This window comes from Pinus tabuliformis, chromosome 9, assembly GCF_031772625.1.
Source record: "Pinus tabuliformis cultivar Carrire ecotype Pingquan chromosome 9, CPIR1, whole genome shotgun sequence".
In the NCBI taxonomy this organism is placed as follows: Eukaryota; Viridiplantae; Streptophyta; class Pinopsida; order Pinales; family Pinaceae; genus Pinus; species Pinus tabuliformis.
The window spans coordinates 1,891,530,213-1,891,602,301 of record NC_142307.1 but is presented as its reverse complement, the minus strand read 5'-3'; the positions used below and the strand labels follow the sequence as shown (position 1 = coordinate 1,891,602,301).

General features: G+C 36.5%; 2 pseudogenes; both read left to right on the top strand.

Moving 5' to 3' along the window:
* Nucleotides 1-28,141: 28,141 nt before the first annotated feature.
* On the top strand, nt 28,142-29,056 carry LOC149156505 (inactive leucine-rich repeat receptor-like serine/threonine-protein kinase At1g60630 pseudogene; annotated as a pseudogene).
* A 428-nt stretch (nt 29,057-29,484) lies between these two features.
* On the top strand, nt 29,485-35,254 carry LOC149156504 (inactive leucine-rich repeat receptor-like serine/threonine-protein kinase At1g60630 pseudogene; annotated as a pseudogene).
* Nucleotides 35,255-72,089: the final 36,835 nt, after the last annotated feature.

The following is a 72,089-nucleotide window of genomic DNA, read 5'->3' as shown; positions in this document are numbered from 1 at the left end:
ATTTCCCACTCATAGCTTCTTTATCCAAAGATTATAGTTGAAGCATTATAAATTCGAGTGCATTTTTGATAACCCTGAGATAGGGGTAGGGCACACTTGCTAAATCATAACAAAAAGAAGATAGTCTAATAAAAACATTTGAATGTATATTTGTGGGTGTATTTGTTTCTCTTTCAACATCTTCTGAGATGATTAGAAGAATTAGGTTAGAACTTAGGTATCTTTGGCTACCATGAAATATTAAAAAATTGTAAACTCTGCCTTGGGACATAAGCACTAGCCTCATTAGGCCACAATATAGTTGGTTGGCCCCAGAGGACCTTCCAACGCTAAATTTGATCACATGATCAACATACCCATGCACAAAAGACACCATACAGAGGATATATCATGCATAAGAGTCCACTCATTCTTTTCAAAAAAAGTTTGTCAAATATCTAAGAAATTTGAAAATTGATGTCAAAACTATATTGTTTCCGAAAAATCTACTTTGATTGTATGACAAAATCACAAATAAATTAGGAGTAAACATAATTACTTTCCTTCTCATGAGAATGATTACTTTCTTATTGATACAAAAATAAAAAATGGTTTATATTGGAGCAATTTCATTTCTTTCACAGGTTGAGAACTTACATTGTAATGTTTTATAACATTATCTATGCTTGCCTTTAACAAAAAATCATGAATTGATGTACATGAGTTGTAGTTGAAAGATCTATAATACATACCCTACACACTAATACCACATCATAATACCAGATATGGGTCACATTCATACTACATTTCAAACTCCATAATGGGTACCACAATTGGCTACACATCATAGCCTCTTTGGAATACCGTAATTTGTTTTTCGAGAATTTTGTAGCTGCCTCATCGTTGTGATAACATAATTCCCGTAAAAGAGTAGTTGGTCCTATTGGGATCCATACCCCTTTTTTGGAGGTAAAGGTACCTTTGACTTGTGTTAACAGTGTTGGACCCGCCAACATGTCAAGGGATCTACCCGTAAGAAGTCCCAATTAGACCTCAGACCATTTGGTGTAGGAGTCCCAGCAGTGGGTCGTATGGTAATGCCTTGACCGCAATTTCTCACAGAGGAAGGTAAGGTGACTCTGTTGGTAGCAAGGGTGTGACAACTGTAGTAAGATAAGGAAGGTGCATGAGAGGTTCTAACACACGGGGGTTTAGATGAGTGTGCCCCTTAGAAACTTGTAATAGTATGTGGCTTGGAAGGTAACACACGAGTGAAGATGCATCACCCGCTAGAAAGCAGGTTAGCGAGCAATACAAAGTGATGGTTAAACCAACAACACATTTCAAAAAGATTCATACATACTTATATAGAATAGTCCATACATGCACACATAAGCAAACAAATACATATATCATTTATAGTAAACTAGATAGCATAAAATACAATACAACATATGCATGAAATATGATGGCTCTATTATATTAAGAAGTGTAAGTTCTAGTCATACAATACATCCATTTCCAACCACTAGTTTCAATAGCGGAACATTACAGCGACAACCGCCTTCTCCTCCAAAGAGATGTACTAGCTTTGTGCAGTGGAGAAGCCAAGGCTCATTAAAATATTGTCCAAGCTTTCTCTAAGATACTCCTATTGAAAGCTTGGCTGACCAAAAGCCCATACAATGAGTTATGAGGTTCTATTTATAGCAAAGTTAGGGTGACCCTTGGAATTCCCCTTTGAGACTATTCATCTATTCTCATGACTCTTCAACTACTCTATGACTGTTACATTTAGTTATCGACAGTTGAACTTCCACTTGAAAAGATGTTACATTACAATGCACATGTGCCCATGTGAGACAAAATGGCTTGAGAAACCCATGCAAGACATCATTGACACTCAGACCGTTGTGGTGAGACCAACTCTTTGACATGATTGTGATGGTGAAGGTGGTGAGATGATGCCAATCTTGGTTGCTCGTGATGGTGTGCATGTGCTCCATGGTGACATCTTTCTGAAGCGAACTCTTGCCTCTGTTGCATCCTGGTGCATTGGTGTGGCTCCAACATCTAACTCGTCTACTAACATGCGTGTGGTCTTCTTGGGTATGGTCAAACCAGCAGCACACTGATGCATAGTGTTCGTGTTGATCTTCCAGTGTGTCCTAGTGGTCATGCGCAACAATTGTTGACTGCATGTTCAACTCTAGTCAGACTTTCTTCTTGTCTTTTCCTCAGTGAGTGTGCCAAATGAGTTATATCGCATGCATGTGCACAATGACATGCATGCTGCTGAATTCCTTTGCATGCAATCAAAAACACTACTCACCTTGTCTACTCTGTGTTAGCTACTAGGATGGATCTATAACTTGTACAGGTGCAATTTCATCTGTGAGTGCATGTTGCGCCCCCTGTTGTACTTGTTCCTGCTGCAACTCATTCTCTCATCTATGTAGCTCTTGTTCTTCCTTGAGTTGCTGCTTGAGCACATGCAACTTATTCTCTGTTCCATTCTCTGCCTTCACGTGATCTTCATGTTGGGTTGTCACCTCATAGCATAAGCCTCCAAAGTTGCTTTTACCACAGGTAAATCTGCTTGAGATTTCAACTTTGTTATGCCTCTGTGTTTTCAACAACCTTCCTCTTGCATTCATTGCATCCGGTATGTTGCCTTCAGCTACTGTTAATGGTGCTTCTTGCTGTGATTCTACTACTGTCATATCTTTATGTCCTTGTCTACGAACAACTTGATGTCTTCGTGGGTAGGCAATTTCACAAACACTTGATTGACTGCATCCCCAAGTGTGCTTTCAATGGTGTCTTCAACTCTACTCTCTTGGAGAACAATGTACCTGTGCTGCTGAGAGGAAGATGAACACTTGTGATACCTAGAGACATGGAAACACTCATGGTAAGAAATTTGCAGGTCAAAAAACAAAATAAACTTGAGAACTGACTTGCAATGTACCTGTGTGAATGATCATGAAGGGTTTGGAATTTCCGCCAGGAGGTCAGGAGACTGATTGCCAAGAATGCGCAAGGCACAATCCGGGCTATCAGGAGGCTTACTAATTGTTGGAACTACGCAATGCACAATCCATCTTGGCTACTGACTGTTGGAATTACGCAATCTCAGCTGGAAATGGTTGTAGGCTCAGTGACTACAATGCACAATTTTCTGGGACAGTAGCCACTGTCCCTCCGAATTGCACAATGCAAGACTAGAGGACAGTCACTAGGAAAAAATGTGCATTTCTTGAGAGGAAGACAGAGCCTTCCCTTTTAGGATTGCGCAATGCTATCTTGGTGAGGCAGTGACTGAGCCAAGGCTACCCAAACTCGCCGATGGGCAACTGAAAGCGAATGTGAATGTGAATGCATGTTGATACTGAGTGTAAGCATAAGTGAGTGATCATGCATGCAAATGGTGAATAAAAGGCTCAGAAAACCAAACAACATGCATGTGGGTGAGGTGAGTCACCGAATCAATGACTATTCATGAAAAACAATTTCATGCATGCGACAACAGAGAGATGTTAACAAAAAATGAAACAATGCTAGTACAATCTAGTATGTATCAAAATGACAGCAAGCGCTCACTAAAATCAACGAGATAACATTCATATGAAGCGAAACAAAAAAGTGATAGAAATGCAACACAAGACATGGAAGGCGTGTTTACCCCAAAACAGCCGAGTTGAATGTGACAATGACTCCTAGATGCAATGTGGGATGTTAGAGTTGCAAGTATGATGTGAGGAATGAACTTTTTCAGCATCCGGTTCATGAGTTTTGATAAAATCGAAGATGTGACGCGCATGCCACAAATCTAGGAAGAGCAACACTTGATGGGAGGTTTCTGAAATGATCCTTTCATGTAACCTCCAGCTGCTAAAAGTAGATCCCTGAATCAAGGGATGCCTTTGCATGCTACCTTGGGAGAAGCAACCCATGCATGCAAATCAGTTTTGCTTGGTCCCGGAGGGAACCAGTCAACTCAACTGCACATGCAAGAGGTGGCTCAACTGTTGGGAGAAAATGCGCATTTCTGGAAGGGAGCTGGGCTGGCTGCCCAGGAGATTTAAGCAATTTCTCGGTAGAGAAGTTGAATTCTGCCCAAGACTACACAAATCTAAGGCTGAGCAACCTTGCTGGGAGGAATTGCGCAATTTTCTGGATGAAGCCTGACTGGCAGAATTACGCAATTCTGAAGCCCAATAGGCTGCCAGACTGAATTGTGCAATTTCTGGAAGGAAGGCTAGTTTCCCTCTAGAATTGCGCAATTTCTTGAGGGAGATGCTTAGCCTGTAGCTGAACCAAGCTCGAAAAAACAACCTGTGAGGGAAATGCATCAAGATTTGATAGATAGGTTGTCTTTCTACAATAAAATCACTGAAGCTTATGTACCTGGCAAGGCAAAACATGTTGCTATGAAACATTGGTAGGGAAACTCCAAAACGAAGCTAAGAAAAAAATTTGGAGGGTGGTTGTAGCTGCTACAACAACTTGGTAGAAGATAAAACATTGGCCTCAGATCTTTCTGCAACAAATTCAAGCTCCCCTCGTGGAAATTTATCTCTTTCCACTCTAAAATTATCTATGTATAAAGACCATGATGATGATACTCATATGGGTCTTGGAGTTGGAAATATAATTAATTAGGAGGAGAGGCATCACCACAATAATTGGATACCCATTACATTGGAGTGTCCAGTAGGTGCCCTGAGGTTCTTCAATTTACTAGTGAGTGCAAGAATGCTTCTTCAGGACTTCAACATAACCTTATGAATGGTACTGCTGACCATGGATGGGAATGTAATCGAAGAGATATCCAAAACAATAACAATCTGAGTCATAAAAATGACATTGTGGTTTCTTCCTCCCCAACAAGAGTTTTGCAAAATATATTTGTTTCTCTATCTAATAGCACTAGCACAAAAAGTAGTACTAGATCAGCAACAACCACCAAAAACCACCCAGTATGCCATAATCCTTGCCTAAAATCAATGGAAACCACATGAAATCTCAGTTAAAATTTCTTGTGGACTTGCTTGTGATTTTGGAGTGCAAGAATGTTTCTTCAAGAGTTCAACGTAACTTTATGAATGGTACTGATGACCATGAATGGGAAAGCAATCCAAGAGATATCCAAAACAATAACAATAGTCTGAGTCATAATAATGACATTATGGTTTTCTCCTCCCTAACTTTCTCTGTCTAATATTACTAGCCCCAGAAGTAATCCTAGATCAAAAACACCACACAAAACCACCCAGTATGCCATACTCCTTAATTAAAATCAAAAGAAACCACATGAAATCTTAGTTAAAATTTCTTATGGAGTTTCTTGTGATTTTTTCAATTATTAGGGACGATGAGATTTTGTATAGTTTGTTGTTTGTTTGTCGTCTTATCTGTTTGGTAGTCCATAGTGGTGATTATAACACTCTTAGATGCATGTTTTCCCTTTTGAATTCACATGTGTATTCATTGTGTTGCAGAAAGGGAAGTTAGTGCTGTTGGTGGAAGAGTGGATACAACCAAATCCTCTAATTAAGAAATATATTCCGACATGGTTTCTCTTGTTGGAGGCTTCTGCTTCTACTACACATTTATCATCATATTTAAAGCCCCATGTATGCTGTCTATTCTCCAAAGGTGTCTGGAAGGATTATCATCATTAACCCAAACGTTAAAAATGCTGATAGACATTATGTAATTATCCACTCATCAACTTCTTTATTTGGAACTTTGAACTACGATTATTAATATAACATTATCTATGGGCTATAACTTGTCAGTGCTAAACCATTTTGGTTTGTGATCAAGGCCTACAATTTTGATTTAGACTTAATACTGTTTTCTGATGTTTCTATGGGAAATCCATATGTAGTTATTCCATTATCACCATGAGAGAGGTTTCCTGATACTTGATATTCAAATGACACTATACTAGTTGGTCTAAAATCTCAAGCATTGATATGGAAGACCTTGAGTTTATTTTGTATTTCCTTTCCTAAATGGAACTTTGTTTGTTTGTGTAAATTATAATTTACATATTTATTTTTGTGAGTTAAGTAGATCTTACTACTTTGTGTGACTCTGGTTGGGTTTTGTTGAACTTGCATAATGGAAGAAGGTTGATTTCCTTGGGTATTCTAGCCTACTCTTTCCAAAAGCTAAAATCATGGTGAATTTCCTAATATATTAAAATCATATAACATGTGGAAGAGCAATAACAATGTTAGTTATATGGAGAGAATTGGTGTTAGCTATCAAGCCATAGCCTTGTACCCAAGAGATCACTATATGACCAATATATTTAAATAGCCAAGTGTAAGAAAACATGAGACATTACATTCCAATTTGTGTTCTAAAATTTTAAACACATAATCTTATGAAAGTTATGAAGCTGATATCAGTAGTAGTTTACTTTAAATGAGGATGGAGTAACCACTCCATAGCTGAATCAAAATTGGAATATGGGTTCCCACAATGTGATAGATGAACTCTAACCACATGAAGAATGCATGAATCTCTTTGAAGCATTAAATTCGAATTTAAGACAAGTTTCTAGGTTAATGCATTAACTATAACTTTGAGGACATTTGTAGCATCTATTTCCCATGAAAAGAGTTCATAATCCTCTTTGGGAGGATTGTAAATTTATAGAATCACTTTGAAAATTAATATTTATTTCACAAATCAGTTCCTTGTTTTCATAAGACTATTGTATCCAAATTTATTTTGATGCCTTCACTATACTCTTTCTTAATTTCGTGTGAGCAACTTATATGATAACACAAACTGACTTTAGGATATAATATGTGCACTTGATGTCACTAGAGGGTGTTGGATAGCTGCCAATGCTATAAATCTTCCTTCATCCCACTGTCATCCTCATGACGAGTTGATGTATCACATAACACTTGATTAAACTATTAAATTCAAGTGTTGTCTTCTTCTTCCCTAACATGAGACACAAAACCATGGCCAACAATTTCATATAATTCAAATATCTACATCCACTATATAGATGATGAAATTTTCCAGACTCACTTTTCCTCATACTCTGGCACACATAGGAAAATGCTTGGGTTGACTTACCTACTACTCCTTGTGAATGCACCCAGGACTGTGCTCCCATCATAATAATTATCACAATAATATTTGCAAATGGTTATTAGAAACCTCATAAATTTGATGAAGCTGTGAATCTTATTAATAAAACATTAAGAACGTGTGTTAAAAGGCTTCTTCATGCTTTGAAAAACTTGTCATTAAACTTAATTGATAAAGTTGAAATGGATATTTTTCTTTGGAGTTGTAATCCATAACTAACACACAGAGTGGACGAATATATGAGAAGTTCAAGGTTTATTTCATATAATCATATTTGTTAATAGGAAATCACTTATATATATATATATATATATATCGAGAATATATATATATATATTCTCGTGCTAGGATGTGTTGCAACATACCATATTCACACTAAAGCTTAAATTAATATGGAAATTTTTCATACTAAGACAAGCGAAGTCTTTCTCCCTTGCTATTTTTCACTATGTATTGCTCACTTTGATTATGGATAGAGCTTAAAGACTATTGTTTAGGCCCTAGGTTCTAAAAGATGCTCTTTAGTGCTTAGGATCTAATGAGAATGAAGGCTAGGCTAAAACCTGTTCATAGACTTTAAACCCCCTCAAAAATTAAAACAATAAAAAAACCTAAATAACTAAAAAAAATTCCAAAAAACCTCTAATATTCCTAAATAATAACCGACAGTTAAGAAATTATGAAAGTAGCTTGTAGGGTTACCCCAAAAGGTGAAGAAATACCAAAAATAGGTCTACAATAGTCACTGATTTAAACCCCACTGTTTTTGATGCCCAAGTTCTCCAACAACAATTGTGGATGGCCTTAGATTGATGATTTTGTCCTCCTGTAGCATTGTTGGTCACTGTTCCTCACTTGGCAGAGGTGAAACTAACTCAAATAGATGGTAGAAAATGACAATGTTAGTCATTATTCTTCACTTGGCAAAGGTGAAACTAGCTCAAACAGATGGTCGAAAATGACAAAAAGCCCAGGCAAAACTGCATTTACACATAGATTGGGCCTGCAAAGGTTTAACTTGCAATTTTTACTTACTGAGTTGATTCAAACTTGCGAATATAGCTTGGTTAACCAAGTCAATCTCAATTAAAGCGATTAAAACTTAAAAAATTTAAATCAAATCTTTTGAGTGGTGATCCAAGTTAGAATTATGTTTTGGTGATTTAAATCACCATTTCCATGTGACTATGGTCTATTTAATGTAAGGTTTTGGATATGTACTAATTTTGTGCTTGTTGGTGTAGATATTACTCACCTAGACCTGAGTTTATACCGAGAAAAGTAGCAGGGGAGGACAACTAATATGAATGCATATTGAAATTGCCACCAAATGCACCTTTTCAGGAGGTCATTAGTTCTCCAAATGAGAAACTTGCTTCTGCCAGGAAACTTGTATGCTTGGAGGCATGCAAAAGGTTGCATGAAGTTGGAGCCCTTGATGAACATCTACAACTAGTTATTGAAGAATTGTTAGAAGAGGAAGAAATAATGAATTCACAGGGAAAACATAGTACTAATGTGGGTATAATTTTACTCATGCATCAAATTAAGTATTTTTTCAGTTTACTTGCAATGCATCAAACACATGAAATTGATTTCCATATGATTGTAAATTTAAATTAGTGTAAAATGGGATTCTTCTTTACAACTAGTATGGTAAGAGTTTTTAAGAAGAATAACAATTAACTTTTAAGTATATTTGTCTCTTCTCAAGGTATAGTTAAAAGAAAAGAGATTCATAAATAAAAATCATATGCTTTATCTGGTACTTGGGGTGAAAAATTGAGACATTATACTGAATGAAACATTATTGCCTTGATCTCCTTGCATGAAGAGGTAATCCCTGTAATTAATGATGGGCATGACCAAATTAACTATGAAGTGTAGATTATATATTCTAGTTCGGAAGGGATGATGTGTCATGTCCTTGCCTTTCATTTCTTGTTGGGACATATGTCTCATTTCCCTCTTTGTCATGTCTCATGTGCACCTGTTTTTATGAGACACATAGTAGCAACATTAAAAGAAAAGGTAAATGACAAATTCTTTAATAAAATTTGAGAGTGGCACCTACTTCATATTCAAAATGGAAGTAGATTTTGAAGCAAGAGACTAAGAAGGAGAAGATGTAGCCTTGAGATCCACAAAGGGTGAAGATATCATTTTAACATGGGAAAAATCTAGATCTGGTATCTACCACTAAGATGTGCCTTATGTATTGCTAGAGTATATCCTCATTGAGAGAAGAGTTACGCTTTTGGTTTTGAGGGTTTAATAGGGAGAGTCCTATCGATGCCTCGAAAATTGTTGCATCAACATCGGGGAAAACCACCCGGTCCGGACTTTAAAGGCAACTCCTTTTCTGTTTGGTGTGGTGGCTCCGACTGGATATAATGGGACCAGTTTCCCAATGGTTTGTAAATAGGATGGATAAGTGATTTATCATCTGTTATCTAATGATAATGATGGATGATTTACTCTATAATGCAAAAATAAACAACTAATCTATCCCGAAAAATTTCCACTTTAGTGCAACTTTTGATGATCTTTATCTACAAATAGGCATATAGATGGCTCCACTTATAAATAAAGACATTCATTCATATGATAATTAATTTTTTCAAGTAGTTGAGCAAAGTAATAATTAAAACATTATTACACTATTCTTCATATATCATTGACATAAATACGATTGGACGAATAACATTCTTTAAACATTCAATAGTGATAAGTAAAAGCACAACTGTTAAAATACATACATATATCTAATGATAGCAATAACTGAATAAATGTTGATTCATATAAAAGAATGGAACAAAGACATAGATAATAGTACCATACGTAATTTGAATCCCCTATGATATTAATCGCATTCAGATTCCGTCTTTCAACTTAGAAATACTCTCACAAAAAGCAATAATGCATATCTTATCAGAGCATTCTTCATTAAAATTCAGAATATAGGCCCAGTCTTCATTAAAAGATATATATCGAAAGCACAATAGTGCAACTCCCGATCCAAGTTTTGATACAAAAATTGAGAACCCTTTCCAATACAATGAAAGGGTATATAAATACTTACTAACTAACTAACTATGAAATAAAAATGCTATGAAGTGGTATAACTAAATCATGAAAATCTCCTTGAAATAGACATGCTTGCAATCGGTAGAATGATTCACTGTTTCAGCTAATTATCCTTTGGCTTGAGCTGGCATATAGTGAGCATTGGTTGCAATTCTGGAGGGTGACTCATATGCAAATGCAGTTGGACTGAATACATAGCATCATTAATTTCAGTAATCATGTAACAGATTTCATTTGTTAAACATTTTATTGGTACCTTTTGACTATGTGGTTTAACCAGAAAGAACCAAAAGGTGTCCCAAGTTAAACGTTGGTTGCCCGCGATTAATCTCTCCTTCTTTGCTAGTTCTTGTTTGCATGTCTGCTCCAATGCTTTAGCTGATGGCAGTTTACCTGGAGTACATTCTGAAATCAAATTAGATAGATAAAGTGTACAATTGATTAATTCAATCAAATTACCAGTCGCTGATCTACATCTTGAAGTTGCCCTCTCTGCTTTCATCAATTGAGATTGCCATTCTAGGAAACGAATTTCCTTGTGCGATTCCAGAATTCGAGGCAGATTTGTAGCTTATCCTTCTTTGGTTTCTTGTCAAGAAAGAAAGTCTATTAATGTCTCATCGACCTACTCCAAATTCTGTCTTGCATCAACTGATTTATCAATCATTTATGAAGAAATTTCACAAAGGGGCTCAGCAAGAGAAATATTATGACATAGTAGATTTATTTGATTAATCAATGCTTTATTGATCTAGAGAGCTTCGGATTTGAACTCTGCTACTTGAGGAAAACCTTTGAACTTTTCTATTTGTTGCGATAGTTGAGCGATTTGCTCATCTTTTGTTTTGCTCAATTGTTCATTCATTGAATTCAGCTTAGCCAATGCTAAGGATAATTCTTTTTGTTTCTGAACTGTGCTTTGGTCTATCCTTTGCTTCTCCTTGAGCAATTGCTTGTTTAGCTAGTTATTTAATTTCTGTTGCACTGCTAACTACTGCTCTAATTTCTCTATCCTCTGTTGCTTTTCGGATACCTGTGCCTCAAGTGAAACAATTGTTTGATCTTTTTCTTTGAGTAAATTGCTGACTTCCGATGCTTTATCCATAGTAGCTGCCGAGTATGCCCCGACATATTGAGAGAGTTTTGTGAGGTCTTCGAAAGGATTGACTTCCTCTCTCCATACCACATTAGCCATCTCTATCTATGCAGGTAAAAGAGAAGGTTAATCAAGCTTTCTCTTTTTCCTCTGTCTTTTTACTACAACCCTATGTTTAAGGTTGTAGAAGACATCTAAAGGTCGTATTTCTTCTACATGTAGGATGATTTCATCAGATGGATTTTCTGGAATTATCTCCATATCCTTTTGAGTGATTGGTGAGCTGTTGGTTCCTTTAGTTGGAACCGTATTAGTTGTTGTCTTGTGACCAGTTGTCACTTCGGGTGTGCTAAATTCCTGTAAGTTCTCAGTATTGCTTATAATGGAATAGAACTGTTGCCATTCTCTAAGAAGCTTGGGATCAATCTAAGTATCTGTATCCGTGAGTTGACTATCTTTTCCTTGTACCCGTTCCTTTTCCTGTTCCTTTTCTTTTTCGGAGACCTTTTCAACATCAGAAGTCTTACCAGTAACTATTTGTTCAGTCTGAGTAGATGACTGGAGTGTAGGAGCTGTGACTAAGAGGTATAAAGGCAGAGTTTTCAACCTTTGTTCTCTAAGCCTATTAAACACTTCTAATCCTTCATCTTGATATTTGATTTTAGCCAATGCTTTAACTTGGAATAATGATTCAGATGAGGCAAATAGCTCATCAGAGACATCATCTTCATGATCAAAGTTGGCAAGTTTGACTTTGTCAAGAGCATTATAGGCCACCTTTCTGGGATCATATTGTCTGTTAGGAATTGTGGCAAGCTTTAGTGTTTGCAATTTTTCTGTCTCCTTCTCTGCGTGCTTGTAATCATGAAGAGTGAAAATGCCGCACCGTAATGGGAATGTAGGCCATACCTGTTTCTTGGAATTTTTAAGAGTTTTGGATGTCCCATCTACTGTTATTTGATAAGCCAATTCCCGAGCTAATAGTTTATTGGGAACATACAGGGGAAGGACATGGGGTTTTGTATTGCTACCAAAAAGCCTTATATAAGTGAATCTTTCCTCCCCAAACCAACTGCCTACTGCTGTCAAATCTATTTCTGCTTCCGGAGATATCCTGGGAGCAGGCTTATAAAAAATAGAGTAATAAATAAACGAAATAAAACCGTTGCTGATTTTATACAGATTAATTTTGTAATTGGCCTTCCATAACTGCTCATGATAGATATGTATTGGTTTAGGGTTTGCGGGGGTTCATCTCCACTCGAGCAATGGAAATTCAGAATTTAAACAAATAGTATCCATAATGAATGCACTATAATAGAATGGGGGAATGGTCCTAGTAGTATGAAATACATTTGCTCTGTACTCTAGAATTACTGTGGCTAGTTTATCAGATAAAATATTGGCCCAATCCATCACATAGCCATTGATTGCAGCCTCCTTTAGAGGGACCATTTCTATAGTGAATTTATCTGAGTCATGTATTCCCCATGTTCTACACATCATAGCTCCGGCATAACAGTAAGGAGAAGCCAATGAGTCTATAGAGTACTTACCCAATGATTCGTGCTTGTGCTTCTCAGGGAAGTGTCTCCACTGCTTAATCGGGGCTGATTCTGACTTGTTTTCCTTTGTAAAAGCTTCTAGGAAAGCTTTTTTGTACCACTTCTCAGGCTCAGGTAAGTGATACATTTTCCTTAGATCATCAGGCTGAAATGAGCCGAATATCCTCCCGTCAGTTGTGCAAAAGGTTTTGTTTGTAACTGGAATTTTTTCCACCACCCATCTCACGACATCAGTATATGGGAGGACTTTATCTCACGCTGCTATTCTGTGAAGAAAGGAACATGCCAACTCTTTAAGAGTTCCTTCAGACTTATTAGTTGAATCATCCGTGGCCTCTTCTGATAATTCTTTGGGATATTCAACTTCAATTAGATTATAGATACTCTCCTAGCTAGTGTTTCCTAGTTCGAGACACGTTGTGTTTGATATTAATCCCTTTTTACTTGGTCCTGGATCTTTTGATGGAGGAGCTGTTGTTGTACACTTCTTTGATTTCTTTCCCATTTTCTTCAGATTCTTGGTTTCAGCGGAATTCTACAGAAGCGATTGAAAAACCGTGATACAGAGCAATGCTGCTACAAACCAATATGATAATGAACAAGAGTTACATCGATTAGCAGGTGATAATGGAATATAGTTAAAGATTGCTATGGATAAAATCTAAAGAAAAGATCTACCCATAACTACTTCATTGAATAGCTATTTAACCTGTCAATCATGGTAAAGAAGGTTTTAAATGGTCGTCATGTCGCTTATATGTCGAATGATTAATTCAAGCGTGCCTTAGATTTATTTGATGGATGATCAATGATAAATCACAAATCGACGATCGGGAATGTTAAGGGAAAGGCTTTAATACTTGCTTTAAATATCTCTGATCGCCGAAAGGTGATACAATGCATGCAAACCATTTTAAATACATTTTCGAGATGTGCACCTAATTAATATATCACAATCGGGAATGGACTCGGGCTTTCTTGTTTTGTCAATGTGATTTCGCCGATTGCCGATTGTGATATGCTTTATCGCATCGGAGGTTTTGAGCATGTCTTTGTTTATGTGTTGGCTTGTTGTTGTCATTGCCGATTTGCCAATTGTGATATGCTTTATCGCATCGAAGGAATTAAGGGGCTTGATTATATTTTGATTGGCTTTTTGCTTCTCTGATTTCCCGATTGCGATTGCCTTTTTGGATTGAACATAATTGATAAGGTTCTTTATGGCTTTGTGTATGTTTCCTTTGTTATTGCAATATGCGATCTTCCGATCACTTTATCGTAATAATGAAGAGTTTTATAATATTTTTAAAAGTCACGCTTTATTTTCATTCAAAAGGATTTTATAATGATTCATTTACCTTAAGCCTTTTCATAAGGGTTTTCCTTTATGATGGGTTAATACCAATTTTATTTATGAACACACAAATCTTATCTAAGTTGAATTAAAGGGACCCATTTCTTATTCAAAATTTTATATAGATTTCTATAAGAAATGGGAGGTTGTTGTTTAGCACAACAATTGGCGATTTACTGGGAGAAACAGTTATCTCTGAGAAAGTAATATAATACTTTAACTTTCTTGACCTAAAAACCTTAATTGATAGAGAAAATCTAATATAACTAGATAATCATAAATTCTAAACATAATGATAACTATTTTTTCTATCTCTTTCTCTTCTTAAAACTAAATACATTCTAAGCTTTAAATAAACCTTAATTGGTTGATAATGATAAAACAAAAGACTTTTCCAACTTAGCTTTTATAATGACTCCTTTGTCATAGGTAGAGCCTCTGCTGCTAGCAAACGTCTATAGTCTCGGCAGGGTTACCTTTTAACCATTTGATCATTCATTGTTCCATCCATTTCAGAGTATAATTAAAAAGAATGAATTCAAAAGATATGTTTCCACATTTTTTGTATTGCATTTTATTTTTTCCTTATTTTGTAAGATAAAAAGCCATTGTCCTGGTTTGGTGGCCAGCTGTTGACAATGCCATTCACTGGTTGTAATTTAACTGAACAAGCTGGCTCGTGATGAGACCCCTTGTCTTATAATAATAAGCCATTACCCTGTTTTACTATGCAGTATTTTAGAATTACACTTTGAGTAATTATAAACTTTGATGAATGGGATGAACAATTTTCTCCTTAAGAGAATATGGATGACAGGGTAAGAGTTGAATATGCTAAGATTGAATCAGTCTCTGTTTTGTATTGATAACCGTTTTTAGGCTTCTAAAACTTTAAAATGATTTATAGTATTTCTAAGTTTTGGGAAGATTTCACAAAAATAAAATGGGGTTTTCAGAATCTAATTATACCTAATTTCCTAGAATCTTCCTTTTCCTTCATGGCTTCCATTTCTTAAAAGTAAATATTAAAACTACTTTCTTTTGAGTAACTTTTTCAATATAGCAAAGACCAATGGAAGGCTTTTCACAACTTTATTTGCTAGGATTTTAAAGAAACTAATTTATTCAAACAAATCCTGCTGAAATTGAATATTTACAAAGGGAGAAGGGGTTACCTCCTCAATTGAAGAATTTTTTCAGAATAAGGCCGTTGACAGGAAGAGATTCTCTCTTTCCTGATAGATTTTGTAATATGAATGTGGAAGGGCCTATCTTCTCACTGATTTGGAATGGTCCAAGCCACATTTTCTGAAACTTAGTGTGTTTTCCTTTATCCTCATGGGATTTGTCGCACTTCAAAACTAGATCACCAACTTGTAAATGTTTTGAGCTGGTTGAAGTTGCATCAAAAGATGACTTAATAATATGCTGATGTTTTGCATGTATAATTCGGGCTTTCTCCCTTTCTTCCTCTAGTTTCAGGATCTGATCATGTCTCACTTGGATAGAAGATGAGGGAGTTTCTCCAATAAATTGCACTAAGGCTAGTGATGGAAGTACTAAATTTGCTGGTATGATAGCTTCCTTTCCATGAACTAGATTAAATGGAGAAGTGCTTATTGAGGCCTTCTGTGTTATTCGGCTAGCCCATAGTGTAAATGTCAAAGACTTATGCTAGTTTTTATGATTCTGCTCGATAGGCCTATTAATGATTTTGATGAGCTATTTATTGGTAGATTCTGCTAAACCATTACCTCGAGGGTAGTAGTTTGAAAAATATCTCAACTTAAATCCCCTTTTGATAGAAAAGTAAAATATATAATTACCAGAGAAGTAAGATGCATTAGAAAAAATAAGAGCCTTTGGGACACCAAACCTGGTAATGATGAACTGATCTATGAATTTGAATATTTCCTCAGAGTTTGTTGTCTTCAAAGGAATTGCTTCAACCCATTTAGTAAAGTAATCAGTGGCTATGAGGATATACCTATGTTGTTTGGATGAATGTGGCATGATTTCTCCAATGATATCCAATCCCCATTGTTCAAAATCTTGTTCAATGTTGACTGGTTGCAAAGGGAAAGCTGGCTTCTTGTCTTCCACTATTAGTTTGATAACTTTGGCATTTCCTTACATATTCATGAGTATCTCTGAACAAGGTGGGCTAATAATACCCAACATGAATGTTTTTGTGGGTTGTTGTATCAGTTCCAAAATGTCCTCTTGCTGGTCTATCATGTAGCTCCTGCAAGACCTTTTGCGCTTCAGGTTTTTCTAAACATCTTAACAGAATTGAATCATAATTCCATCTAAACAATACATCATCTACAATTATGAAGTTTTTGGCTTTCAGTCTTATGGCACTTTTGTTTTTATAGGAAATATTAGACGAAGCATATCCATTTTTCAAATAGAAAATCATATCTGCGTATTGGGATTCAGGATTAGTGGTACATATGTGATTGATTTCTTCAGTATCTTTTGTACCTTCAGGTTCCTGAATGTTAGAAGCTCCTGCCAACAACCTGCAAAAACCTTGGCCTTTGAAAATCTTTGCTAGTTTTATTTCCAAGTCATATTCTTGTAGTGTTGTGACTCAATTTGCTCTCTTTTCTCCTAATTCCCTTTGAACTAGTAATTGTCTTACTGCTAAAAATGGACTATAACTTTTGTGTGAGCTTTTAAGAGAAAGGGTCTGTAGTGTTTGATGGCTTTATATACAGAAAAGGATTGTTTTTCAACTTCTGAGTAATTAAGTTCAGCACCTTGAAGGTTTGAACTATAAAATGAGATTGGTGCTTCCAAGTTTTGATCATTAATTTGTGTTAGTACTGCTGCGTAAGACAAATCAGATGCAAGAGTATATAAGATGAAATGATTTGAAAAAGTAGGAGTGCTTAAAGCAAGGGAATTTATGATTGATTGTTTGATGGAATCAAATGCCTCTTTTTCTACAGGTCCCCATATAAACAATGAATTTTTCTTAATCATGGTTTGTAATGGTAAAACAATATATGAGAAATCTGGTACAAATCTTTTTACAAAGTTAATTTGGCCTAAAAATGATTGCATGGATTTTTTATTATGAGGAAATGGAAAATTAGAAATCTCTTTGATTCTATCCGGATCAATATAAATTCCATATTTTGAAACAATGAAACCCAAGAGTTTACCTTGGTCAAGAGCGAAAAATGATTTCTTAGGATTGAGTGAAATACCATACCTTTTGCAACGTTCAAAGATTTGTTTTAGATCATGCAAATGACTTGATCTTTTCTTAGAGAATACAGTAATATCATCTAAATAGACAACTACTTATTTATTGATCAGTCCTTTGAATGCTATGTTCATTGCTCTTTGGAACGTGGCTCCAACATTGATTAACCCGAAAGGCATTTTTTGATAGGCATAAGTTCCCCACTTAGTCCTGAAAGTAGTCATAAGTCTATCATCAGAGTGTACCAAAATTTGGTTATACCCTGAAAAACTATCTACGAAGGACATCAGTTCAGAACCTACTACTGAATGGAGAGTTTGCTCCATTGTTGGTAGAGGGAAGTTATCCTTTTGACTTGCTTTGTTAAGATTTCTAAAATCAATACAAATTCTAATGTCACCATTTTTCTTCCTAATTGGCACCATATTGGACACCCAATTTGAATGTCTAACAGGAAAAATTATTTTAGCTTTCAAGAGTTTATTTAATTCAGTTTTTATTTGACTCTCTAAGTTAGGATGAATCTTCCTTAATTTCTGATGTACTGGTTTTTGTTCAGAAAGCATTGGAATCATATATTGTATGATAGATGTATCATATGTTTTCAAATCATCATATTTCCAAGTGAAAACATTTTTATATTTATGCAATAATCTAATGAATGCAATTCTTTCTTCTGAAGAAAGTCCTAATCCTAAATTGATGTTTTGTGGATTGTCTTCAGTACCAAGGTTTATTAATTCAAATCTCAAAGTTGAAATTTGGAGCTTTGAATTAGTAACCTGTTTAAACCTATCTTTAATGTCATAAAGATCTTCAAGCTTGATCACTGGTCTAGGTATTGAGTTTTCTTCAAGATTTTCCTTCATTTGAAGGTCATGGTCACTCTCATCAATAATTTGATCATCATAGGATTTGTTAGAAGTTAAGAAATTTAAAATGTCTTCATCATGAATGAACACTCGTCAGTTAGTGACATTATCAGAAATTGATGGCCTAAAAATTAATTCTACTGAGAATCTATCAGGATTGTAATCTTCAGATGGAAGGAGCTTAGAAGCAACATTAGCTAGTAAATCTGCTGTTGCATTCTGGGATCTAGGGATGGGAGAAATATTGAATGCCAAAAATTGAGATATTAGGTCTTGTACCAAGGAATGATAGTGTTTAAGGTGACTAGAAAGGCAATGAATAGTATTTCTGACTTGTCTTATAACAATTTCCGAATCACCAAACACTTTCAAATATTGAACTTTAAACCAATTACTTTATAAAGTCCTTGAACCAAGGCTTCATATTCGGCCGTATTGTTTTTGCATTCAAATTCCAACCTACATGACAACATGGTCTTTTCTTCCTTGGGACTAACTAAAATACATCCCGCTCCTGCACCTTCACTAGATTTAGACCCATCAAAATACAACGACCAAAACAAAGATTTATCTACAGTTTTATTTACAGTTTCCTCAGCAATTTTAACACACCTTGATATATCTTTTTGAGAAAAATTTTCAATTTGAGATGTGAAATTATTAACTGAGAAGGGTGATGGTTGAGCAACAAAATTGCAAAAAAATGATTCAGATGCGTAATTCCCCAAAATGTTATTATTGAATGCTATTGGTCGATTTTTTTGTTCAAACCCAGTGACAGTATGAGTCATATGTTTCTCTCAATCGATCTTTATTTGATTTGGATTTCCTTTATAAGGTAACCACATATGAGACCAATCAGTGGAAATATAACCATGAAGTTTTTCATACCAATCTCTACTCAAAATCAAACCATAGAATTCAAGTATATCAGCAATTAAAATATCAATTCTCTGAACCACTCTTGGATCAACTAATAACCTAATAGTAACTGAGTTGATTTCTCTTAAAACCTGGACCTTAGTTCTATCCAACTAAACAATATGAATTGCAGACTTTTGGGGTTCAATGTTGAGTTGGGAACAAACCAAAGCTAACATTATATTTGAAGAAGCCCTTGAGTCAATCAAACATTTATGTAGATTTCTATTATATATCTCGTAGGTTAAGAGAAAAGGAGGAGTATGGGAATTTGATCTATCTCCGATTAAAACAACATCAGTAGCTTCTACTCTACCAAGGGGTGGTTTACCTGATGCATTGGCAGCTTTGGACAGTACAACATTAGGAAGAGGAGAAGATGGTACTGCATCTAACTCCTTAAGCAACAACTTTTGTTGGTGTTTGAGTTTACTGAGTTCAAACATGGTAATATTTTCTTTCGTTTTCTTCATGTCTTCAATAATGTTGTAGTCCATAGAGTTGTAACCACTAATGTTTTAGCTGTTGTAGGTGGATTTGAAACTGATGGCTGATTTTGAGAAGGTGGGGTTGGATATTTCTTTGTGGGAGTTTTCTCTTTTGTAGAGTACTGGTGTTCCTTTTCTTTTGATTTATTTAAACAGTTTTAGAAGTACCTTTACTCTTGGTAGTAACTGGGAAAGCTTCCTGTTCATTTTTTGTATCAGAATTAGGTAAAATGAAATCCCACATGCCATGGCATTCAACAGTTACTTCTTCTTCAGTTTCTTTAGATGATAAGACAATCTCCTCTTCTTCATCTTCTTCCGGATCTAAGTCTGCATTGGATATAGCATTTGGTGGCTTTGATTCAGGTTTCTTAAAGTTCCTAAATGGCCTTTTTGTTGAAGTTTCAGCTACCTGCTTTTTTATTTCTACCATTTCATTTGACATAGTTTTGAGAACTTTTTGAAGACCCTCCATATCGTATGGATCTTTAGCCATTTTCTTCTTTGAATCATCTTTGAAAGAGACCTTTTTAGATTTTCTGTCTTCAAGAGTAGCTTTCTTTTCCAAAGCGGTGATACGTTTTTCCACAACAATTACCTCTTTCATGTTTTCTGCTAGAGTAGGTTTTCCAGCTCTATCTACAAAGATAGCTATGTTTGAAGGTAAAGCTGTTATATACCATTCACTTCTAACTTGTTCACTAGGTTTAGAGGCAGTTGGGATCTTATTCAAGAGTTTATTAAACTTGGAATTGAATTATTTTATAGGTTCTTTGGACTCTGTCCTAAGATTTGAAAGATCATTGATTAATGTTGCTACAGATCTGTCATCACCATATTTAGTCAAGAACTGTTCTTGAAAAATATTCCTATTGGTAATGGATCCTGATGGTAGAGAAAAGTACCAAGACCTAGCTGACCCTTGTAGGGTATAAGGGAAAAGCCTAACAACCACATCTTCCTCTGTAACTACTTTTAGATTGTCTGATAACATAAAGTTGTTAATATGGTTGTCTGCTAGGATTCTTGCATCTGGATTAAATTTTGGCAACCATTTTTCGGGGTGAGCTGGCAATGGATGTAAAGGTGCAGGCATAGTGACTGCACCAGGACTGCTCCATGGATTTTGTGCCATTGTCAAGATAGTAGATGATAATGCTGATGAAGTTCTAGATGGTTGGGAAAGGGCAGATATTGAGATTCCAAAAAGTTGTGATGTTGATGTTGAAGTTCCTATTCCCTGTTGAACAACAATTTGTAATGGGGGAGTGGATTGTTGACTTTGCAATGGAGAAGATGAAATGGAGGATGATGATGATGAGATTGTTTCATTATCAGATCCTTCAGTTGTTTTCCTTGCTCTTTTCCTTTTAGGTAAAGGTAACGCAGTAGTTTCCATACCAAGATTTTCACTCTGAAGTCTGGTGAGGGGGTGAGAGGGAATGAATTGCGAAGTCACACTGCCTTGAGATACCTCATATTTCTGTGGTGATATTGAGAAGCCTTAAAGTTTATGGATGAGAGATTGTACTTCAGGAGATTCGGTACTTAATTTATCTGAGATATGTTGGGGATTAGCAGTGGTAGTTGTCTCCTATTCTTCTCATTTGAAGACTGGAGTTCCAGCATGCAAAGGAAAAGTCGGAGGTGAGGTGGAGGGAGATTTACTCTTAGAACGGGTTGTAGGTTTGGATTTTCTCACCTTTCACAACTCATGGCCCTCCTTCTAGTGCCAAAAATGTTGATTCCTCAAAAATCGCTGCATCAACATCAGGGAAAACCACCCGGTCTGGACCTTAAAGGCAGCTTCTTTTCCGTTTGGTTTAGTGGATCCGAATGGATATAATAAGACCAGTTTCCCAATGGTTTGTAAATAGGATGGATAAGTGATTGATCTTCTGTTATCTAATGATAATGATGGATGATTTACTCTATAATGCAAAAATAAACAACTAATATATCCTGGGAAATTTCCACTTAAGTGCAACTTTTGATGATCTTTATCTACAAATAGGCATATAGATGACTCCACTTATAAATAAAGACATTCATTCATATGATAATTACTTTGTTCAAGTAGTTGAAAAAAGTAATAATTAAAACATTATTACTTTATTCTTCATATATCATTGACATAAATACGATTGAAAGAATAACATACCTTAAACATTCAATAGTGATAAGTAAAAGGACTGCTGTTAAAATACATACATATATCTAATGATAGCAATAATTGAATAAATGCTGATTCATATAAAAGAATGGAACAAAGACATAGATAATAGTACCATATGTAATTTGAATCCCCTCTGATATCAATCGCATTTAGATCCTGTCTTTCAACTTAGAAATACTCTCACAAAAAGCAATAGTGCATATCTTATCAAAGCATTCTTCATTAAAATTTAGAATATAGGCCTAGTATTCATAAAAAAATATATATCGGAAGCAAAATAGTGCAACTCCTGATCCAAGTTTTGATACAAAAATTGAGGACCCTTTCCAATACAATGAAAGGGTCTATAAATACTTACTAACTAACTAACTATGAAATAAAAATGCTATGAGGTGGTATAACTAAATCATGAAAATCTCCTTGAAATAGACATGCTTGTAGTCGGTAGAATGATTCACTGTTTCGGTTGATTATACTTTGGCTTGAGCTAGCATATAGCGAGAATTGGTTGCAATTCTGGAGGGTGACTCATACGCGAATGCAGTTGGGCTGAATACGTAGCATTATTAATTTCAGGAATCATGTAATAGATTGCATCTGTTAAACATTTTATTGTTGCCTTTTGACTATGTGGTTTAACCAGGAAGAACCAAAAGGTGTCCCAAGTTAAACTTTGGATGCCCGCGATTAATCTCTCCTTATTTGCTAATTCCTGTTTGCATGTATGCTCCAATGCTTTAGCTGATGGTAGTTTACCTGGAGTACAATCTGAAATCAAATTATACAGATAAAGTGTATCATTGATTAATTTAATCAAATTACCAGTCGCTGATCTACATCTTGAAGTTTCCCTCTCTGCTTTCATCAATTGAGATTTCCATTCTAGGAAAAGAATTTCCTTGTGCGATTCCAGAATTCAAGGCAGATTTGTAGCTTGTCCTTCCTTGGTTTCTTGCCAAGAAAGAAAGTCTATTAATCTCTCATCGGCCTGCTCCAAATTCTGTCTTGCATCAACTGATTTATCAATCATTGATGAAGAAATTTCACAGAGGGGCTCAGCAAGAGAAATATTATGACATAGCAGATTTATTTGATTAATCAATGCTTTATTGATCGAGAAAGCTTTGGATTTGAACTCTGCTACTTGAGGAAAAACTTTGAACTTTTCTATTTGTTGTCACAGTTGAGCGATTTTCTCATCTTTTGTTTTGCTCAATTGTTCATTCATTGACTTCAACTTGGCCAATGCTAAGGATAATTCTTTTTGTTTCTGAACTGCGCTTTGGTCTATCCTTTGCTTCTCCTTGAGCAATTGCTCGTTTAGCTGGTTTTTTAATTGCTGTTGCGCTGCTAACTGCTGCTATAATTGCTCTATCCTCTGCTGCTTTTGAAATACCTGTGCCTCAAGCGAAATAATTGTTTGATCTTTTTCTTTGAGTAAATTGCTGACTTCCGATGCTTTATCCATAGTAGTTTCGGAATATAGCCCGACATATTGAGAGAGCTTTGTGAGGTCTTCAGAAGGATTGACTTCCTCTCTCCATACCGCATTAGCCATCTCCATCCGTGCAGGTAAAAGAGAAGGTTGATCAAGCTTTCTCTTTTTCCTTTGTCTTTTTACTATAGCCCTATGTTTAGGGCTGTAGAAGACATCTAAAGGTGGTATTTCGTCTACATGTCGGATGATTTCATCGGATGGATTTTCTGGAATGATCTCCATATCCTTTTGAGTGTTTGGTGGGCCGCTGGTTCCTTCAATTGGAACCATATTAGTTGTTGTCTTGTGACCAGTTGTCACTTCAGGTGTGCTAAATTCCTGTAAGTTCTCAGTATTGCTTATAATGGAATCAAACTATTTCCATTCTTTAAGAAGCTTGGGATCAATCTGAGTATCTGTATCTATGAGTTGACTATGTTTTCCCTGTCCCTGTTCTTGTTCTTGTTCCTTTTCTTTTTTGGAGACCTTTTCAATATCAGAAGTCTTACCAGTAACTATTTGTTCAGTCTGAGCAGATGACTGGACTGTAGGAGTTGTGACTAAGAGGTCTAAAGACAGAGTTTGCAACCTCTGTTCTCTAAGCCTATTAAACACTTCTAATCCTTCATCTTGATATTTGATTTTAGCCAATGCTTTAACTTGGAATAATGATTCAGTTGAGGCAAATATATCATCAAAGACATCATCTTCATGACCAAATTTGGCAAGTTTGGCAAGTTTGGCTTGGTCAAGAACATTATAGGCCACCTTTCTGGGATCATACTGTCTGTTAAGAATCATGGCAAGCTTTAGTGTTTGCAATTTTTCTGTCTCCTTCTCTGCATGCTTGTAATCATGAAGAGCGAAAATGCCACACCATAATGGGAATGTAGGCCATACCTGTTTCTTGAAATTTTTAAGGGTTTTGGATGTCCCATCCACTGTTATTTAATAAGCCAATTCCTGAGCTAATAGTTTATCGGGCACATACAGGGGAAGGACATAGGGTTTTGTATTGCTACCAAAAATCCTTATATAAGTGAATCTTTCCTCCCCAAACCAATTGCCTACTACTGTCAAATCTGTTTTTGCTTCGGAGATATCTTGGGAGCAGGATTATCAAAATAGAGTAATAAATAGGAAAAATAAAACCATTGTAGATTTTATACAAATGATTTTTGTAATTGGCCTTCCATAATTGCACATGATAGATATGTATTAGTTTAGGGTCTGCTGGGGCCCATCTCCACCCGAGCAATGGAAATTCAGAATTTAAACAAACAATGTCCATAATGAATGCACTATAATAGAATGGGGGAATGGTCCTAGTAGTATAATATACATTTGCTTTGTACTCTAAAATTGCTGTGGCTAGTTTATTAGATAAAATATTGGCCCAATCCATCACATAGCCATTGATTGCAGCCTCCATTAGAGGGACCATTTCTATAGTGAGTTTAGCTGAGTCATGTATTCCCCACATTCTACACATCATAGCTCCGACATAATAGTAAGGAGAAGCCAATGAGTCTATAGAGTACTTACCCGATGATTCGTGCTTGTGCTTCTCAGGGAAGTGTCTCCATTGCTTAATTAGGGCTGATTCTAACTCGCTTTCCTTTGCAAAAGATTCTAGGAATGATTTGTTGTACCTCTTCTCAGGCTCAGGTAAGTGATGCATTTTCCTTAGATTATCAAGCTAAAATGAGCCAAATATCCTGCCGTCAACTGTGCAAAAGGTTCTATTTGTAATTGGAATTTTTTCCACTACCCATCTCACGACATCAGTATATGGGAGGAATTTATCTCGCGCTGCTATTCTGTGAAGAAAGGAGTATGCCAACTCTTTAAGAGTTCCTTCAGACTTATTAGTTCAATCAGCTGTGGCCTCTTCTGATAATTCTTCGGGCTCTTCAACTTCAATTAGATTATAGATACTCTCCCAGCTAGTGTTTCCCATTTTGAGACATGTTGTGTATGATATTAATCCATGTTTTACTTGGTCCTAGATCTTTTTTGGAGGAGCCGTTGTTGCATACTTCTTTGATTTCTTTCCCATTTTCTTCAGATTCCTGGTTTCGGCGAAATTCTGCACAAGCGATTGAAAAACCATGATACAGAGAAATGATGCTATAGACCAATATGATAATGAACAAGAGTTACATTGATTTGTAGGTGATAATGGAATATATTTAAAGATCGCTGCGGATAAAATCTAATGAAAAGATCTACCCATAACTGCTTCATTGAATAGTCATTTAACGTGTAAATCATGGTAAAGAAGGTTCTAAATGCCCATCATGTTGCTTATATATCGAATGATTAATTCAAGCATGCCTTAGATTTCTTTGATGGATGGTTCATGATAAATCGCAAATCGGTGATCGGGAATATCAAGGGAAAGGCTTTAATACTTGCTTTAAATATCTACGATCACCGAAAGGTGATACAATGCATGCAAACCATTTTAAATACATTTTCGAGATGTGTGCCTAATTAATATATCGCAATCGGGAATGGACTCGGGCTTTCTTGTTTTGTCAATGTGATTTCACCAATTGCTGATTGCGATATGCTTTATCACATTGGAGGCTTTGAGCATGTTTTTGTTTATGTGTTGGCTTGTTGTTGTCATCGGCGATTTGCCGATTGTGATATGATTTATCGCATCGAAGGAATTAAGGGGCTTGGTTATATTGTGCTTGGCTTTTGGCTTCTCTGATTTCTCGATTGCGATTGCCTTTTCGGATCGGAGAGAATTGAGAAGGTTCTTTGTGGCTTTGCGTATATTTCCTTTGTTATTGTGATATGCAATCTTCCGATCGCTTTATCGCAATAACGAAGAGTTTTATAATATTTTTAAAAGTCATGCTTTATTTTCATTCAAAAGGCTTTTATAATGATTCATTTACCTTAAGCCTTTTCATAAAGGTTTTCCTTTATGATGGGTTAATACCAATTTTATTTATGAACACACAAATCTTATCTAAGTTTATTTAAAGGGACCCATTTCTTATTTAAAATTTTATATAAATTTATATAAGAAATGGGGGGTTAATGTTTAGCACAACAAGTCCTACTACTGACATACTTAACCGGAGTGAGCTACAAAATCAATGTTATACTTGGTTTCTTGGTGGCCATTTTAGCATAAAATTAATTACCCACCTTTCTAAGAGTGTTGGAATCCATTGTATTTTTGGTTAAGTAGGTGAGGGATAGGATTTATATGCTATAAATAGTTAATTGGTGCAGGGACGTCTAAGAGAGTTTAAGTCACTTTATCCTTACAAAATTGGTGGCTAAGCCTCCTTGAATTTCAATTGTACTGACACATATTAACTATTTCAAATTTTGGCATGAAGAATAAGGACAACACTTATGAAAATTAAAGTAAGGGGATCTTCTCCAGATTTTCATCATGATTATAAACTGATAAATCTGCATAGCCATAACACTTGGACCAAGAAACACTTATGAGTTTATAATATTGAATCATATTAATATTATTTATTCATAATATTGAATCATATTAATATTATTCATTCATAATATTGAATCTTTCATCAAATATGTGGTACCCGATCAAAGCCCTGATCATTGTAATGCCAAGAGTTATTAAGGTCACACAATCCCAAATTGTACTTTAGTTTTTTGAATTTTTGTTGATTACCTAGTTGTTATAATCAACACTTTAGAACTGGATCAAATATTTGATTAGTGTAATGCCAAGGTCATACAATCCCAGATTGTATTTTTAGACTTTTGATTTGTGTGGGATAATCAATTATAAATATGCTTGAGAGTTTATAAATATGCATGAGATTATGGTATACATAGCAGTGAAAATTTAATCCCCAATGTATATTGGGTTAGCTTTGAGGATCCCAATAAAAATTTTGAGATTGGTACCACTAAGGATTTGATATCTCTTAACTTATAAAAATTTGAGGTGAATATGGATCTGTGCTAATTTTTGAGGTGCAAATGCAACATAGTTTGCTCTGAAATTTCAATCTCATGCAAAATTTCTAAATGATACAAATGTAATATATTTGTATTGAAATCTGAATCTGAGTTGACTTTGAAGTTGGTGTGGCTCATAATAGTTTGAAGTTAAAAGGGCTCTGTGTCAGTTTTTGAGTTACAAATGCAGTATAGTTTGTGCTGAAATTTCAATGACAGTTGAACTTTCTAAATGGTACAAATGCAACATTGTTTCTGAATGTAATCTTGAGATTGGTACCTTGAGGAATGTCTAAGGGTAACATATTCTAGGTGAAGATTGATTTGTGTTTGATGGAAATCACCCAATTTCTAGTTGTAAGACATGTCCTCGGGGGATTTTAGGTAGATTTCATGTTGAAATGAGTTGAGAATCAAATATGTGGTAGCTGTGGTAAAGTCCCACTAATCTACTCCTGGACCATACCCTGTAGCTCTAGGGATTTTCAAGTAGAGCTTATACAGAAATGAGCTGAGACTCAAGTCTAGGCTAGTTGTGGAAAACTACCACCAGTCTACCACTAAATCACATCTCATCCAATGTTTCTTTGAGAATACTCACATAAAACTTCTATAGAAATGAACTGACGATAAAATCTAGGCTAGTTATGATCAACTCCCACAAATCTACCTCTAGATCACTGCCCAACTGACTATTTGTGCAAACCATTGAGCCTTACAACATACAAATTCTAAACATTTTCTACTGGAAACTAATTCCAGTCATTTGAGCCCACTTTATACTGAAATCTCATAGTCCAACCTACATTTGTGAAATCATGGGGTACTACGAGCCAAAAATAATGTTAGAGTTCTTCTTTCTTTTGCTATTTATATTTCAACATTCTGTATTTATTGTTGTTGTTCATGTTAAAATGGTGTGATATGTTGTTACGCTTCTAATATTCAAGGAATATTCAGATCCCAAGCATAGATTGAATTCAAAGTGGAGATCTGGCATAGATTATTGCAGTTGGAATGGAGTCATGGGGTGCACGTTAGAGGGTCGAGTCACCAATCTAGTTTTAGAATATATGAATTTTAATGACACTTTTGATGAGAACAACTTGAATAGGCTGGATCAACTGTGAGTCCTAAGCCTCAAGGGGAACTCACTCAGAGGACCTATTCCCAACTTAATGGACCTAAGTAATCTGAAAAACTTGTTTTTGGATCATAACATGCTCAAAGGTATGATTCCCAGGTCTCTTCCTGGTCTCCATTGTCTGAAGGTCACTGCTCTCTCGGATAATTTCTTGAGTGGTGAAATACCTGGTGCCTTCACTGGGCTTCAAATATTGTATACTCTTTTTTTGGAGAATCAATCATTTGGAGGGTCTTGTTCCTAGTTTTAATCAATCTAGCATGAAAGTATTGAATGTTTCTAATAACCAGCCCTATGGAAGAATACCATCTACTACAGTTCTGTCTATGTTCAATGCTTCTTCATTTTTGGGAAATATTAGGCTCTGTGGGAGACCATTTCTCAGGCTATGCATGCTTAACGTAGTAGTGACCCCTTCTCTAAGCCCTATTATCTTATTACAAGCTTGCAGATGGAGCAATATTTCAGGAAATTTGTTAAAAGGCATGAAAGGCTAAATTGGGGAAAGATAGTAGGGATTGTTGCAGGATCCCTTATTGGGCTAATTTCCATGGTGTTCCTTATTAGGTTTTATGGCAAGAGGTTGTAGAAAATCTGTGTAGGTTAACTCGGTAATGCAATATAAATCAAAGAAAAATACTATAACCTACTTCTACTATAAATTTTTGGAAGCTTAAAGATCGAGCTGAACAATATAACCAAAAGAAGAATCAATTGCACAATACACATGAAAATACTTTGGGGAAAGCCTCAGCTAAAAACCCCAAACTATTGTATTATCATACACGAAGGAAATACATAGGAATTATACAAAGCCCTAGCTCTCACAGCTAGCCAGCTCTCAGTACAATCCTCACAAATGCTCACATGCAATCTTGGCTTCTCTGTAGCCTTCCTCTCTGCCCTCCAAGCTCCTATTTCCTTGTGATGTTCCTTGTGGATGATTTCCTATTACCAAGTGGATGATCAAGCCTTCAAAAGTGTGCAATCATCAAAGATGAATCCTTGATTGCATGCATGAGTTTTCTCCATGAGAAAACACAAGCAACTTATAGTACGTTGTCCTTGAAATTTAATCTCAACTAGGTCTTTCTCAGAATAGACATGCATGAGATTTTGATGAGGGAATCTTTAGTTAACTAGAGTAGCGCTAGTTGAGTGCATGCATGCAACAACTCACTGTTAACTCACTATTAGTTCCTCAAATAGTTTGGAACTAATTTAACTGGACTTAACTCAGTAAACTGAGTTAACTAATTACAACTCAAATATAACTCAATCTTATCTCCTTAATTTAAGGGATAACTCTTGCATGACTTCAGAAAGACTTCTAACTTGAATTTCTCCAACTAATTAATTTAAAATAAATTAATTAATTATTTCCAAGTAGCTGTTAAGACTAAATTAGATTTTAATTCACAATTTAATTCAAGGACAAATTAAATTGGAATATTTTTGTTGCCATATTTCAACACTCCCTCTCAACAAGAAAGGGATTATCTGCCACCCTGATCCTGTCACTATGGAACTCAAATTTACACTTTGACAATGCCTTTGTGAAAATGTCAGCATATCGCTCCTCTGTCGAAATATGTTGCAGCAACATGATCCTCCTCGACCTATGAAAATCCACGGCAACAAATCTTGCCTTATGCTTCTCCACACTACCATCAACAACTTGGCTTTACCTTGCAAAGCCAATGGGAACTCACAACTGACTTGTTCTCCATCTCAGAACCACATCCCAAACACTATTACGGACTATGGAGCCATACTCCACCATAGCATCAACCCAAATCGACTGCTGCACAGCTTCCTCAAAGGAATATGGCTTGGTCTCAACACATTCCCCAGTAAGGGCCATGTATCCAGTGCACCTCTCAGGTGACCTCCTCTGTCTGCACTGAGAAGATGGTGCTCCCACATTCTCTCTCCCATCCTCCAATAATTTTTCATCTTCTTTTGTTTTCTTCCATCCATCTCTGGAAGACTCTACTTGAGTGGATGTCTCCACTACTAGAACCTCTACATGCAGCTGCTCCGCATCAGTCTGAGGCTCCTCCTCCTTAGGAACCAACAGTTCCTCCACAACCTGTAGTTGGAGCTCCCTCTCAAGGGAAACTTGCATGGCCTTCTGCTCATCAAACTTGAGATCTATGTGAACCACTATCCTCCGATTGGTAGGCAAGTACACCCGATAGTTGTGAGGTGTATAAGTGTACCCCACAAATATCTCCAACTTTGTTGTTGGCTCAATATTCTTCCGTGCATCCTTCATCACATGGAAATATACTGATGAGCCAAAGATCATGAAGTGACCCACATCTGGTCTCTTACTGGAAAAAGCTTCCTCTGGTTTCTTTATCCCAAGTATGTGATGCATGCTTCTATTTTGCAAATAGACTGCTGTGTTGAATGCCTCAGTCCACAAGTGAAGTGGTAGGCCTTGGTCATGCAGCATTGCCCATGCTGCCCCTACAATAGTTCTATTCTTCCTCTCGGCCACCCCATTTTGCTATGGGTTATGAGGTGCTGTCAACTCTCGTTTAATTCCTTCCACTGCACAAAAGTCCTTAAACTCTTGAGAGACATATTCTCCACCGTTTTCACTTCTCAAGGCCTTGATCTTCTTCCCTGACTCTTTCTCGACCAAAGCTTTAAACTCACAAAACTTTGTGAAAGTTTGGTCCTTCTTCTGCATGAAATAAATCTAGCATTTACGAGAATAGTGATCAATGAAAATCACATAATACCTTTACTTTAATGTGGATGCCGTCGAGAATGGTCCACACAAATCAGTATGAACTCGCTCTAAGATACCCTCTTCTCGACTATCTCAATCATGAAAGGAAGACTTGGTGTACTTTCCCAAGGTACAACCTTTGCATTGTCAACTTGCTCAAGTTTACCTCTGGGAAGTCCTGTAGATATCTGCTACATTATCTTCAAATCCCCATGATGTAAATGGCCCAACCGCCTATGCCACAACTCGCCAATGTCTTGGCTTTGCACCAATTCTACTTTCGTACTCACTGCTGCACAATCATCTACCTCTAGTTTATAGAGATTCTTCACCCGAATCCCTGTCCTCTTGGTCTAACCCGTGTCTATGTGTCTTAGGAATGCCCTTCCTTTATTGAAGACAACATTGTAGCCTTTGTCCTCCAACATCATGATCGATACCAAGTTCTTCTTCAGTCCAGGCACATACATCACATCTATCAAGGTGAGAGGAGCTCCACGCTCCCTATGGAAAGCAATTGTGCCCAATGCTGAAACACTATACCTTCCGTCGTCACCCATCTCTATGCACATCTTGAGGTCTTTCTCCTCCAAGGCACTAAATAATTTTTTGTCACTGGTCATGTGGAATGAGGCTTCATGTGGAAGTTGGATTTTGGATTTCTTGATCAATGAATTCCTTCAAGCCATTATCTTCTAATACAGCCTCCATTCTATCTTTCCATGCTATGTAATTCGAGCTACCTTCCAAGGCATACTAGAGTCTCAAGCCATAGAATGCCATTAGTCAACCTTGAAATATGATATGAATTTAATTTTCACTTGTAACCTCGAACTTCAAACTTCGAATTCTCTTCTCAGTATACTGTTCACAGCGCTGACACCATGTAGAAAATATCTACAAATCCAGCTCTGATACCATGTAGAAAATCTGTGTAGGTTAACCCGATAATGCAATATAAATCAAAGTAAAATACTATAACCTACTTCTACTATCAATTTGCAGAAGATAAAAGATCAAGATGAAAAATATAAATAGAAGAAGAAGAATCAATGGCACAATACACATGAAAATACTTTAGGGAAAGCCTCAGCTAAGAATCCCGCATTATTGTATTATCATACATGGAGAAAATACATAGGAATTATACAAAGCCTTAGCTCTCATAGCTAGCCAGTTCTTAGTACAATCCTCACAGATGCTCACAGGAAATCTTGGCTTCTCTCCAGCCTTCCCCGCTGCCCTCCAAGCTCCTATTTCCTTGTGCTATTCCTTGTGGATGATTTCCTATTACCAAGTGGATGATCAAGCCTTAAAAACTGCGCAATCCTCAAGGATGAAACCTAGACTGCAAGCATGAGTTTTCTCCATGAGAAAACACATGCAATTGATAGTACACTATCCTTGAACTTTAATCTCAACTAGGTTTTTTTCAGAATAGACATGCATGAGGTTCTGATGAGGGAATATTCAGTTAACTGGAGTAGCACTAGTTGAGTGCATGCATGCATCAACTGACTATTAACTCACTATTAGTTCCTCAAACAGTCTGAAACTAATTTAACTAGACTTAACTCAGTAAATTGAGTTAACTAATTACAACTCAAATATAACTCAACCTTATCTCCTTAATTTAAGGGATAACTCTTGCATGACTTCAGAAAGACTTCTAACTTGAATTTCTCCAACTAATTAATTTAAAATAAATTAATTAATTATTTCCAAGTAGTTGTTAAGAGTAAATTCGATTTTAATTCACAATTTAATTCAAGGACAAATTAAATTGGAATATTCTTGTTGCCATATTTCAATAGAGGTGCATACAATAGAAGGCTGGGTATGAGGCTGAAATGTTTTAGGTGAGAAGCTTTCGATTGAGGAGATCAGTTTTGATCTATATTATGTTAGTACAGATGTTAAGAGCGTTCAATATGAGCAACATGGGAGTTGGCTTCTTATGTTCTGCAGTGGGGAAGCTCATATGTACACTTTGGAGGATCTTCTCCATGCATTTGCTGAAATTATGGGGAGAGGCATACTAAGGACTACTTATAAGGCTTTGATGGAGAACAAAATGACTGTAACTATGAAGAGACTGAATAATTCTGACAATATTACTAGGGATGAATTTGAGGCATGTGGAGATGGTGGATATGCTTTGACACCAGAATATAGTTTCTCTAAGAGCTTATTTCTATGCTAAAGACAAGTTTCTTTTCTATGATCACTATCCCAATGGAAGCCTCTTTTATCTCTTCCATGGTATGTGCATGATTCCTTCTAAATGCCTTCTCTTCAAGCTGGAAAAATAGAAGTACAGAATTTTTATTTGTTACCCAATTTTTGTTTCTCAACCTGATAGCCACTCATGTCTTCCATGGGGTTTGAACATTGCTCTCATCTATTTGAACCATAGATCTTTACTATTGCTTGTAACGCATGTTGACAAGATGCAATTGTGTTGAATATATAAGCTCGACATTGAATAGAGCAACCTACAAATAAACTCTTAATAAAAATAAGTAAGTCTCCTTCTGTGCTTAGAGAACCCCTAGATCATAACAAACTCAAGGTCACAACACACATCACAAATATTACCAAATTATTTGTCCTCATGAGATAGGTCTTGGATCTCTTTATTCTTTGTCCCCTTAACCATTTGGAAAACTCTATGGTTCTCTTTGTAGGTTAGACTTGAAGGATTCTCTACGATTTCTGGTTGGGCATCATTTAGACTTGCTTGTTTATTTTATTTTATTTTCCCTTTGAATTTTACCAGAGATATTCCATCCCCATTAACTTAGATTGGTTACTAGGTGACACTAATATCAAAATTCCAATTGCATATATAAACAATTTAATTAAGTAATAAAACTTGCAATGAATTTTTTAAAAACGGGTTTTAACTAGTTAGTCAAACAAAGCTCAAAATCAACCCCCCGCCCTAGCTTACTTGTGATATGAATAATTGTTTCTCAGGATTTAAATTGTTTAAACCCCATATGGTGTTTTAATAAGTCATTCTTTTCTAATAACATGACTTTCAGACTACATATTTATAAAACTGATATGAAACTACAATGAATATGGATGTTTCCAAAAAATCACCAGAAAACATAATTTGAGGTGGTGAATTGAGAATAAAGGTTTATAATGTCCCAAGATGGTTGTATATTCTAAGAATATGCAATTCTCCAAGCAAATGGACTTCCTTTTATGTCACAATCAACCCAGAAAGTCTTCACTGGCACAACCTTAACTCGCTAACGAGGATTAAGCTTCTAGTTAGGACCAAGCCAGCAAGGCCTTTAGATGCCAACCTTTTGAAGAGTAAACTTTTCAATAAGGAGTGTAAAGCTAACATGGATCATTATATTACATTGGATTTATATTATAACAAGTTCATCTAATTCTAGGAGACAATTTTTTATGTGTAATTTCATGCCTGATTTATGTCATTTGACTAGTTTTTCAGGTTCAAAATCAAAGGGGAAGCCTTTGTACTAGATGTCATGATTCAGTATTGTTCAAGATGTAGCTTGTGGCTTGTCCCACCTGCATCAGGCGTCCATATTAATTCACGGTAACCTCAAATATACCAATGTTATATTAGGAGGGGATTTTGAAGATTGTATTACAGATGATAGCCTTACTGTGTTTGACATCGAGCAAGTTGAGGACACAACTCTATTAGTCTACAAGGCTCCTGAATGTCTCAAATATAATAGGAGAATGGGACCCAAATAAGATATCTATAGTTTTGGTGTACTTACTTTAGCTTCTTACAGGAACAATCCCATGATAGTCCATCCTCAATGGAGAAGCCATGTATCTACAAAAATGAGTTCATTATGTTCGAGTAGAAGAAATTGAATCTGGTGTTATTAATGGCTTTGTCTCTTCCACTGAATTCCCAAGGATAAGATGATAATACTACTAGATCTAATAATTGCCTAGATAGCTCCATTTCCATAAATAAGGCCAACAATGAGGAAGGTTTTGAAGAGGATTGAGGAGGTTAAGGAAAATTCAGCTTCTTCATAGAGTGGTGGATCCCCAATGTGGTATATATATCCATGGCTCAATGTCTGTATAGAATGTTGTGGATTGAGGATAGCTTATAGAATTACTATTATATCATGACTTTAGGGATTCAACTTATCGGTTGAACTCAACGTGGACAATTCATATTTCTAGTGGGAAGTATTGTACATTGACTTCAAACTTCCTTTTTTGGCTGATCAAATATGGTTAGCACATCAACCAAAACTTTAAATGTAGTTATATTGGCAATCACTGCATTTGGTGCAGTTTTGATAGAAGATAATAGATATATATCAACTTGTATGTGTTGTTTTTAGTTATTTATATTTATATATAAATCAAAATTTGATTTGCAAACCATTAGGAGTAGCTTTTCCATGAAGATCATAGAACTTCACATCTAATTAGTATAAAAAAATCCATATAAAATGATAACTTACCACATGGATAGAGGTTTTAATTTATTAACAAAATTATAAATGAAATATAAAAAGGATTTTCCTTTGTATGAAAAATGGAATTCTACATTTCCATCTATCACAAGCCCAAAAAAATTGCAATTATTTGCTATCGTTGTTCGTTCTCTCTTACCATGATTTTGAGGTGCCATACTATTCCAAAGGGTTTATATTGGTTACCTTATATACAATTAAGATAGATATATGCATGTTTTTATAGTTTTTCAACCTACGTGTATATTTTAACATGTTGGTAAGGTTGTTGTGAAGGATTTTAAATGTTGGTGTTTGGCTTATTGTTCATAATATAATGACTATTTTGGTATGGTTAGTAAAATTGTTTGAGGTATGCCATCTTCTATAACATACGTGGGAATTTTTAAGTTCACTCAATTTTTACATTTATATGATATACGATATGCATATAATTGAGATTTAAGTATGCATAGTTTTGTTTTTTGTTTTTTTAATTTTAAGAATATTTAAAAAGTATATTTGAACTAAAAGATGTTTTGGTTTTTGTTTATTTATTAAATTTGTTTAAAATTTTGGCAGATATTTTTAAGAATTTTAAGTTTGATTTTGATGAAAGATTTGAATATTATATTATTATATTGAATTTTAATATTGAATCATATTAATATTATTCATTCAAAATATTTAATTTATATTATAATATTATAAAATGAATATATAACGATTAAATTAGTCGTTTATAATGGTTATTAATGAAAGTAAATCAAATGAATATAAACTACTAAATTAGTCATTTATATAAAGAATATTAAACTACCAAAAAAATATAAATTACTATTGTAAATGATAAATTTGTGATTACAAATGATGACTTAATTTTTCTTATATACGACTATTAATAGCTAATTTATAGTATCATATAAAATGACTAAAATTTAGTCCTAATTCTTTGGTTATTAATTGGTTTCAAACGATGACTAAAATTTTCATATATATGACTATTAGTAGATAATTTATAGTATCTTATAACACGGTCAACATTTTGGTCATATTTATTTGGTCATTAATTAGTTTTCTCGGGTGATCATGTAGTAGCATATTTTGTTGTGTATTTGGTCATTGATTGTGACATTTAATGACTAAATCAATGACCAAATTTATGACTAAATATACTACTAAATGATAAAATTAAGACAATCAATTAATTATTAAACTAGTATGATTAAATGCTGACCGCATTATAAGACACTGTAAATTAGCCACTATTGGTCACTAACTGAAAAATAGTCATTTATATGTAAATTTTAGTCCTTTTCTTTAGTAACTAATTAGCCACTTTGTACTAGTGTATAAAGCAAAGAAGTTAGAGTAGGTGGAACCATATTTGGTGCCATAATGTAGTACAAGAAAAAGACCATGCCATATCACCCATTGCTTGTAGATTACGTGGATCTATTTCTATATCTCAATCTATGGCCCTGCGAACCTCTGCATTGAAAGATAGAAGGCTATCTAGATGAGATAAATTTAAATTTTCTTCTTATGATTCCAATAAAGAATACTTATTTTGAGGTCAATCAATAGTAGAACTTAAAAATATAAGAAATATGGGACATGTTGTTCTCTGTTTGGGTTGAGGGAAAGAACTAGAATTGTATCTTTCTACAAATCTTATTTCATTTATACCTTCTTGTGCTTATGAAGCAACATTTTGGGCAATCTTATGAAGGTCTATGCACTAATCAATAATTGTTTCCAATTGAAATAGTTAGTGGGGTTGTAGAGATAGGAAGAACGGGTGATGCAATTTTGTGCTTTCCTAGTTTAGCATTGGAAATCCTACTTTTGCTATATATGTGATGCATTGTAGAGGTAGAGTATTTTGAGAGGTATTCTTGCTCCCTTAAGCAGTCTCCTCACGCCTAAGAACTTGGCTCGGGGGTGACTGGACCATAGTCAACGGTTGGGTAGAAAAGATTCATCCCACACTCAGCTACTAGAAATATTACAGTTAAGTATATTTATGTATTTCCACAAGCAAATGATATTTGTTGTGATTTTGGACTTAATTGGTAGTTATATGCAACAAGAGGGCCATTATTAGTTTTTCTCTAGTTTTGTTGTTTTGAGCAATGCTCATAGACCAAAGTCTTCATATACATTTTGAAATTATACATACCTGTAGCTATGTGGGATTCTAGAGGTCTTAACCTGTAAGGGGAAGCCTTAATGCCTAACACTATTCCATAATGATGCACGTACATTACTAGCTTATAAACACTCATTTTAGTTTTGAAAATTACTATATACTTATGTTATGTTGAGTAAATCATTTTGCAAACTACTCGAGAACCATTTCATTTTATTTTGTCACAAATACAATTATGGAGACACTCACTCCCTACTTGAGGCTTTTATTTGCCCCATCTTTAGTTGCAGCATCCTCTTTTAATGGTGTTTTTGTACCCCATAACTACACACACCCAAACACATTCAGTGGCTGGTCTCTTCATAGACACAAAGTTAGAACACTCATAAGAGTCTCTACTGCAACACTTGAAAGTAGGGCATTCAAACATGATAGAAATGTCCCATCTAATTCAACTGGTATTCCAAATAGGAGATTGTAGGTGAGTAAGGATGTTGTTGATGGAGTTACATCAGACTCTGCAACACCCACTTCATCCAAGGGCCCCTTGCCATTGATGAAGGTATCATCAGACTCTCTACAATATGAACTAGGGTATCTTGGGGCCATTTAAGATAAGGCGAATCCCCAATGGGAATTGGATACCAACCAATATGTCCTATATTATGAGGATTTTTTACTCCAAAGTTATGAGGAGGTCTTTGAATCCCCATCGCAATATGCACCCAAGCAAAGTCAGGTTCTGGAGTTAAGATTTTATTGAAGTGTGAGGATGGGCAACCTGAACGTATACACATTATGAATGAGCATGCCACCTCGATTTATTTATTTGTGGTGATTTTTGAATGAGGATTTGTGGGTACATATGGATTCTTAGACATGAATGCATTGTGAATCTAACCTGGGCTAATCTTTGTAGTCTCACACCCACTCACCGCAAGACCACAACCTAACTATGATGGCTTGAACCAAGTGTTCTTTAAGCCCTTTAATTTTGACTACAAACCAAGTATTCATTTAGCTTTTTTGATTAGATCAGAAAATTAATCTCTGTTGTTCTAAGTATGAAGGATTTTGTTGCTACTATTGCTTGATATACACACTCTGTCTTATACTTGTCATTTTTTGTATAGGCCTAATTTATTGTATGAATGCAATAGTTCATTCATGTTTGATTTGTTTTTTACATTATATAGTAACTACAAAAACCAAACAACGTATGGAGAATGGTTACAATATCGGTTGTGCATTGACCCTGTTAAGGGGGGTGTGGCCTAGAACCCCACTTGTATATTCATGCTTACAATCATTAGCAAATCTGGAGAATATATGGTTGATAATTTATAGACATAATAGGATGCATAACTCGAAAATATGTCAAAAATATACAATGTTACATAAAGGGGCCACCATAGGATATATTTTAGCTAGACATACTTATTCTATGTAAAGCTCAATAAAATGTTATCCATCTCATTTGTGGAGTCTTAAATTACACATATTGTAACACCCTCCTCTCACACTTACCCAAGTTCACCCGTCCAGTGGGTTAAATATGTGGAGAATAGGTATTATGATATAACTCAACCTCCAAGGTATAGTTAAGGAAGTGGAATCATCCAACCAAAACTTTACTGGCCTACCTCAAGAGCTATAGGACCCTTAGAAGCTAAAAAACCACTCCAGGTTCCCACACCATGAGCTAAACTTCCTTGTCAATGACCTGGACTCCCAATCGCTTGCATAATAAGGCAAGCCAATGACTGTAGATCATTGAGTCACATGGATAACCACGCCTCCTAGAAATTATAGTCTAAATTACCCAGCTTTGTGCATGTGACCCCGAGATTTGAGCCACTTTTTCAGGGCTATCCAACACTCTACCCAGAACTTGATAGAACTTTCCAGAATGATGAATGAGATAAGGAAAAATCCATTAATGAAAAACTTGATCAACTACTTGACCTAACTAGGCCTAACCATGATAGACATTCTGTCAAGCACATAGTGAACATGTAGTCTATAGGTCATAATTACATATCTAAACATAGGGGTATAATAATTATCTGGAAATCATCAAGAAGGTTTGATACCCTCTCATAATAGCTGAAATAACATCTATTAGGTCATGCATTCATTAACCATTCATTCACTAATCAAAACATGATGAGAGCCATAACTAAAGCATGTCATAAAACCATGCTTATAACCATCATATAACCAGAATAATAATAGTGATAGAACAACCATTAAAGCCACATAATAAAAAGTATAAATACTCATGAAATAAATGAGGAAAATAACTCTTATTAACATATTCAAATCCAACCAATTCAGGGACTTCGACATACCACCCAACCATAGATTGAGCTGAACCAAATATCTCTTTCAGTAAATCACCCTCGTACCATATTCCAAGCATGAATGTGGGACTCACAACAAAACAACCAGTACTTCCTCAGACTTTATCACATGTCTCGCCATTACTGGTCAAGTGATCTCTAGGCTAGAATAAATCACCTAACCAACCAGGATATACTGCAATCTTTCCATTACCGGTCAAGGGATTCCTAGGCCATAACAAAGAAACATACACTACCAGACTTTACCACAATCCCACCAAAACCAGTCAAGGGATCATTAGGCCCTAAACATGCATTGATGCCTCCATATTTATTCACCAATACCTTGAGGAATTTTCTCATCTCCACCCTCAGGCTTTATCGTGTATCTCACCATTACCAGTCAAGGGATTCCTAGGCCCTTGGGAATTTTCCTGATACCACCTCACCCGGATCCAAAACCATCCGGTAATCCAAATATCAACTAATGAAAGAACCTCATCACACCATGATTATCTAGAAATGGCAAGGAAAAGCTAAAAACACAGTCACACCTAGAAAAACCCATGACAATGACAACAAGAAATCCAAATACACACATGCATGTACCATGCATGCCAAAACTACCAAATAAATCATACATGCAACTCGATACCTGAAAGTAATCCCACTGTAACCATTTGATCCAAATATTCATTGCTTGATCCTTGATTTCCTTTGCTTTCTTGTCCTTCCCTTTCCTTCCTTTCTCCAATGCCAGAGTGCTACAAGAATGCTCTAAGTGTGCAATAGTATGAGAGAGAGAGAGAGCTCCAAAACTGAACTGAAAAAGGTTGTAAACTAATCCTCAAAAGCTGTTTTATCAATGAGGCCTCTATTTTCCCTTCATTTTCCTCCTCACATGCAACCTATGACCTTTCACATTCCTTTTCTCCTATTTTCCATTATTTTCATAAATAAATGCCAATTAATGCCTCTTTTCCTTTTCAATGCCTTTGCCAATTTCCTTAGTTATAATAAACTAAATGAACACCCACTAGGATGTTTTCCCTAACATTAAGATTCAAATACATGTCCCATGACCTTGGTCTTATTTTTCCTTTATTAACTTTATTACATTGATTTTTAACCGGGGCTGTTACAAAACCCTCCCCCTTGGGGGAACACCATCCTTGGTGTTCAATGACACTTATAAACTAGTAAACACATGTTTCCTGTGGAGATTTATAGCACATATCGATGCAACATTTACATCATATCCTTATGTTGAAAGTATAACCAACATATCATAAACACCATACCGCTTATTGGAGTTTTATAACACAACTCGATGTGGTATTTACAACATATGCATATATAGACACAACCAAAACAAAAAATCAAAACATATATCAAAGCACATATGCTCAAAGAAAGAATAGAGAATGATACATAGCCCACATCTAATGAACCATCTCCCATGTAGCTTCATAGGGCCCAAGGTGCTTCCGCTGCACTTTAACTTTCTCAATTGCTCGATTCCAGAACATGAGCTGTTTCTGTTGCAAAATGCACTGAGCTTCTAACTAGAATTATCCTTCTGGTTCCACCTACAATATAGATCAGTCCATCACATGATAAACATATTTTACATACTTATTAAGCAATGAAACATGGAAAACATTATGGACTTTCATAGTCGAAGGAAGTGCAAGTATGTAGGCCACTGATCAAATCCTCTCAGGAATCTTGAAAGACCCGCAATAGTAAGGTGTCAACTTGGAACATGATCCAATTATCAAGGATGTTATGTCCCTATAATACTAGTGTATCCCCCTTATTATTATTTTTGTGCACATGTAACCCCCATATTGTTATTTTTGTGCCCCATAGAAACTCTCTATTGTTATGGTTGTGCCCTTACATTATTATTGTTATGTAGGCTTTGATTATATTGCGACCCCTTAGACTCCTATATATACAAAGGAGGTCTTGTCATTTGTATCGTACAAGAATTTTTCATTTATGTAATGTGAATGAGGTTTCCCCTTGAAGAGCATAATTTTTATGTTGTTGATCTATCTATTTGTGAGGTGGTTTCATAACTTTTGGTATCTAAGCTTTGGATTCTAGGGTTTCGCTGCTTCAAATAGGCCATCGTGGAATTTTCACTATAATGTTTTTTATGCGAAGCTTCAGAAGATGAAATTATAACCACGGGGAGTAAAAATATTAGTGAACTTCATGTATGAATTTCAGATCTTGTCTTGCTATATTTTTAGAGATATGATCCGAGGAAGCTACGTTTTTTGCAAGCTCCAGAATTCCATCTCAAATAGGTGACCTAGGGAAAATCGTTTGATAAATTTCTCTCTGAGCACTAGATTTGAATTTTGTAAAAAGTGATGGAAAGAGGACAGAGTATAGATTTTGGGTTATCATGTTTAGGGCCGAAGGTCAAAATAGTGACATGTGGCACTACGTACAAGTTCAATCTACCGAACCAGTCTATAATCTGATCATCATGGGAGATTGGACATAATGCTTTCTTGAAGAATCCAATATTGGTTTGACTTGTTGGGTTGGAAAGAAGACTTAGAGGGATACTATAGGACATAATTTTAGATCTTGGAAATTTGCAATGACATAGATATAACAACTGCAATATCTAACTTCTAAAAAGAAAGAAAAATGTGTGTTTTTTTAAAATTTTGCATAGCTTTTGTTTGACAATTTAGTTTGAAGTGATTCAGGGGGCATATTTATGCATAAATATCATTCTTAATTCGAAAATACCCAGAAACAAAAAAATGGACATACCTATTAAGCAGCCAGAAATCTCTTCTATGACACATGAAGAAGAGGAAGAAATGAAACATGATATATCAAATGTATGAGACCAAGTGCAACAAATTTCTCCCTTGCAAAAAGTAAAAAAAATGAATTGGAAGCTATGATGAATATTAATATAGATGGTATAAAAATGGACATGGGAGTTAAGATAGATGGTATAAAAAGGGATGTAGGAGTTTTGAATGATGGTTTAAAAGAAGACATGGAAGTAATGATGAATATCAAGATAGAGGGGTTGAAGGAAGGCTTGGAAAAGTCACCAGAAGAAAGGCTTCTCAGTAGTGACAATTTAATCCATGAAAATCATGATGAAGAAAAAAGGAATATGAATTGTGATTTTAGATACTCCAATGTGGGGTTTAACAACCATCACATTCCAAAGATACATATGAAGAAGTTTGATGGCAAGGATCTGGTAACTTGGATACTACAGATGGAGCAATACTTTTATCTACAAGATGTGAAACCGTAACAAAAGGTACATATTGCATCTTTATATTTAGAACCAAATCAGTTTATATGGTATAGATGGATTTGTTTTCATAAACCACTTTTCACCTGGTCAATTTTTATGGAGGAAATGATAGCACATTATGAAGATACAAAGAGCAATACCTTCTTTAGCCAACTGATAAATATCAAACAAAAATGTTCAATGGAGGAGCACATTGAAGACTTATAGCATGTATGTTTCCATAGGCAGTAACATGTTGATGATGAGAGTTTCTGGATTCTTGTGTGCATTCTCCAAAGAGCCCAACATTTCAGGTGAACACTTCACCCATCTACAGGGGAAGGAAGTAAAATGATGATAGGAAGAGAGCTAGACCAGAATATATACATAAAGAATAAAATAATTATCCATTTGATCCAAACTTAAATAGGAATGCAAAAAATTACACATATAACCATAGATACAAAAATGAAGCAGAAATAACACTTTATTTCATTAATATCAAAATATTGAAATATGCTTACAAATAGAATGGAAATAAACTAGCTTAGGCGATGGTAGCTTATCGCTGAGAAGAGATGTGGCAGCTACATGCCTATGAACTGTGTTACAATGAGGCTTAAAGGCCTATTTATTATTGAGAAATAATGGAAAATCCTCAACATCCAAAAACCTAACCTTAGGAGATGAAGCGCCCAAACTATGGGCCTCGTTTGGGTAAATTGGTACATCAACTTTCGGGGTCATAACTTTGGCATATGATTTCCGTTTGGCTATCATAGTACCTCGTTTCGAATATCTCGGAGAGAAGGCTACAAAAAATTGGCAAACGAGTTTGGGATGTATCTGGTCTCTCTATTTTCCCTAAAAACGTCATTTAGGGCCTTAAAACGATTTCGAAAGTTCAAGACCTGAAAAACTTCCAAAAATAGTAAATTGTGCTACAATTAAGGAAACCAAAAATTGAAAGAGACAGTGTTGGGGGTCCAAGTGGAATAGGTGAGTGGCCACCAATATCCACCGGGATCATTCCACCCCCCTTAGGAAGCAATGGTCCCCATTGCGTTGAATGCCTCCATGACATGGGGAAACTTTTGTTGAACTTGGTCCCTAGTGAGCCACTTGCCTTAGTGAAGGAGTTGGCCATCTTTGACAACCCGATATAGTTGTATCTTCTACTGGTGAGTGTTCTTGATTTGTGTGAACATGATCCGATCAGTTGTGGCTTGTTCCATGCATTCTGGGTTTAGGTCTGTTGGTGTGAGTTGTTCTACAACATTGGATGTGTCCAACAATGGTGGAAAGTATGACCAAAGGTGGTCTACATTGAATAGTGGGTGCAAACCATGGAACGGTGGAATGTTAAGCTCGAAGGCATTGTCCCCTACAACCTTGGTGATGGTGTATAGCTCATATTGGAGTGGGCAAAGCTTGCGGTGGGGTCCAGTGAAGTGCTCCTTATGCAAATGTAGCCAAACTTTGTCGCCCATCTGGAACTTGTGTGACACCTGATGTTGATCATGGCACTGCTTGTACTTAGCATTGGCTCTTTCCAATATATCATGAACTTTTTGGCGTATGTTTTGAATGCACTCAATGAAACTGTTAGCCCTGTCAGCTTCAAAATGGACATGAGCCGAATCTGCTTGAGTAGCTGCAAATGGCATGGTCACGTCAATGGGAAATAATGGTTGAAATCCCAATCCTACCTAAAATGGGCTATGGCCCATTGAGCCGTGGAGAGCTCTATTGTAGCTTCACTGGAAATAGAGGAGGCTTTCATCCCATGTGCATGGATGCTTCAATTTATACATGCACAAAATGTGTACGATCATCCTGTTGACGACTTCTGTTTGGCTATCAGTTTGGGGATGGAAAGTCATGGACTTAGTGAGTTTGGTATCTAGCATCAACCAAAGACTTCACCAAAATGCACTTAGAAATTTTTTTTCCTGATAAAATACAATGGATTGTGGGATCCCAAAGTGTACCCATACTCACTCAAAGAAGAGCTTAGCAGTGGCCTCTGCTGTGATATTCTTCTTGCAGGCCACCATAATGGCCATCTTAGAGAATCTGTTGACGACCACAAAAACACAATCATTGTCCTGCTTAATGAAGGAAGGCCCGACATGTAATTCATGGAGATGGATTCCCAAGGTCGACTAAGAGTAGGCATAGGCATTTATATGCCTTTATTCTTGATGGTTGGTTTGGAAATGGCACATGCAATGAAAGATTTAATGTACCTTCCAACATCCAACGAAGGTTCGCCCAATAAAAATACTTTTGCAGCACTACCACTATTTTCTCTACTCTGAAATGTCGAGTGACTCGACTGTAGTACGCCTCACAAATCATCTTGGCACTATCGCTTAAAGGAACACATATGTGTCCTAGGTGGCATAACAATGCATCTTAGAGGTGAAAATTTTGAACTTTCTTACCTTCTAGGAGTGTCTAGTATGTGCTTCTAAATTCTGGATGGCTCTCATAAAGATGTGGCCACCCCGAAGTCTCATGTTCACATGAGTTGAGCACAGTGATCAACGCCATGACTGGCGGTCAACTGACGTAGTATGCAACATTATTAGTGCTTCCATTCTTGTACTTAATGTTCAAATGGAATTATTGCAGGTATGTGGACCATTTCTGATGGCGATCGTTCTGCAACTTCCCTCGTGTCTGTATGAACTACGGGGTTTGGTGGTCTATGTGGATGACCGTTTCCTTCCCAATAATCTAATGCTTCCATTGACGACATGCCTGCACAATGGAATACATTTCTTTGTCGTAAATGGGATGCTTCTGGACTATGTCTAAAAGTCTCTCACTGTGGTAAGCCACTAGAGGCCCCTACTGAGTAAGAATGACCCTAATAGCATAGTTAGAGATGTCTATCTCAATCTCAAATGGTTTCTGCAGGTCTGGTAATGTGAGCATTAGTGCAGAGAAGAGGTGATGCTTCAACTCAGAAAACAACTTCTGTTGGGTTTCAGACCAAAAAAACTTTTATTTTTCTCTGTCCTTGGTGACTTGACTTAAAGGCCAAGTAATATGAGAGAACCCCAACACGAAACTGCAGTAGAAATTGGCAAGACCCAACCTAGAATGTTGCGGAGCTATTTTAGAGTGTTTGGGATTGGCCAATCTCGAATGACTTGTATCTTGGCTGGGTCCACATGCAAACCCTTCTCATCAATGATGTACCCCATATATTGAACCAAGGTCGTGCGAAAAGTGCATTTCTCCAAATTGGCACACAACATATGTTATTGTAGGGTTTGAAGGACCTATCGAATATGGAAGGTGTGCTCTATGAAATTCTAGCTAAAGATCAAGATGTCATCTAAATAAATCACCATGAATGCATTGGTGAAGGGTCATAGGATTTTGTCCATCAATCTCATGAAGACTGTGGGGGAATTTGTCAACCCGAAAGGTATGACCAACCATTCAAAAAGGCCCTCCTTGGATTTGAAGGCAGTCTTCCACACATCATAGGGTTCGATATGCACCTAGTGATAACCAGACTTCAAGTCAACCTTGCTAAAGTATTTGGACCCCTTGAGATGGTCCAGAAGGTCATAAATCCATGGGATTGGATACCTATTCTAGACATTGATATTGTTCAGCGCCTGATAGTCAATACAGAGTCTCCAGGTCCCATCCTTGTTCTATACCAATACAATCAGGCTCCCACACGATGATGAGCTTGGCCTGATGTTCCCTTTCTGTAACAACTCCTGCCTCTTGATCTTATCATTCTCCATAATAGAGAGTCTATAGATCGGTCCATTGGGTAGCGGCGTGTCTGGGGTTAGATCGATGGAATGCTTGACCTGATACTGTAGAGGTACCCATGTAGGTGAGGCAAAAATGTCCCTATACTCCTCCATGACCTTGTCCATCTATTGCTACTGTGCAGAGGAGCCATGTTTGGAAGTCATGGTCATAACCTTCTTCTTTCCCTGAGGGTTAATCATAATGAAAACAAATTTCATGGTCTGGGAAATGATCTTATTGCATTTCTTTGTAGTGATCAAAGAGATGGCAGTAGGGAGGGCTACCTCTCGTATCATGTACAACTTATTTCCCAAAGTAATAATCATAGAGCGAGGTCTATACTCATATAACATTCTGCTTCCACAAGTATGGTTGTCCTAATAATACATCACAAACTTCAAGAGGAGCAACATCACACAATTCCTTCACCGTGAAGAGTTTGATGCTGTATGGAAGGCGATACTTATGGCTGACACAAAGATATCATCCTTGGTGAAGCGACCTGATGGTGTATATCTATGGATGTGCTGTCATCAGTAGGCCCAATCACTTCACGACCTCTGCTGAAATGAGGTTCTTTTAGCTCCCACTGTTGACAATGAACTGCAGTGGGGAACCTTTCACTCACATTTGTGAGTGGAAGAGACATTTTCCCTCCTCTAGATCTCCAGGCTCATTCTTCTGGATCTTGGTGGTGGCTATGGTGGCACTGGGCTCTGCATCAATGATCTGCTTCCCTTTGTCATTCCCCTTATCGGGTTCTGAATCATAGTCAGAACATGCGTATGATTCAGAAGCCTTTAGATCGACAACCAGTGACTGCTTGGCCCAACACTCACTTGTGTTGTGAGTGAAGATGTTATGGAACTCACACCATTTTCCCATGTCCTTCTTTGTCTTCATGGTGTTGTTCTTTGCTTGCGGCTTCCGTGGGTTGTCCCGGGTCACCCCGCCTTGGATTTGGCCTTCAATTTGTGGTTTGGGGGTGCCTTTTCCTTGCTTTGGATTCACAGATCCAAATTCTCACTTCTTCTATTTAAACTTTTGCTCAATCTTGACAGCATATCGGTATGTCATGTCGAGCGAGGAGATGTCTAAGAAATCCATCTCGTCCTAGATGTACTTGTGTAGACGACGTAATACTTGAGTACCAAATGCCGTTCAGAATCCTTGATACCCAACTTCAAGTGGAGGGTATGGAAAACATTTGTGAACTCCAACACATCTTGGTCCCTTCCCTACCATAGCGTGGTCCACTTTATGTATTTATGTTCATAGCTCCCGACAGGGTAATATTGTTCCTTGATGGCGTCTCGGAAAGAATCTCAAGTGGGTGCTTCTGAAAACAACGAGGATTCTCTCTCATCCTTTTTTTCACAGTAGGTTTCCCACTATTCCTTGACATGTGGGGCGGATTTGAGAAGTGAAAAAGTAATCTTTTCCCATTTGGAAAAGTCATGAACTGAAAAATATTCTTCCAACGGATTCAACCATTTATCTATGACGTCTTCATCTATTTGGTCCTCAAATATGATAATATGAAAGTTAACTTGTACCTTAAAAGGAGTGGCACCTCCAGAATTGTTGCTGGATGAAGATGCGTCACCTGTGGGTAGTCGTTAAAGGATCTCGACAAAGCTATCCATCATCGCATTCCTCTGTCACTCGAGGGCTTCCTTGAGAAATATTTTGAAAGGATCTCCTACCCCCTCATCTTTATTTTCTTCCACCATGGGAGGTTGTTGGGGTTTGCGATGCTGGTCTTGCAAAGGTTTAACCAGATCGAGCCCTAACTCCTTATACCCTAACCTCGTTGGGGACATGCAAAGAAAAACAGAGAAAGAGCAGACCGCTCTGATACCACTGATCTGAACGTAAACATGAACACAAAAAATTACACATATAACCATAAATATAGAAATTCAACATAAATAACACTTCATTTCATTAATATCATAATACTGAAATATGTTTACAAACATAATGGAAATAAACTAACTCGGGGGATGGTAACTTATCTCTGAGAAGAGATGTGATGACTACATGCCTCTGAACTATGTTACAATGAGGCTAAAAGGCCTATTTATTATTGAGAAACAATGTAAAACCATAAACATCCAAAAACCTAACCCTAGGAGATGCAGTGCCAAAACTATGGGCCCCGTTTGGGTAAACTAGTACATCAACTTCCCAGGGTCATAACTTTGGCATACGATCTTCGATTGGATATCATAATGCCTCAATTCGAAGATCTCGAAGAGGATGCCTCATTTCAAAGATCTTGAAGAGGAGGGTGAAAGAAATTTGGAAAGTTGTAATTAAATGGATTTAGTCTCTCCATTTTCTCTAAAAACGTCATTTAGGGCCTCAAAATGGCTCTGGAAGTTCAGGACCCGAAAAATTGCCAAAAAATAGTAAATTGTGCTACAATTAAGGAAACCAAAAAACTGAAAGAGACAGTATTGGGGGTCCAAGTGGAATAGGCAAGTGGCCACCAATATCCACTTGGATCACCGTTAAAGTGAAGAATTAGCCGTTGGGGAAATTTTGGATTACAGATTTAATGAGATGAAGCTTTGAGTAACGATAAACATAATTGAATAAAATTCCTTGATAAAGTCAAAATCAACAAAATTCTTAATAAATGATAGGATTGAATTTTAATTTTAAAATTTATGGAATATAAATTTGTATTGTTAAGACCAAGATTCAAAACTTCCAAATATTTTTTTAAGTAAATTAAAATTTTTAATTAAATATGATATTGATTGAAGGTTTAACTAAAAGGAATTTGAATAAAAAGGAGAAGGTCATAAGGTCAACTATGGGAATTATAAATTAGAATAAATTACCTTGAAGCGATTAATAGGTTAGAAAATCCAGAAAGAGGGGGTTTGGGGGGGGGAAAATTGAAAACCAAAGTTAAACTATGTTTTATAAGATTGGACGAGAATATGGTGAGGAGAATTGATATGGAACTAAATCAATCACAAAATATAATTGCAAAAATGGGGAGAAAAAAGATAAACAAGAAGAAAACGGTTAACAATGATTGAAAGGAATTATTATTAAACTGATGAAAAGCTTAAGTAATAATGTTAAAAAGGATAAATAGGAAAGGAAATTTTTAATCGAAATAAATTAGATTGTTAGATCTAAGACTTTTGTGATACATAATGTAGATGTAAGTCTTTTAGATTAATCACATTGTTAAGTCTTTCAGATTAATCACATTATCAGGATTTGGTCGACGTTTTGAACGAACTAATGTCGTTCATCCTCAGGACAAGGTGAGAAATCAATGTACGAATAAATAGCATGGATGTGTCATTGGCAAGAGTTAGTTGTTGGTAAATTAGTTAATAAGCTAAGTAAAATATTATTTAAGAATTAGTGGTAGGGAGTTATTTATTAAAATATTATATATTTAGTTAAAAACTCGCCGTTATGGAATAATTAAATATAAAATATTTTATTTCAATATTATCGATTTATATAATATAATTATTTATTAATAATATCAATTTATATAATATTATTTGTTAGGGGTTGACTTATTCCCATTAAATAAAAATATTTTATTTCAATATTTTAATAATTATTTATTAATATTATCAATTTTTATAATATGATTATTTATTAATATTATCAATTTATATAATCATAATTTGTTAGAGGTTAGCTTATTTCATTTAAATAGAAATAAAGTAATGTTGAATTATAAAACTAGAGTTATAGGTTAAGAATTGTTACTAGAAATATATTAATAATATATAAAATAAAAAGGAGGTTACATCATGTTATATTATTAGGTGTATACATATTTTAGTTGTATTAACAAACTTAATAATATTGCAAAAAATAAATGGAAGAGGAGGATCCAACATTTATATAAATTCAGAAAGATGAATGGTCAAGAGGGGAAATAAAATAATAACCAAAATCTAAAGGGTTTCAAAAATGCATAATTAAAAAAGGGGGGGTGGGGGGTTGCTAAAGAGATAAGCATAATTTAAAGTGAGGCTGCTAAAAAATAATTACTATGATAAACACATGAAATTAAAGAATATTAATAAGGATAATAGGGGATAAATGATGAAACCAGAAGAAAATAATAGTAGACTAGAAAGAATTAAAAAGGAGAAAGGAGAAGAAAGGGAGGAAGAATCATGAAGAGAGAGTTAGAATCCAACTCTTACTCAATTTCCAACCATCATCCCTATTAATATTTTTGACATGCCTCTCAATCTCAATTACTTCCCTAAGTTTTATGTGGTGGAAGTGATCAATGCTAGCAATGACTTTGGATTCTTCAATGCAGACATGATGTTTCGATTTATTTGCATGCTCGGCTAGGGCTAATGCATGGGAGAGATTGTGTCTAATGTCTGCAACATGCTCATTGATTCTCTGTTTAATAGACCTACTTGTTTCTCCAATATAGGGAATACCATAGGAGCAGGGAACAAGGTAGACCCCCTTCGTGTCCTTAGGGTCAATAGGGTATTTAAAATATCTAAGAGAATTTTTAATGGTATTGAGAGGCTTGAATGAAGAAGAGACATTAATCTTCCTAAGGATATGGGCAATCCTATCCGTGGTTCCTTGGATATACGGGAGATGAACCTTAGAGATAGGATTAGCACAAGCAAGTTTAACTCTTGGCGCTTTGCAGGCCTTTATAGGATGGATGATGGTTCCATTTGTCACCAAGTTTTTTGAAAGAAAACTCACACGAAGAAGTATCTCCATGCCATTTCTCATCATTCCTTGGCTCACAAATTCGGGTTTCCGAGCACTATTTCTACCCATGATCTAAGAATCTTTGATGATAGCCATCTTGAACAGGAGAAATCTCATCTTCTTGAGGTTTTTAAAAATAATGGGTATAACAAATCTCAAAGCCTCAAGGACTTTCACAAGGCCTACAAAGTGCCAAGAGTTAAACTTGCTTGTGCTGTTCCTATCTCTAAGGTTCATATCCCATATATCCAAGGAACCACGAATAGGATTGCCCATATCCTTAGGAATATTAATGTCTCTTCTTCATTCAAGCCTCTCAATACCATTAAAAATTCTCTTAGATTTGTCAAAGACCCTATTGACCCTAAGGACACGAAGGGGGTCTACCTTGTTCCCTGCTCCTGTGGTATTCCCTATATTGGAGAAACAGGTAGGTCTATTAAACAAAGAATCAATGAGCATGCTGTAGACATTAGACACAATCGCTCTCACGCATCTGCCCTAGTCGAGCATGTAGAGAAATCGAAACACCATGTCTGCATTGAAGAATCCAAAGTCATTGCTAGGGTTGATCACTTCCACCACAAGAAACTTAGGGAAGCGATTGAGATTAAGAGGCATGCCAAAAATATTAATAGTTATGATGGTTGAAAATTGATTAAGAGTTGGATTCCTGCTCTCTCTTCATGATTATTCCTCTCTTTCTTCTCCTTTCTCCTTTTTAATTCTTTCTGATCTATTATTATTTTCTTCTGATTTCATGATTTATCTCCTATTATCCTTATTAATATTCTTCAATTTCATGTGTTTATCATAGTAATTATTTTTTAGCAGCCTCACTTTAAATTATGCTTATCTCTTTAGCAACCTCCCCCACTCCCCCTTTTTTAAATTATGCATTTTTGAAACCCTCTAGATTTTGATTATTATTTTATTTCCCCACTTGACCATTCATCTTTCTGAATATATATAAATGTTGGATCCTCCACTTCCATTTTTTTTTGCAATATTATTAGGTTTGTTAATACAACTAAAATATGTATATGCCTAATAATATAACATGATCTAGTTTTATATAATTCAACATTGCTTCATTTCTATTTAAAGGGAATAAGCTAACCTAAAAAAAACAATGATTATATAAATTGATAATATTAATAAATAATCATATTATAAAAAATGATAATATTAATAAATAATTATTAAAATATTGAAATAAAATATTTTAGATTGAATTATTCCCAACAGCTAGTTTTCAACTAAATATATTTTTATTTAATGGGAATAAGTCAACCCCTAAAAAATAATATTATATAAATTGATATTATTAATAAATAATTATATTATATAAATCGATAATATTGAAATAAAATATTTTATATTTAATTATTCCATAACAGCTAGTTTTTAACTAAATATATAATATTTTAATAGATAACTCCTTACCACTAATTCTTAGATAATATTTTACTTACCTTATTAACTAATTTACCAATGGCTAACTTTGGGAAATGATGCATCCATGCTATTTATTCCTATAGATCGATTGATTTCTCACCTTGTCATTAGGATGAACCAAATTAGTTGGTTCGAAATGTCGACCAAATCCTAACAATGTGATTAATTTGAAAGACTTATATCTATATAAATTAGATTGGTAAAAAACTTAAATAAAATGGGATAAAGACAATAAAAAATGAGAAGAAACTAAGAAAATTTAAGAAGGATTGGAGGAGTGAAGACTTCCAAAAATTGAATATTAGGGTAACCGATATTCCAGAGGAGCATAGGATTGATGTATTCATAGGGAATTTAAAAGATAACATCCAACATGAGGTTTGCCTTTGGGAACCCGATTCATTGGAGAAGGCATTCAGTGTGGCAAGAAAAGTTGAAAGCAAAATTATGGCAACAAAGAAGTCTACCACTCACAACTATAAAGAGAGAAGTGTTGTTGCTCCTAGCCTTCCAAAACCTACAAGGTTGAAACCACAATAATTGGAGGAAAAAATAGCAAAAGGGCCTTGTTATAGTTGTGATAGAAAATACACTAAAGGTCATAAGTGTGATGAAAAGAAATTATTCTACATAGATTGTGAAGAGGAGGAAAAAACTGAATAAGAAACATTAAAAGAGGAGGATATACAGTAGGAACCAACCCTATAGATTTAGGTTTTAACCCCGTACAGAAATTACTTGCATACAAATTCTAAAACACATAAAATAAACAATGCGAGAGCATAACACATAAAACACATATACACAGAGATTTTCCCCTGGATCCCAAAACCGAGACTACCATCTTTATTTTTCATTATTTTCATTTCAATGTTACAATACATATTTATACATGCTGAAACATCCAATACCATGGACCAAAACCATTGTGTCGAAAACCATGGACCGAAAACCATCACATCCAAAACTATGTGTGAAAAATCATGCACAAAACCATAGGTAGGTTTGCTCAACCTAATATAGGGTCCAAAAACAAAATTTTTTGAGGTGTTGCCCCGTACCCCATAGAGTGGGGTTACCTGCACCCCTTAAACCCCCTGTAAGTCCCCCCGCTACGTAATCGACGCAATGAAGGGGGGGCCCTGCCCCCCTTCTAACCCCCTAGTTAACTACGTGGGTTAGTTGTGGAAAGAATATAACACAACCCAACATTCTCCCACTTGTTGTTTTCTTTCCACATGGGGCCACAAGAGTGCTTAGTCATTTATCCACCCCTGCAACACCCATTATTTCTCTACACCAAGAGAACTTCTCAGAGCTCACAGATTTTGTCAATGCATCTGCAATTTCTTCAATGTGTCCACCTTTACCAGCAACACCTTTTTGTCTTCTATCATATCCCTCACAAAGTGATACTAAACATCATTTTTCTTTGTCTTTGAATGATATGCAGGATTCTTTGCTAGGAAAATTGCACTTTGGCTGTCACAGTATATCCTTATAGCTCCCTGTACTAACCCCATACTTGAACACAATCTCTACAACCAAATTACTTCCTTTCTTGCATGAGTGGCTTCCATGTATTCTGCCTTTATAGTTGATAGTGCCACTACAAATTGTTTCTTACTCATCCAAATGACTGCACCTCCAAATAGGTTAAACACATACCCACTTGTAGATCTTATCTTATCCAGATCTCCAGCCCATTCTGCATCAATAAAGCCATGAATATCCAACACTCTGTCCAATCCTAGACTTCCTTGGTAGCACAAACCATAATCACTAATGCCACGCAAATACCTGAAAACCCGCTTCACTGCTGTCCAGTGCTCCTTCCCTGGTTTTGACATAAACCTGCTCAATATTCCCACTACATGTGCAATGTCTAGTCTAATACAGACCATCGCATACATCAGGCTACCGACTGCACTTGCATATGGAACACAGGACATGTCCTCTTCCTCTTCTTGTGCCTTGGGACACTGTTCAACAGATAATTTTACACCTATAGGAAGAGGAACCTTCACCAGTTTACTATCTTGCATATGAAACCTCTGCAATATTGTCTCAACATACTTCCTCTGGTTTAACCAGAGCTTCCTCTTTGTCCGATCTCTTTTAATTTCCATGCCCAAAATATAGTTTGCAGCAACAAAATATTTCATGTCGAATTTGGAGGACAAATGGGTCTTCAAATCCTGGATAATTTCTTTGTCATTTCCAACCAAAAACATATCATCCACATACAAGACCAGATAAATAACACGATCACCAATTAATTTAAAATACACACAATGATCTGCTTTTCTTCTGGTGAAGCCAAGTCCCCATATAAATGTATCAAATTTATGATACCACATCCTTGCTGACTATTTTAACCCATACAAAGACTTCTTTAACTTGCATACTAGTTCTTTCTTACCCTTCACCACAAAGCCTTCAACTTTCTTCATGTAGATCTCCTCTTCCAGATTCTTGTGAAGAAATGATGTCTTCACATCCATCTATTCTACCTCAAAATCAAAAGCAACATCAATAGATAAAAGTAATCTAATAGAAGTTACCTTGGCAACAGGACAAAAAATATCACCAAAATCAATTCCCGTCACCTAGGAATAACCTTTTGCTACCAATCAAACTTTGTATTTCTCCACCTTTCCTTCTACATTTGTCTTCTTCTTGAACATCCATTTGCTTCCAATGGGTTTCCCTCCAGTTGGAAACTCCACCAAATCCCAAGCCTCATTTTTGTGCAAAGATATCATTTCATCAACCATGGTCTCTTTCCAAAGTTTTCCATCCTCTGGATCTACTGCTTCCTTCATAGTTCTGGGATCATCATCAGTAATAGATAAAGAAAAATTTGAACAAAAAGTAGATGGACTATACCTTTTTAGCTACCTTCTTTCTCGAACTGATCTTCTCACACCCGGAGTTTGTGGCTCTTCATCTTATGATTCCTCCTCTGTTGTAGAGTTTGATTCTTCCTCCTTTAGCTGAAACTCTATCTTCTCAGGTTCCTTTGGTTGGACTTCATGTTTAATAACATCTTTACCCTCTCTGAACACCACATCTCGGCTATACACAACCTTCCTTGTTACTAGGTTCCAAAGCTTATAACTCTTTAAACCATCCTTATACCCAATAAAGATGCACTTTTCAGATTTACTATCCAACTTGGTTTGTTTCTCCTTTGGAACATGTACATATGCATCACATCCACATACCCTCATATGTGCAAGAGAGGGTTTCTTACCAGTCCATACCTCTTGTTAAGTCCTATCCTCCAATGCCGATGAAGGTGATTTGTTGAGCAGGTAGCATGTTGTCTCCACCACCTCTTCCCAAAATTCCTGTCCTAACCCAGCACCACTAAGCATGTTTCTTGCCCTTTCCATCAACGTCTTGTTCATTCTTTTTGCAACTCCATTTTATTGAGGTGTATATGGAGTAGTCTTCTCTCGTTCTATACCACACTTCTTACATAATTCTTCAAATTCCTTACTGTAAAAATCTCCACTATTATCTATCCTCAGCACCTTTATCTTCTTCTCTGTCTGGTTTTCCACTAGAGCCTTAAATTCTTTAAACCTATCAAAGACTTTAGATTTCTTCTTAAGGAAATATATCCATGTATTCCTTGAGAAGTCATTTACAAATGATACATAGTTACATACTTACCCAATGATGGAACCTTCACAGGTCCAAACACGTCACTGTGCACAAGCTCTAATATTTGTTTCGCCCTCATACCACCAGAGGGGAAACTCACCCAATTCTGCTTCCCACATAAATAATTGTCACAGAAATCAAAATCCAGAGAGCTATTACTCATACCTTCTACCATACCTTTACCATGAATTATTCGAAGGCCCTTCTCTCCAATATGTCCAAACCTTTGATGCCATAGCATGGTCTTCTCTCCAGAGACCACTAGATTTTCTGCTCCACTTTCACGAACCATGGAACTGTTGCACCTATCAACAATAGTGCTACCTTGTAGCTTGTACAGAGTTCCAATTTGAACTCCCCGCATCAATACCAGTGCCCCCCGAACCATCTTGCAGGTATCCTTCTCGAACACTATTTTTACACCTGCATCATCCAGCTTGCTTACAGAAATTAGATTTCTGGCTAATGCAGGAAAATGAAGAACACCTGGAAGTGTTCTAACCCTTCCACCTTGCAACTTCAACTTTACTTTTCCACGACCAACGATTCTAACCTTCCTGTCATCCCCCAAGAAGACATCACCACCATCATATTTCTCATACTCGCAAAACCACTCTCTATGGGGAGTGAAGTGAAAGGATGCACCTGAGTCAATCAACCATGCCTCATGATCTACATGTGTACTTGAAGAAGCCAAGTACACATCCCCACCTTCATCTGAGGTGGTTTTCGCTTCTATATAAGGAGCATCATCAAATCCCTTTCCTTTATTAGGATCTTTAGATTTACAGCCCCTTTTGTAGTGCCCTTCCTTTCCACATTTCTAGCACACCACCTCTAGGTTTTCCTGGAGATTTAGATCTCCTTCTAGATTTAGGTCTCCCACTCGATGACTTATTTTTTTTTCTGTTATGGGACCATCCTCGTATAGACAAGGCATCACCATTTTGGCTCTCCATATTTTTTTGTCTCATCTCCTCCGTCAGCAAGAATGAGACTATTTCATCAAACTGCAAGGTAGTTGTATTGCTACCTATTGCAATAACTAGACTATCCCACGAATTTGGTAGAGAACACAAAAAACTAATGCACTTATCTTCATCTGAAAATTTAATATCAATAGATAATAACTGACTTACCACAGTATTAAATGCGTTCAGATGCTCTGTCACAGAGTCTCCATCTTCCATCCTCAGGTTATATAGATTTTTTCAAAGGAACAGTTTATTCACCAGAGACTTAGATTGGTACAAAGTCCCTAACTTGTCCCACAAAGCCTTAGTTGTAGCTTTCCCTGATACATTCAACAATACTGAATCTAAGACACAAAATCGTATTGTGCTCTTTTCCTTCCGATATAACTTCTTCCATTCTTCATTGGACACCCCCGTTGGTTTAGTACCTGGATCTACCATGATCCACTGATCTTCATCCACCAACAGATCCTCCATCTTGAGTTTCCACAACTCAAAACTCCGACCATTAAATTTCTCAATCTCTATCTTTCCATTGCTCACCATCTTCTTTCACCACCAGAATCGATCTCGTAAATCTCCCACTGAACAGGGTCTACCACAGGCCCGAGTGAAACCCCTCAACAACAAAGGTGTCCCCTTGAAGCCAAAACAACTCCGATACCAAATGTAGGTTTTAACCTCGTACATAAATTACCTGCATACGAATTCTAAAACACAGAAAATAAACAATGCGAGAGCATAACACATAAAACACATATACACAGAGATTTTCCCTTGGATCCCAACATTAGGACTACCAACTTGATTTTTCATTATTTTCCTTTCAATGTTACAATACATAGTTATAAATGTTGAAGCATCCAATACCATGGACCGAAAACCATCGTGTCCCAAACCATGTGCAAAAAATCACGCACAAAACCATAGGTAGGTCCACCCAACCTAATATGGGGTCCAAAAACAAAATTTTCTGGGGCACTGCCCCAGACCCCATAGAGCGGGGTTACCTGCACCCCTCAAACCCCTTGTGACCCCCCCTGCTACGTAATCGGCACAACGAAGGGGGGGCTCTGCCCCCCTTCTAACTCCCTTGTTAACTATGTGGGCTAGTCGTGGAAAGAATATAACACAACCTAACAGGAGAAAGAAGAAATGAATTCCACCATATCTTGTAATGCATTGGTAGGAATTACCACTCTTCAAACTCTCAAGGTAGAAGGATATATCAAGAAAAAACGGTAATAGTGTTGATTGATTCGGGTAGTACCCATATTTTATTCATTGTAAGATAACCATGGAATTGAATTGCTTCCTATATCTAGCACCACAGTGTCAAGTGATGGTTTCAAATTGAGGAACTATAAATTTCTTTGGAAAGTGCCATAATATCAAGCTAACCGTGGGGGAATATGTATTGAATAGTCTAATGCTTTCCATTCCAATGGGTGGTGTTGATGTTGTACTAGGAGTCCAATGATTACAATCTTTGGGGATGATAACTTTCAATTTTCAAGAGCATTTCTTCAAATTTGTTGGGAAGGAAAGGAAGTTGAATTAATGGGTATCAGAGGGAAACCAGGAAATATAATCAACTCTAATGGCATGACAAAGAGAAAGAAAAATGGACCGTAATTTCACAATTATGCTCACTAGGGGTTCAAACATCGAAATCATCTAATTCTTCAGATCTCCAAAAAGTATTGGACAATCATTCCAAGGTGTTTGAGACTCCTAAAGGCTTCCAACCTATTCGTGATCATGATTATGCATTCACTTGATTCGAGGAAGTGTTCAAACATTAGGCCTTACAAATATCCTTATGTCCAAAAGAGTGAAATTGAATGTATGGTTGCAGAAATGATAGAGGTTGGTATAATTCAACTTAGTCAAACTTCTTTCTATGCTCCATTAGTATTGGTGCACAGAAAGGATGGATCATGGAATATGTGTCCATATTATTGATCCAAGTGGATCAATGCAAATGCTCATTTTTAAAAGGCTTCAAATGTGTCAGAACATAGTACCATGTTGAAGTGCTCGACGATACACACCCAACGTCGTGAATGACACATCAAATGGACATCATATGCGAATTCTATGCTCAGTTGAAGTTTGTCCAATTTTGCAAAAAGAAGGGCCACATGGCACCACCTGGGAGCACCACATGACCCCATGAAAAAGTAGTGACTAGGCGTATAGTTGGATAGTGGGGACCACATGGCCAATCTGGAGCCACCACGTGGCAGTTCAGATTGAGGCCAAGTGGCCCAAGGAATTTGAAAAAAGGTTGCAACAGACTCCATGGGAATCGAACTCGTAACCTCAAATCTAGCAAAGACCTCAACAAATACAGCTAACCAACATATCTGGTGGGTAGTTCGTGACAATATAGTGGATTTAGTTGTATTTATTTGCTATATATTTGAGCATATTTAAATGGGGGCGAAGCCTGCCACAACTGGCGGATCTGGCACCCCCACCTCTAAATATGGAACACAAATGAAGCGAAAACAGGATAAGATTTCAAACCTTATAATATAAAACAATATATGTCCAAATTGCATCAAATATCCAAACATGTCGTGGATCAAGGTCGAGGGGAGTCGAACCTCCGACCTCCCCTCCCCCATTGTGTTATTTAACTAGTGCACCACCGCACTCTTTGGTACAGTGAAACGAATATTATTATATTTGAGTATGCAGGAAACATGAGCGCCAATGCCAGAGTTAGTGGACCTACACTATAGTTAGTGGAATTGCTCCAGCTTGACGGATTTTCTCTCAATTTAGTAGTGTTGTAGGCGGAGAATGGCTTTTGGGAGGTCCAAAGGTCACCTGGTCCAAATATAGTCAAGTTTATACTCAAATTTCATGATTTTTTGTGCTGATTTCGATTTTGCAGTCCTTTTCTGCATCTGAACCTTTGATTTTGAGGTCATTGTTGTAAGTGCACATTTGAAGCCTAATAAGAGCGATTTTCTGATTGAGAAGCAACCTAAAGAGGTAGCCAGGGAGGTTCTGGTGAACTCTGTAATCAAATACTGTGTTATTTGTTTGTGTTTTCTCATATTTGGCTTTATGTTCTTTTATTTATGTTAATTCACAATCTTATCGATCCGTTGCACACATTAGCATAAATGGAATTCTTAACATGTCTATAAGACCTTTTTGACAAACAGATCAAGTTTTGGTATCAAAGTTAATGGTTTGATAAGGCTTGACAGTGTTGAATGATTACAAGGCTGAAATTGAAGCAAGGAGAAGGAGAACTCGTTTCGCCAAAGTCATAAATTGGAAGATTATTTCGCAAGAAAAATATGACTGAAGAAGGACCGTTGGGATCAGAAGCTCAATTCGTGGACTCGTTCATGACAATCAAAGCCATGGTTGAGGAGATGTACAATGATTTAAAAATAAGAAAAGGTGAGGGAACATCAAGAAATCTAGATGTGGGAGCAGTACAAAAGCCTACTCCTCCACCTTCTCCTCCATCATCTTCTTCTTCCTCCTCTAATCAATCTTCTTCATCTTCTGCTAAAAAATATTTTGTATCATCTAAAAAGAAAAAAAAGAAAGTTTCTTCTTTAATTAAGCTTGATGTAAAATTTGATTTGCCAATTTATGATGGTGAATTAAATGCTGAAAAATTAGACAATTGGATTAGACAAGTTGAAGTCTACTGCAGGATACAGAAGATAGTGAAGGATTGATAGAAGATTCAATTGGCAATTTTAAGACTTGGAGGAACTGCACTCATATGGTGGGAAGGAAAAACTCAAACTGACCTTCAAAGACATGGTAAGATCATTTCATCATGGAGTGAATTTATTTATGCTTTAAGGAAGAAATTTTATCCTTTGGCCTATGTTCAACAAGCTATGATGAGTTGGCAAACTTTACACCAACTTAAAGGTCAAAATGTTCAAAGCGTGATCTGAATTGGATCCATAGAAGACTGTCAAAGAACCATGATTGTATTAGGTTGAACAAATCTCTAAAGAAATCCAAAACAGTGATCAAAAACACCCTGAACTAGTGGCAATGGCAGCCAGCGTGGAATGACGAGGACCTTGGTCAAAGCGCGTTGACCGAGGCCCATGGAGACTGTGCGGGAGGTCAAAGTAGCCCCTTGAAGCCTCGGATCAGGAAACGGAGGTGGATTTGGATGCGCAATTAGCGCCTAGCGCATCGCTAGGAAAACATGGCTGAAATGGAGGAAGCCCAACCACTCAGTTGCGTTAGGAACCGGATGACTGCGGGTGGAGAAGGAAAAAGCACTAAACATACAAGGCGAGACCTGCGCTCTGCAAAACCATCGGTTTTGATTAGGGCGCCCATGAACGGTAAGAGGTTTTGGACAAGAGTGGAGAAATTCCATACACCGATCGATGTGTGGCAGGCGAAGGTGAGAGAAAACCACCATTGATTACACGCTATCGGTCGAGCAAGTCAACCGCATGAAACGTGCATATGGCGTTGGATTTGGAGGGCTCAGATTGGACGACTGAGATCACACCCGATGGAGGAAGCAGAATCGACAAGGGAATATGTTGCGTTTTAGAAGGGATTTGGAATTTGTTTTGACCGCCATGATGGAGGAAAGATTCATCCATGACGTAACTGAAGCAATGAATCAACGAAGATGTTGGCACTGTTTAGAGGAGGACAAGTGGCCACTCCTCGAGCGTTCATGATGACACCGAACCAGGAACTCCAAGCATAGCTGCAGAAGGTGAAGAGAGAGAGGTGGAAGAGGAACTGAATAGGCATAGAGTTCAAATGGCTAAAGCCATGAACAAAGACAATTGAATCAGAAGCAGAAGTAAGACAGTAAAAAGTCGAGAGATGAAGAAGTGGAACAATGAACCTAGAGAGGAGGATTGAACATAGAGAACAGTAAAGAAAAGTAGAAGAGATAGAGGGCTGAGCTGACCAAAGGCAGCATCGAGCACCAGAGAGCTTGAAGATTCAAGCCTTCCCATAGAGGAATCTGTCCGGGCTGAGCACCACATTGGGCTCTCCCCTGTAGACCAGAAGGTCACAGAGCTGGTAGGAAGAAGAAGTCTGTGTACTCAAGTGGCTTGGGGAATGCAAGAACCACCCTGCCAAGCAAAACCTGCTTTAGGAGAACTCACATTGAGTCCCTGTATTGTAATTTCTCTGCTTAAAGACACAATAAAAATAAGGCCACCACTGAAAGCTCTACCAGAGATGTAGCCTTGGAGAATAGGGTGAACTCCTTATTAAAATTGCTTGTGTCGTTATGTTTGCTTATTGTATTTCTCTGTCGTCTTTCCATTTTATTGTCTGTGTATTGGCAATCTGATCGATTTGTTGCTTCAATAACACATAACACACACACCAGCACATGAGTCTGTAATACCTTAGTTTAATAAATCTCTAGGGTGAATATTAGATTAAGTGGTATCAGAGCACTAGTCTGTAAGGTTAGACAAGCTTGTGTTGGTTTAGCTGTGAATGCTCACAAGATCAAAGCTCAAATTAGGAGAAGGAGAGTTGGTGGAAACTAATCCTGAAATTGGGAGAGTCTATTCTCGGAAGGCAATGTCAGAGGAAGGTTCTGTTGGGCCACACCCTCTGTTAGGTCTCTATAATACTAGTGATTACTCCATTACTATTGTAGTTGTATCCCTTATTAATATTGTTGTGCCCCTATTGTCCCCATATTGTTATTACTGTGCCCCATAGAATCCCTTTATTGTTATTTTTGTGGCTTTATATTATTATTGTTAGGTCAGCTGGGTTATATTGTGACTCCTTAGACTCCTATATATAGAAAGGAGGTTTTTTCATTTGAATCATCCAAGAATTGTTCATTTATGTAATGTAAAGGAGGTTTCCCCCTCGAAGAGGCTGAATTATAAGACGTTGATCTATCTTTTCTATCTTTCGGTGAGCTAGTTTCATAACATTTGGTATCAGAGCTTTGGATTCTAGGGTTTCGCTGCTCCAAATAGGTGATTGTGGCATTTTCGCTATAACTTTTTACCAATTTTTTTTTTTTTTTTCTGTTATGTTTCAGAAGCTAAAAAAAACCCATTTGAGAAGAAATTGCACTGAACCTCGGGTCTGAATTTCAGAGCTTTTCGCACTATATTTGGGGAGATATGATCTAAGGAAGTTGGTCTTTTTGCAGACTCTTGAATTACATTCCAAACAGGTGACTTGGGGAAAATCGTCGTAACTTTCTCTCTGAGCATCGGATTGAAATTTCATAAGAAGGTACAGAAAGAGGATGGACTTTAGTTTCTTGTATATATTTTTTAGAGAAAGAGGTCGAAACAGTGACTCGTGGAACATCGTACAAGTTCGCTCTACTGAATTAGTCTATAATCAAGTCACTGTGGGAGATTTGGCATAACTCTTCCTTGGAGAATCCAATTTGGATTAGATTGGTGACATTGGAAAGAGGACACAGAGGACTACTACAGGTCACAATTTCAGAACTTGATGATCCGAAATTACAGAGATACATCAGATGCAATATCAAGCTCCAACAAAGTGAAAAAAGGTGTGAGGATTTTTCTTAAATTTTTCTTAAGCTTGGTTTGAAAAATTATTTTGAAGAATTCAAAGGGCATAGTAGAGCATTATTATTGGTAATTGATGCCCCGAGGAAAGAAAATGCAAACGCCTAGTAAGCAACCTGAAAGCACTAGCATGACTGATGAAGAGAGGAAGAAACACTACATGATATATCAAAATTACAAGGCTAGGTGCAACAAATGTCACTCTCACAAAAGCTAATAGAAGCTAAGATAAATGGCGTGGAATCTAAGATAAATGGCATGGAATCTAAGATAAAGGACGTGAAGCTAATATGAATGGCATGGAAGCTAAGATGGATGATTTGAAGATAGATTTGAAGAAAGGCATGGAAGATTTGAAGACAGATTTGACAAAGTTCATACAAGAAATGCTTACTAATGGTGAAAGGGTAGTAAAGGAAACTCATGATGAGAACAAAAGAAATGTTAATCATGATTTCATAGACTCTAATGTTGGATCGAAGAACAACCATATTCCAAAAATCGATATGAGGAAGTTTGATGGCAAGGATCCCGCAACATGGATATTACAAATGGAGCAATTTTTCGATCTCAATAATGTGCAAAACACACAAAAGGTACGTATTGCAACTTTATATTTGGAACCAAATTAGTTTGTATGGTATCAATGGCTTTTATCTCGTAAACAAATTATCACTTGGGCAATTTTTACGGAAGAATTGACAACACATTATGAGGATACAAAAAGCAACACTTTTTTTAGCCAATTGATAAGTCTCAAACAAAAGGGTTCAATAATGGAGCACATTGAGGAGTTCCAAAAATTGAACATAAGGGTAAAAAATATTCCAGAGGAGCATAGGATTGATGTGTTCATAGGGACTTTAAAGGATAATATCCAACATGATGTTCGCCTTTGGGAACTTGATTCATTAGAGAAGGCATTCAGGTTAGCAAGAAAAATGGAAAGCAAAATTATGGCAACCAGGAAGCATACCACTCACAACTATAAAGATGGAAGTGTTGTTGCCCCTAGTCTTCCACAACCTATAAGGTTGACACCACAACAATTGGAAGAAAAAGAGCAAAAGGGCTTTGTTATAGTTGTGATAGCAAATACACTAAAGGTCATAAGTGTGCTGAGAAGAAATTATTCTACATAATTGTGAAGAGGAAGAAGAAAAGGAGCAAGAAAGGTCAAAAGAAGAGGATATACTCCAGGAACAAAGCCTAGATAAAGAAGAAATGAATCTGACCATATCTTGTAATGCATTGGCTGGAATTACCACTCCTCAAACCATCAAGATAGAAGGACAAATCAAGAAGAAAAAGGTAATAGTGTTGATTGATTCAGGAAGTACCCACAATTTTATTCATTGTAAGATAGCAAAAGAATTGAATTGCTTCCTATATCCAGCACCAGAGTGTCAAGTGATGGTTGCAAATGGAGGAATGATAAATTACTCTGTAAAGTGCCATAATATCAAGCTATCCATGGGAGAATATGTATTGACTAGCCCAATGCTTTCCATTCCAATGGGAGGTGTTGATGTTGTACTAGGAGTCCAATGGCTACAATCCTTGGGTACAATAGATTTTAATTTTCAAGGACTTTTCACAAAATTTTATATGCAAGGAAAGGAAGTTGAATTAAGGGGTATTGCAGGGAAACCGGGAAAGATAATCAGCTCTAACAGTATGACAAAGCTTCTAAAAAAGGAACAAAGAGGTGTAATTGCACAATTATGTTTGCTAGATGTTTTCACATTGGAATCATCTATTTCTCCAGATCTCCAAAAAGTCTTGGAAAATCATTCCAAGGTATTTGAGACTCCCAAAGGTCTCCCACCTATTCGTGATCATGATCATGCTATTCATCTAATTCCAGGAAGTGTTCCTCCAAACATCAGGCCGTACAGATATCCCTATGCCCAAAAGAGTGAAATTGAACGTATGGTTGCAGAAATGATAGAGGCGGGTATAATTCAACCTAGTCAAAGTTCTTTCTCTGCTCCAGTAGTATTGGTGCACAAGAAGGATGGATCATGGCACATGTGTCTGGATTATAAGGAGCTCAACAAGCTCACTATTAAAGATAAGTTTCCCATTCCTATCATTGATGAATTACTGGATGAATTGCATGGATCAATTTACTTCACCAAGTTGGATCTTCGTTTAGGATATCATCAAATCAGAATGAAGACTGAAGACATTCTGAAAACAGCATTTAGAACTCATGAGGGTCATTATGAATTTTTGGTCATGCCTTTTGGCCTTACCAATGCACCTTCTACATTTCAAGGTTTGATGAATTCCATTTTAAACCCTTCCTTAGAAAATTTGTGTTAGTATTTTTTGATGATATACTAATCTACAACAAGTCTTGGAAGGATCATGTTGAACATGTTGATAGGGTGCTACAATTATTGGAGGAGAAACAATTATATGCAAAAAGATCCAAATGCTTCTTTGGAGTACAAGAGGTGGAATATCTGGGTCATATTGTATCTCATGAAGGAGTTAAGGTAGACCCTAGCAAAATTAAAGCCATTAAGGAATGGAAAATCCCCACATCCATAAAGCATCTGCGAGGATTTCTCGGGTTGATAGGGTATTATCGAAGTTTGTTAAGAATTATGGGAGAATAGCAGCACCTCTAACAACATTATTGAAGAAAGATGCATTTTCATGGACTCCAGAAGCAACAAAGGCCTTCGAACATCTTAAAGAGGCAATGTGCCAAGCACCGGTCTTAGCTACACCGGACTTCACAAAAACCTTTATTGTGGAATGTGATGCTTCAGGAAATGGAATTGGTGCTGTTTTAATGCAAGATGAAAGACCCATTGCTTTTGAAAGTCATCCAATCAAGGGAAAGTTTTTACACAAAGTTATTTATGAGAAGGAAATGTTGGCAATACTCCATGCACTTAAGAAATGGTGACCCTACCTAATGGGAAGACACTTCAAGGTAAAAACGGATCATGATAGCCTTAAAAACTTTTTAGAACAAAGATTATCCTCTGAAGAGCAACAAAAGTGGGTCACAAAGATGTTGGGTTATGACTTTGAAATCATCTACAAAAAAGGGAAGCAAAATGTGGTGGCAGATGCACTCTCAAGAAAGGATGAGGATGTGGAAGCATTGTTGTGCACCATTTCTATTATCCAACCAGATTGGATAAACGAAGCAAGGGAGGAATGGAAGAATGATGAAGAAGTGTGGGCACTTATTCGAAAGTTACAACAAGATTCGTTATGGTACAAAGATCGCTTATACCTTTGTAAGAATTCCCAACTAAAACAAAAGATTCTTATGGAATTGCACACTTCTCCCTTAGGAGGGCACTCAGGATTTTTAAAAACTTACCACAGGGTTAAGAAGGAATTTTTTTGGGATGGCCTTAAATCGGATATTCAAAAGTTTGTGGCAGAATTTCTGGTTTGCCAATAAAATAAAGTTGAAACAATTATCACAGGTTTACCTAAGTCTGAAGGAAAGAGTGTCATCATGGTGGTAGTTGATAGACTTACCAAGTATGCACACTTTTGTGCATTATCACATCCATTTAAAGCCAGTACAGTTTCTACTACATTTATGGAAACAATTCAAAAGCTACATGGAAACCCAAAGATTATTGTAAGTGACAGAGATCCCATTTTCACTAGAAACTTTTGGACAAAATTATTTTCTTGTCTTGGTACTCAGTTAGCTCATAGCTCATCTTATCATCCTCAATCTGATGGGCAAACTGAGATAGTAAACAAATGTTTGGAAGGATATCTTCGTTGCTTTGTATATGATAAACAGACACAATGGGTCAAATGGTTGCCTTTGGCTGAATGGTGGTATAACACTTCCTTCCATACAGCAACAAAGATGACCCCATTTATGGCACTTTATGGATATCAGCCACCATCCACCACATCATATTTAAGAGAAAATTCTAAGGTTCAAGCAGTGGAACATCACATCGAACATCAACAACAAGTCCTCCAACTCTTAAAGGATAACCTTGTGTTGGCACAAAATAGAATGAAACAATAGGCAGATCAACATAGTAGCGAAAGAAGTTTTGATGTAAGTGATTGGGTATTCCTACGGCTACAACCATATAAGCAAATGTCCCTGAAGCAAGCTAAGAAGGATAATAAATTATCACCAAAGTATTATGGTCCATACAAGGTGTTGCAAAAGATTAGTACTATGGCTTACAAATTGGAGCTTCCTACAACTTCTCGATTGCACCCAGTTTTCCATGTTTCATGTTTAAAGAAGGTTATAGGCGACAAGCACCCAGTTCAAACAATATTGCCAGAACTTGACGAGGAAGGAAAAATTATATTGGAACCGGAAGCAGTCACAGAAACAAGAACTCGATAGCTACAAAATCGATAAATTTTGGAGTACCTTATTTAGTGGAAGAACTTATCTGCTGAAGATTCCACATGGGAGGATGAAAATTTTATATAGAATCATCCAGAACTACTCAAGCATTGAGGACAACACTTTTTTGAAGTAGAGGGGCATGTTAGGTCCCTATAATACTAGTGATTACCCCATTACTATTATAGTTGTATCCCTTATTAATATTGTTGTGCCCCTATTGTCCCCATATTGTTATTACTGTGCCCCATAGAATCCCTCTATTGTTATTTTTGTGGCTTTATACTATTATTGTTAGGTCGGCTGGGTTATATTGTGACTCCTTACACTCCTATATATAGAAAGGTGATTTTGTCATTTGAATCATCCAAGAATTGTTCATTTATGTAATGTAAAGGAGGTTGCCCCCTCAAAGAGGCCGAATTCTAAGATGTTGATCTATCTTTTCTATCTTTTTGTGAGCTGGTTTCATAACACCCTCAATTCATAGAGAGTTTCCTAGCTATAAATTTTATGGTAGAAGAAATGTACAGAGACTTTAGAAAGCAAAAGGTTGAAGATTCATCAGGTTCTAAACAAGATAAACAAGAAGATGAGTCTCATTACCATGACCACTACGAAGGAAAGGGGAAAGGGGAAAGCTTTCTCACACCTCCTAATAGCCTTGTGCATAATAAGAAGGCATCTTTGATTAAGCTAGATGTTAAATTTGATTTTTCTTATATATGATGGAGAGCTAAATGCTGAAAAGTTGGACAACTGGATTAGACAGATTGATGTGTATTGTAGGGTACAGAACATAAGCTCAAACAAGTGTAAGATTCAGCTAGAAAGCCTATGCCTAGGAGGCACTGCCTTGGTTTGGTGGGAAGGCAGAACCCAAGCTAATATGAAAAGACATGGTAAGACCATCTCTGTCTGGAGTGCTTTGTTTCTGCAATCAAAAAGTAGTTTTATCCATTGGCCTACATGCAACAAGCCATGATGAGTTGGAAAACTCTTCGAGAGTTGAAGGGGCAAAGTGTGCAAGGGTATACTCAAGAATTCAGAAAGAGAGCACTGATGTTGGGTATCTCATCAGACTGACCAGAGACTCTTTTGAAGTAAATTGGTGGTCCACACAACTACATGAGGCATACCATCCTCATGTTTAATCCCACTAGTATAGATGAGGTATTTGTACAAGCTACTCATCTAGAAGCTAGAGGAATGAATGGAAATCCAGAAGTTGGGGGACCATCCCAACCCATTGTAATCAAGAGCAAGGAGAAAAGAAAACAGAAGTGGAAAGCAAGGAAGGCTAACACTGCATAGAAAGCCAAATCTTCATGCATTCACTATAAAAATGAGCATGATGATGAGCACTGTTGGATTCTACATCCAGAGCTGAGACCTAAGAAGTCTGAGGGCAAGAAGAAGAAGACAATTGTAGCTATTCAGAAAGATTTGGGGTCATAATCAGGAGATGAAACAACTATAGCAGCCATAGGTATAAAAGGTAAGAATTTTGAAGCATCTACTAGTAATTCTGCTCAATCTGTTATTGATGATGAAAATGAGAGAAAAAGACATGAGCTTTTACATATTTGAGTTATTTCCAAAAATAAAAGATTGATAGTTTGTTTGATAGTGGCTCACAAGTAAATTTGATTTCTAAAGCAATTGTAAAGAAATTGGGATTAGCAACTACACCTCATAAGAAACCATACCCATTAGGATGGTTGAATGATAAAGAACAACTACAAGTGACTAGACAGTGCAAACTCAAGTTTTCTTTTGGGTCAACATTCGTAGATGAGGTTGAATTGTTTTAGGAAGCCCTTACTTGTATGATAGAAAAGATATTTTCTATAGAGATGAGAACATGTATCTACTTGTTAAAGATGGAATCGAATACTTTGTAAGAGCTCATAAGCTCAAGAATAATTATACTCTCATAAATTCAGGACAGATGAAAAGAATGATAAATTCATGTAAGAAATTCTTATTGATGGTTGTAAAGGAAAAGAAACCTGATAAAACCAATGTATTTGAGGGTTGTAATGTTGAATAACAAGCTGATATAGAAAAAGGTTGTTTCAAAGTATGATGTATTGTTTCCAGAACCTAAAGGTTTGCCACCCAAAAAGGGAATAGTACATGATATTATTTTGCAGCAAGATGTTCCTTTGGCTAACATTGGGATGTACAGGTTGTCTGCTTTAGAGAATGCTGAAATCAAGAAGCAGGTCCAGGAGTCGCTCAAGAAGGGCTTCATCAGGCCTAGCACATCACCATGTGGGTCACCAATTGTTTTGGTGAGAAAGAAAGATGGCTCATGGAGAATGTGCATTGATTACCGAGCACTGAATAAGATAACAATAAAAAGTCGTTATCCCCTTCCTCGCATAGATGATCTTTTAGATCAATTGAAGGAAGCTGTTTATTTCACCAAGCTGGATTTTCACAGTGGATACCATCAGGTCAGAGTTGCAGAGCAAGATGCATGGAAGACTGCTTTCAAAACAAAGCAAGGATTGTATGAATGGTTGGTTATGCCTTTTCGCTTAACTAATGCTCCTACTACTTTAATGAGATTAATGAATGATGTACTTAGACCTTTTCTTGATGGTTTTGTTATTGTGTATCTGGATGACATTCTGTTTTTTAGTAAAACGTGGGAAGAACATTTAAAGCATGTTAAGTAGACATTAGATGTTTTGAAAAGAGAAACACTTTATGTTAAACTCTCAAAATGTGAATTTGGAAAAACATCTCTAAACTACTTGGGTCATATAGTAGGAGGATGTGTATTAAAAATAGATCCCTCTAAAGTGGCAGTCATTGTGAACTGGCCTAAACCCAGGTCTGCTACAGAAGTGAGAAGCTTCTTAGGAGTAGCACAATATTGGAGGAAGTTCATTTCTAACTTCTCCTCGATTGCAGCTCCCTTACATGCTTTAACAGGATTGAATAAGGTGTTTTAGTGGGGAGGCAAACATCAGAAAGCCTTCAACAACTTGAAAGAGAGAATTAATATAGCACCTGTACTAGCACTGCCACATTTACAAAGACCATTTGAGATCCAAACT